The sequence below is a fragment of the Natator depressus genome, chromosome 7 (assembly GCF_965152275.1).
Source record: "Natator depressus isolate rNatDep1 chromosome 7, rNatDep2.hap1, whole genome shotgun sequence".
Lineage (NCBI taxonomy): Eukaryota > Metazoa > Chordata > Testudines > Cheloniidae > Natator > Natator depressus.
Genome location: NC_134240.1, coordinates 17,637,005 through 17,703,608, shown reverse-complemented (window position 1 = coordinate 17,703,608; position 66,604 = coordinate 17,637,005). Strand labels below are relative to the sequence as shown.

The 66,604-nt window shown below is 42.9% G+C and overlaps 2 protein-coding genes across 2 annotated transcripts; both read left to right on the top strand.

The window, feature by feature from the left end:
• The first annotated feature begins 8,288 nt into the window (after positions 1–8,288).
• LOC141990411 (protein SSUH2 homolog) lies at positions 8,289–30,070 on the top strand. The gene is made up of 13 exons (XM_074957553.1): positions 8,289–8,438; positions 10,610–10,674; positions 12,774–12,881; positions 13,378–13,456; positions 14,238–14,367; positions 16,070–16,130; positions 17,773–17,897; positions 21,571–21,633; positions 22,266–22,348; positions 23,382–23,474; positions 24,696–24,801; positions 26,795–26,902; positions 27,495–30,070. Exons 1-13 carry the CDS (start codon positions 8,413–8,415, stop codon positions 27,633–27,635), a joined length of 1,188 nt encoding a protein of 395 aa, XP_074813654.1. The 5' UTR covers positions 8,289–8,412; the 3' UTR covers positions 27,636–30,070.
• Positions 30,071–33,334: 3,264 nt separating this feature from the next.
• Positions 33,335–63,680, top strand: LOC141990410 (protein SSUH2 homolog). The gene is made up of 13 exons (XM_074957552.1): positions 33,335–33,515; positions 37,411–37,469; positions 40,796–40,900; positions 41,265–41,346; positions 42,389–42,518; positions 43,910–43,970; positions 51,186–51,310; positions 52,626–52,688; positions 55,937–56,022; positions 56,484–56,576; positions 57,994–58,099; positions 58,957–59,064; positions 60,091–63,680. The coding sequence occupies exons 1-13, from the start codon at positions 33,493–33,495 to the stop codon at positions 60,229–60,231; spliced, it is 1,182 nt and encodes a 393-aa protein (XP_074813653.1). The 5' UTR covers positions 33,335–33,492; the 3' UTR covers positions 60,232–63,680.
• The last annotated feature ends 2,924 nt before the right edge of the window (positions 63,681–66,604 follow it).

Genomic DNA, 66,604 nt, shown 5'->3' with positions numbered 1-66,604 from the left:
CAGTGAATCACTTGACACTCTTTTAGGGCAGAAGCAAAGCTATCAAGGAGGTTGTAGAATCAGTAAAAAGAAAAGGAGTACTTGTGGCACTTTAGAGACTAACAAATTTATTTGAGCATAAGCTTTCGTGAGCTACAGCTCACTTCATCGGATGCATTCAGTGGAAAATACAGTGGGGAGATTTGTATAACCATGTCAAGTTTCCTTCCCCACTCTGAACTCTAGGGTACAGAGGTGGGGACCTGCATGAAAGACCCCCTAAGCTTATTCTTACCAGCTTAGGTTAAAAACTTCCTCAAGGTACAAACTTTGCCTTGTCCTTGAACCCTATGCTGCCACCATCAAGTGTGTTAAACAAAGAACAGGGAAAGAGCCCACTTGGAGATGTCTTCCCCCCAAAATATCCCCCAAAGTCCTACATCCCCTTTCCTGGGGAAGGCTTGATAAAAATCCTCACCAATTTGCATATAAATAATGTGTATATAAATCTCCCCACTGTATTTTCCACTGCATGCATCTGATGAAGTGAGCTGGAGTTCACAAAAGCTTATGCTCAAATAAATGTGTTAGTCTCTAAGGTGCCACAAGTCCTCCTTTTCTTTTTGCGGATGCAGACTAACACGGCTGCTACTCTGAAACCTATAGAATCAGTGTTACTGTCATCCAATGGCAGCTCCTGTTCCGCAAGCCCTAATATCCGCAACGGTATCCGTTCTAGTTATCACTGCCAGCCTCACTATATTCCTCCTGCTCAGACAGAGCGCCATTAGTTTGTTATGGTGGATGCTGGACTAACTCTAGCTTATTCCCCAGCACTCCAGGTGGCAGGCTCCGTCCTAAATGGTGACCAAAACTCTTCACTTTAAAGGGACATTGTCCCATTGTGCTCATTCCAACATGCTCCATTTTCAGTTGAAGATCCTTCCCATTCTGAATCATTGGACATTGTAGGCTCCAGAATTGTTTCCTGTTTTATTTATGGTTCTGCCCTCATTTATATTGCAGGATGAAATCTAATTACATTTGATTCTTTATTAGTTTTCCTCTATGTGCATTTTTCTTGCTATTCTAAGAGCAGCCATGTGCTCTGGAACATGAGAAGAGCGGCTAGTCCTATAGGAAAAGGGGAAGAGTCAATGGAGACTACACTAAATATGAGCCCCAAGAGGATACAGGATGGGCTGAAGGGGATTACAAGGGAGAATAGGAATGGAAAGAACTTGCAGCCAGAGGGAACAGGGGATAGACTGGAGAATAGCACCGTCACCAGGAAAAGGCAGGTCTATGTGATCGGGGACTCTTTACTGAGAAGAATAGACAGGCCTGTAATCAGAGCTGGTCCAGAGAATAGAAGGGTATGCTGTCTTCCAGATGCTAAGATACGGGATGTAGACCTGAGGTTGAAAAGGATCCTAAAGGGAGCGGGAAAGAATCCCCTAATTATCCTTCATGTGGGAACAAATGATACGGCTAGATTCTCGCTGGAAAGTATTAAGGAAGACTATGCTAGGCTGGGGAAGACGCTTAAGGAAATCGAGGCTCAGGTGATCTTTAGTGGGATTCTGCCTGTTCCTAGAGAAGGGCAACAAAGGTGTGACAAGATTATGACTATCAACAGATGGCTTAGGCAGTGGTGCTATAAGGAGGGCTTTGGGATGTATGGCCACTGGGAGACATTCATGGACAGAGGACAGTTCTCTCGGGATGCACTTCATCTGAGTAGGGAAGGAAATAGACTTCTAGGATGGAGGCTGGCACAACTGATTAAGAGAGCTTTAAACTAGGAATTTAGGGGAGATGGTTGGGAGATGTCCGGGTAATCTCCACGCCAGATTTTAGCATTTAGAGGGAAGAAAACGAAGTAAGAAAGGATACAGCTGTGGGTAGGAGAATGTATATTAGGAGGAAGGGCAGTGTAGATTCCAGTCTAATAGGTTATACTGGCTGTAGAATGACTGTGCCTCATAGGGTACAGAATGTGAGCGAGGCCAAACAGCAAAAATTAAGATGTTTGTACACTAATGCGAGGAGCCTAGGTAACAAAATGGAGGAACTAGAGCTACTGGTGCAGGAAATGAAACCAGATATTATAGGGATAACAGAAACATGGTGGAATAGTAGTTGTGACTGGACTACAGGTATTGAAGGGTATGTGCTGTTTAGGAAAGACCAAAATAAAGGTAAAGGTGGTGGAGTAGCATTGTATATCAATGATGAGGTAGAATGTAAAGAAATAAGAAGCGATGGAATAGATAAGACAGAGTCCATCTGGGCAAAAATTACATTGGGGAAGAAAACTATTAGAGCCTCCCCTGGGATAGTGCTTGGGGTATGCTATAGACCGCCGGGATCTAATCTGGATATGGATAGAGTCCTTTTTAATGTTTTTAATGAAGTAAATACTAATGGAAACTGTGTGATCATGGGAGACTTTAACTTCCCAGATATAGACTGGAGGACGAGTACTAGTAATAATAATAGGGCTCAGATTTTCCTAGATGCGATAGCTGATGGATTCCTTCATCAAGCAGTTGCTGAACCGACTAGAGGGGATGCCATTTTGGATTTGGTTTTGGTGAGTCGTGAGGACCTCATAGAAGAAATGGTTGTAGGGGACAATCTTGGTTCAAGTGATCATGAGCTAATTCAGTTCAAACTGAACGGAAGGATTAACAAAAATAAATCTGCAACTAGAGTTTTTGATTTCAAAAGGGCTGACTTTCAAAAATTAAGGAAATTAGTTAGGGAAGTGGATTGGACTGAAGAACTTATGGATCTAAAGGCAGAGGAGGCCTGGGATTACTTTAAATCAACGCTGCAAAAGCTGTCAGAAGCCTGCATCCCAAAAAAAGGGGAAAAAATTCATAGGCATGAGTTGTAGACCAAGCTGGATGAGCAAGCATCTCAGAGAGGTGATTAAGAAAAAGCAGAAAGCATACAGGGAGTGGAAGATGGGAGGGATCAGCAAGGAAAGCTGCCTTATTGAGGTCAGAACATGTAGGGATAAAGTGAGACAGGCTAAAAGTCAAGTAGAGTTGAACCTTGCAAAGGGAATTAAAACCAATAGTAAAAGGTTCCATAGCCATATAAATAAGAAGAAAACAAAGACAGAAGAAGTGGGACCGCTAAACACTGAGGATGGAGTGGAGGTCAAGGATAATCTAGGCATGGTGCAATATCTAAACAAATACTTTGCCTCAGTCTTTAATGAGGCTAAAGAGGATCTGAGGGATAACGGTAGCATGACAAATGGGAATGAGGATATGGAGGTAGATATTACCATATCTGAGGTAGAAGTGAAACTCGAACAGCTTAATGGGACTGAATCGCGGGGCCCAGATAATCTTCATCCAAGAATATTAAAGGAATTGGTACACGAAATTGCAAGCCCATTAGCAAGAATTTTTAATGAATCTGTAAACTCAGGGGTTGTACCGTATGATTGGAGAATTGCTAACATAGTTCCTATTTTTAAGAAAGGGAAAAAAAGTGATCCGGGTAACTACAGGCCTGTTAGTTTGACATCTGTAGTATGCAAGATCTTGGAAAAAATTTTGAAGGAGAAAGTAGTTAAGGACATTGAAGTCAATGGTAAATGGGACAAAATACAACATGGTTTTACAAAAGGTAGATCGTGCCAAACCAACCTGATCTCCTTCTCTGAGAAAGTAACAGATTTTTTAGACAAAGGAAACGCAGTGGATCTAATTTACCTAGATTTCAGTAAGGCATTTGATACCGTGCCACATGGGGAATTATTAGTTAAACTGGAAAAGATGGGGATCAGTATGAAAATTGAAAGGTGGATAAGGAATTGGTTAACAGGGAGACTACAGTGGGTCATACTGAAAGGTGAACTGTCAGGCTGGAGGGAGGTTACCAGTGGAGTTCCTCAGGGATCTGTTTTGGGACCAATCTTATTTAATCTTTTTATTACTGACCTTGGCACAAAAAGTAGGAGTGTGCTAATAAAGTTTGCGGATGATACAAAGCTGGGAGGTATTGCCAATTTAGAGAAGGACCGGGATATCACACAGGAGGATCTGGATGACCTTGTAAACTGGAGTAATAGTAATAGGATGAAATTTAATAGTGAGAAGTGTAAGGTTATGCATTTAGGGATTAATAACAAGAATTTTAGTTATAAGCTGTGGTCGCATCAATTAGAAGTAACGGAGGAGGAGAAGGACCTTGGAGTATTGGTTGATCATAGGATGACTATGAGCCGCCAATGTGATATGGCTGTGAAAAAAGCTAATGCGGTCTTGGGATGCATCAGGCGAGGTATTTCCAGTAAAGATAAGGAGGTGTTAGTACCGTTATACAAGGCACTGGTGAGACCTCACCTGGAATACTGTGTGTAGTTCTGGTCTCCCATGTTTAAGAAGGATGAATTCAAACTGGAACAGGTACAGAGAAGGGCTACTAGGATGATCCGAGGAATGGAAAACTTGTCTTATGAAAGGAGACTCAAGGAGTTTGGCTTGTTTAGCCTAACCAAAAGAAGGTTGAGGGGAGATATGATTGCTCTCTATAAATATATCAGAGGGATAAATACCGGAGAGGGAGAGGAATTATTTAAGCTCAGTACCAATGTGGACACAAGAACAAATGGATATAAACTGGTCATTGGGAAGTTTAGACTTGAAATTAGATGAAGGTTTCTAACCATCAGAGGAGTGAAGTTTTGGAACAGCTTTCCAAGGGAAGCAGTGGGGGCAAAAGACCTATCTGGCTTTAAGATTAAATTTGATAAGTTTATGGAGGAGATGGTATGATGGGATAACATGATTTCGGTAATTAATTGATCTTTAAATATTCATGGTAAATAGGCCCAATGGCCTGTGATGGGATGTTAGATGGGGTGGGATCTGAGTTACCACAGAGAATTCTTTCCTGGGTATCAGGCTGGTGAATCTTGCCCACATGCTCAGGGTTCAGCTGATCACCATATTTGGGGTTGGGAAGGAATTTTCCTCCAGGGCAGATTGGAAGAGGCCCTGGAGGTTTTTTGCCTTCCTCTGTAGCATGGGGCACGGGTCACTTGCTGGAGGATTCTCTGCACCTTGAAGTCTTTAAACCACGATTTGAGGACTTCAATAGCTCAGGCATAGGTGAGAGGTTTTTTTCAGGAGTGGGTGGGTGAGATTCTGTGGCCTGCATTGTGCAGGAGGTCGGACTAGATGATCATAATGGTCCCTTCTGACCTTAGTATCTATGAAGGTCCAGTGAGATACATGTGCTTCCCTAGTACTGGAGCTTATGGCTTTCTTCCTCCAAATGCACCCATGCTGAGCATCATCGGATGGTTACTTTTCTAAATCTTTTAAAGCATTACTGATGCCATAGCTTTTTATTTTTAAGTCACTTTCAAAAAATATCACTTCCCCCACATGTTTAAGAATAAAAATTGCTGAGTGCCCTGTGCTGCTATGTGTTAATGAAGTTCCTCTCTTCACCAGCATGCTAAGTGAAGGTTGGTCATGTGAAAGACCAAGTGAAAGGGAGAAGTCAGCAATACAAATTAATCCTGCTTCCCTCCTCGAATCCGGACATGTTGCTCAACAACAACGAAAATCTCTTTTGGAGTTTCATTTCTTCTTTTAAAAAACATCAGCTAGCATGCACGCTTGCTGTACGAAATGGCTGCTGCATAGCACCCAAGAAGTAGCTGCTTTTTAACAGTTGGTGAGTGTAGAGATTTTTTTACCTCCGCTGCACTTCCCTAAGTCAGCAGGGATTCACCCAAACAGGAAGTTGGCGGATATTTGTAGTGAGGCCTGTCCCTCCCTTAGGAATTCTACCAGAAGAGGCTGCTTGCGAGATAATGAGCCAGTGCATTCCACAGACAATTTAGCTGTTGCCCTTCCTGGCCAGTGTCTTGCAATTTGGCGTGGAGAAGCCTGGGTTATTGAGTAAAGCCTGCAGAAACCAATATAACTCAATATTGAATCAACAGGTAGATTTAGATTATTACTTACAGAACACAGCCTAATGACTGTACTCAGGACGAGAGGAACAAAACTATAAAGGCCAACAAACGAGATGCACCCGTAAATATCCATATGCTATAGTAAAAAGAGATGCCTAAGGAGAACTCTTAGACTGTGGTGGGCTGAAAGAGTATGAATTTAATAGCAAAGCAGCATGTAACCCGATTGTTAGGAGGACTCAGTTATTCTATTGACTTGTATTACAGTATCGTCTAGAGTCAGATTGTGCTAATCATTGTGCTCATCATTGTACACACAGATGTTGAGAGTCCCACCCTGCCCCACAGAGCGTACAGACTGAAGAGACAAGCCAAAGAATGGGAAAGGAAGTACTCTTAACCCCATAGAAATGGGGAAAGGAAGTACTCTTCACCTCACCATGCATGAGTTCCCTATTTCTATGGGGTTAAGTCACTTGACCAAGTTCACACAGGAAGTCCACGGTAAATCTGGAAATCTGAACCTAGATCGGTTACGTCCAGAGCATTCCTTCCTCTGAAATCCAAAATCGTTAATTTAAAATAATTTATTAATTATTATTATTATTACTATTATGGAAAAGAAAATACATCAACCCCTTGACAGGGGTCCTTGGCCATACAGACCCAAACATTCAGAAGCATTCATTCTGGGAGCCTCAATTTCTGACTTAAGTAGGCACTCTCAATTTGAGCCACTCCAAATTACTGGACACGTTTGAAACCAGAAGCCATGTTATATAAACTGTGTATCTTCCATCACTATCCAATCACTCACCAGCATCTCTGGCATGATTCCAAATCTACGCTTCATGCAGTACTCGTAATGAAGCCCGTGAAAGTTCCTTGCATGCAATGACAGCTGAATCAGGTCCTGTGAGAGTATGCTAGGAAGTTCAGCACTGAAAGAGTTAAAAATATTCTAGGAATCCCCATGTAAATATTCTTAGGAATCTCCTTAGAAAAACTATTTATTCTATACCTCTGATTCAAAATCCAACAGCTGACAATAACCTTCTAGCAGCTGTGTGTGTGTGAGCTATTGATGCAGAACACACAATTTTTTTTTAAACACACACAGCCTTAGCACCAACACTATCAATCTTCACAGTAACCAGGTGGTGTCCCTAGAGGTGTGCATCTGAGTGGCACAACAGAACTCAACACATAAGGGCCAAGACCACTCAATGCCAATGACACTATGCATTGTGACTCTGTACTTGTTCAAAACAGCAGCTGCAACCACAAAGTTTCCACAATAAATATACCAGCAAAGTAACAGCTGCACCCAGGATTGGAGCCGCTAATCTCTGCACCTGGGACCAGGCACTGTGACATCCACACTCAATAAGAGACTAACATCTGGCAGAGTTCAGTGCCCTGGTTGGTTTAAAGTAATGGAGGAGGACGCATTACCTACATATTTACAATTTTTTATTAAAGCTAATGTTAAAATTATATAATACACAGGTTGAGAAAAGAGTGCCTGTATACCTGGGTATAGTGCTTAGATTATCCACAAATACAAAGTTTGTTTTTAAAAGTCATATGGGACAGATAGTACACAATCAGCAATAACCCAGATTTAGGTGAATAAATTTAAGAATACAGTTTAGATATTAGAATCCAAGTATTCGTGAAAAGTTGTACAGTAAGTTGGTTGTGGAAAGCAAAGTATATCAATGGGTGAAGATTGTCCCTCAGTAACTGTGAATTAGGGTAGTCTACACCTTAAATGTTCCAGGCATCAGCCTCTGCAGAGACAAAAAGAACAGGAGGACTTGTGGCACCTTAGAGACTAACAAATTTATCTGAGCATAAGCTTTCGTAGGCTAAAACCCACTTCATCAGATGCATGCAGTGGAAAATACAGTAGGAAGATATATATATATACACACACACACAGAGAACATGAAACAATGGGTGTTATCATACACAGGATAAGGAGAGTGATCAGTTAAGGTGAGGTTTCAGAGTAGCAGCCGTGTTAGTCTGTATTCGCAAAAAGAAAAGGAGGACTTGTGGCACGTTAGAGACTAACCAATTTATTTGAGCATAAGCTTTCGTGAGCTACAGCATCCGATGAAGTGAGCTATAGCTCACGAAAGCTTATGCTCAGATAAATTGGTTAGTCTCTAACGTGCCAAAAGTCCTCCTTTTCTTTTTTCAGTTAAAGTGAGCTATTACCAGCAGGAGAGAAAAAAACAAACAAACACCTTTTGTAGTGATAACCAAGATGGGCCACTTCCAGCAGTTGACAAGAACGTGTGACGAGTAACTCCTCCAACCAAACCAGCATATGAAGGGTGCGGAGGACGGAACCAAAAGCAAGGGGCTGGCTTTCCCCAAGGAAAAGCATCAGCGAACAAGTGGGTGTGGGTGGGGGTGGCTAGGCAAAGCAGAGCAGCCCCCCACCAGCGTGCAGGATCCCCCCAGCAGCTATGGCAGCGGAGGGCCAGGCGATCAGGTGAGGGCTTCACAACTTCTTTGGGACTGGTCGGGAGTCTCCTTAGGGAGAGCGCAGCCTGCCTGCCTTTCGCTTTCGTTTCTGTTCCTGCGGCCCTGCCTGCGCTGGGGCGGAGCGGCGGCCCTGGAAACGCACTGATCCGAGACAACAGCGACTGGGGGCTTTGGGGCAAGGGAGCCAGAGATCTGGAGCGCCCAGCTGTCCCCTCCATGTGCCGGTCTCGGAATTACCCCTCTGCTCCTCTAATCAGTCCAGACTGCCTCCGGGCAGGGGCCCTAACACCGAGCCAGGCACTCACTTCCTGCAGGGCTCTCCTAGGAAAGCAGTGGATGCGCCCCAGGGTCAGTTGCGCATAGAGCAGCCCAAAGTTTTCCCCAGAGGGAGCATGTCTCAGCCTCATGCAGCCGGGCTTTGGTGTTAGCTTGAATAGGAAGTGGGAGGGGTGAGTGGGCCACAGGGTTTTAGCGAGGGAGTGGGTGATCTAGCTGCGTTCCCCCCCAAAGTGATGTGTACCCAAAAGATATGGGGCCAGATCCACTTAGGGTGACCAGATGTCCCGATTTTATAGGGACAGCCCTGATTTGGGCGGCTTTTTCTTATATAGACTCATATTACCCCCCAGACCCTGTCCCGATTTTTTGCCTTTGCTATCTGGTCACCCTAGATCCACTGCTGGTGTAAATCAGAGTAATTCCATTGAAATATATGACTTACAGCAGCACAGGTTCTGGCAGCAAGGACTGCAGTGTGTGTTGTGTGTGTGTGTGCTAGTGTTTTAGCTGGTTGTCTGGGTTAGAGAATTGGGCTGTGAGTTTTCCTCTGAAGTGGCTGAGGCTATCTTCCAAGAGTGAGTTCCAGGTCTGCGGCCGGTCTCAGAAAAAACTCTGTCTCCTGCACACTTGAGTTTCACTCTGAAGGCTGACAGAGTTCTGTCGTTTCAATGGGATGGAGCTGTCCTAGGAGTACCTGGTAACCACCTGAGGACAGATGCCTTCCTTGGATAGTCATATTCTATAGAGGTGACTTCGGTGTGTTTCCCTCTCATTGTCATCACTTCAGCCTTTCCAGGATTCAGATTCATTCAGCTACTCTTCATCCAGGTGCTGCTCTTAGCCCTTGGATGGCAAAGAAATACAGTAGCTGGTTCTGTGAAGGTGATGCAGTAATATCAGCAGCACTCGACAGATGTAACCACTGAGCTGAGACTTGTTGCTTTTCAAGTGTTGACCATGAAACTACAGAATTACTTTGCCTCCAGTAACGTATTATGTGCCTCCTAATTTTGCTTATATTAAAGTCAGTTTTCCTTGTGTGTTAAGTTTCTAATATAATAATTTTTAAATGGATCCTTCAAACAGTGAGAAACTTTCTCACCCTGTGGACAAGCATAGTGATTCTATAACACAGAAGTTATTAAGACATGCAAAATGTCAGTGTTATTGCACAGGCTAAGAAGACACTGATTTGGTACAACTTTGCAGTGCAGATCAATTTTTTCAGACAGATTTTACACCCCCAAAACCAGGTGTCAGAATGGAAATGCCAGTGAAGGCTTTTGGCGGAGCAACTTGAGGAGTATTTCTATAATTTGAGGTCATTTGTGATCTAGAAAATATTTCCCAATAAAGCATTGATATTTACTGGCATCATAACGGCCTTTCAGAATTTGTGTAGGAGTATCCATCAAGCTAAGTGTGTCATATTGTTTTGCATCCTAGGTTTAGTAGTCTGCTCAATGAAATCATATCTTGGCATCTGAAATGCGAAGCTACAGCAGTTCATGCCTTCCCAATTATAAAGCATATTCTAGGCTGGTACGGCCAGGGTGCTTTAAAGAGGAAAAATGTGTCTCCGTCCAAATTAGGCACAATGGCTGAGATTTACAAAAGTCAATGCCTAAATTAGTTACTCACATCCTGATTTAACTATTTCAGTAAGTGGCCTGATTTTCAAAAGTGCTGAGCACCAAGCACATCAGTCTTTCCACAAAGTCCAAAGAGTCCGTAAAATGTCTTTAGAGCAGAAAGATTCTTCTTGCGATCTCTCTACTTTTGCCCTTCCGCATCGCTCCAGTTCTCTCATTTCTCCATGTCCACTTCCTCATTGCCTTTTTTCTACATGTTTATTCCTAAACACTCAGATTGCCTGTTTTCTTTTGCTTTTTCGATCAGAGTTTCCAGCCAGTGTTATGGAGCTGTTGATCAGATGTCTCATGCCTCTGCTGAAGGATATTTTGGTATGAAAACCTGAGCAATCAATGACTCTTGTGACACTGATGTTTGCTTTGCTGGCTGCGCCAGTTCTTGTTTCAGTCTTTGACAGGGAACTCAGAATGGACCCAATCTAGATATGCCAATTATCTAATTGGACAAAACCAAACACCTTTGCCCCACCCCTGCCCTGCCCATTGCCCAGAGGCCTTGCCTTGCCCTTTCACCGCCCCTTCCCCGAGGTCCTGTCCCCCACTCACTCCATCCCCCCTCCCTCCATCGCTCGCTCTCCCCCACCCTCACTCACTTTCACTGGGCTGGGGCAGAGGGTTGGGGTGCAGAAGGGGATGAGGGCTCCAGCTTGGGTTGTGACTCTGGGGTGGGGCTGTGGATGAGGGGTTTGGGGTGCAGGAGCGGGCTCTGGGCTGGGGCCGAGGGGTTTGGAGTGTGGGAGGGGGTTCCGAGCTGGGGGCTGGGGTTAGGGCGTGGGAGGGGGTTCGAGGTGCAGGCTCTGGGAGGGAATTTGGATGTGGGAGGGGGCTTAGGTCTGGGGCAGGGAGTTGGCGTGCGGGCTCCAGATAGGCGGCGCTTACCTCAGGTGGCTCTTGGTCAGTGGTGCAGCAGGGCTAAGGCAGGCTCCGTACCTGGCTCTGCGCAGCTCCTGGAAATGGCCAGCATATCCTTGTGGCCTGTAGGTGCAGGGTGATCAGGGAAGCTCCATGCGCTGCCCCCACTCCGAATGGCAGCTCAGCAGCTCCCAGTGGCCAGGAACCGCAGCCAATGGGAGCTGCGGGGGCGGCACCCATGGGCGTGGAGCTTCCCAGCCGCCCCTGCATGTAGGAGCTGGGCTGGACATACCGGGTGCTTCTGGGAGCTATGCAGAACCATGTAGGGAGCCTGCCAGCCCCGTTGTGCTGGCGACCAGACTTTTAACAGCCGGTCAGCAGTGCTGACTGGAGCTGCCAGGGTCCCTTTTCAACCGGGCGTTCCCAATCCTGTACTCCTTACTTGAAGTCAGTGGGAATTTTGACACCATAGAAGGAGTGCGGAGTCATGAAGAGATTGATGCACAAATTGCGTAATGCATTGTCCTTTGAAATGCAAATTTCCCATTTTTGTGAATAAACGTCAGCATCTAGTTAGTTAATGGGAAACAGCATAAAGTCATTTACATTCCTTCCTGCTGAGTGACCTGTGTTTGTGGTTCAGCAGTTAAAATGCTTGCAGTTAAACAATTGCAAATTGAACCACTATGCTGACATTCAGAGTGAGAGAGTGGAAGAGACTTTCATTTCTTCAGAAGAGCTCAGTGCTCTGATCATAAGGATCTATTTATTTTCTTTCCCTCATCTTCAGTTCCTGCTTGTGGTAGATAACAAGGTATGGCTCCCTCTAGTGTTGCTACTAGTGAGTAACATGAGTCATAGTTTGCTACAGGTGGATTCAAACAGGCTTTGAGTCCTCCTTAAATGTCCATTTCAGCTACCGACATTCAGATTTCATCAGCCTGCACTGGTAAGCATTAATTCAAATCTCTGTTCAAAACTTTACTGAAAGTTTTGGTTGGATTAAAAAGAGTAAGTGTTCAGATAATATATTTCCCTGGGTTTACTTAATGTCTGTGCTTTCTCATTCTGTCTGAAGCCATAAGCAAAAGTAATGAAATTCCACAAGAGAGGCTTTTGTGGTACTTCCATTGCAGCAAGAAGCGAACAGAACCACAGGAACACAGATTTTCTTATGAGATTTTCAGGCTTATTTTGCAGACTCTTATTTCGAAGAGAGTCAAGCAGACATCTCAATTCATAGGTTTTTATCCTGGCCACACCTCAAACCTTATGAAAGTTTGCTCATCAGTAGTCTCTGTGTGCATGACAGAGGTCACCCATTGCTACCATTTTTAAGGCAGAACTTCCTGGCATATCTCAAACACTTATCTGATTAAAGACCAGAAGTCTGATTCTCCTCTCATACCAGTTTTACGCTAGTGTAGCTCTGATGTGACTGGGAGGAGAATTGGGCCCAATATAAAGCATTCTGTGTATCCAGGAACCTAGTTCGTTCGTTGCATGTTTGAGTGAGGACATTATGACAACTTTCTATTGTTAAACTCTTTATGCTGTAGGTGCCGTCGCTCCTGATCACATGACCAATGGAGAAGAACCCTCTGCTCCCCCTGCTTATCCAATAGACGAGATCTCCGGCTATGAAGGCACAGCGCTGGGCGATGGTGGTTAGTACATAAACCCACAGACTATTCTTTTTCCTGAGATTGTCTATCTCTTTAAAAGGAAGTCGGTGTACAGCGTTTTGTACCAGATGATTGACACTGTCTTTTCTATATTCCTGAATGTAATCTTATTATCTGTGGCATTTTCCCAAGTGATAGGGTAGGAGAGAGATTCCACTAGGATCAAACAGCTGCCAAAGTTGCGAGTTACCCCCACCTATGCCAGAACCCCTTACCCCTGCTGTGCCACACAATTGCCTCTTTACCCCTGCTGAACTGTCCAATGAATAATCCTGATTTCTCTCTTTTTCTCTAATGGATCAGTTTTCCTCTGATATTTTGTGTGTCCTGTGCTAGTCAGAGGCCGTTCATTAGAACAAGACAGAAACCGGTGATTTTGGCCTTATTTCAAAAGCAGGCAGGAACTGAAGGACAAGTAACAAATGTGTGTCTCTCTAAACCTGTAAAATACCAACTTCTGCCTTTTCGTTTCTCGCAGGAGGAAAAGGTTTACCTCCTCCATCAGATCTGGTGACTGATCGTGGAGGTGGGCCCCCTCCAGCCCAAACAGACTGGAAGTAAGATGTGCTTTCAAATGTAATGATGATGATTAAGAGTTACCTTGCATCCTTTGTAAACTAAGCACAATCAACACCACTGATGAGAGGGTGGCAGCCAACTGGCACACTGCACACAAGAGAGCAGGGGGAATTTTTTGGCCAATGATATGGGGTCAGACACTGCTCTGATCAATGGTGCTATGGGAGATTTAGGCCCTCCCCCTTTTCAGCCAGCATGTGAGTGCCTACCTTACACATCAAGATATGTGCGCACAAAGCCATGATCAGCATACGCTGCTGAGTAGATAAGCATGCACTTAGCCATGGGTGAGCAAATTCAGGGATTTTACATGCACACATCTGAGGTACACAATAGGCATACATTTTCACATTCTCAAAGACATGTTGACCTGATGGTTGAAAATCAGGTACCAGTGTCCATGAAATTCTGACAGGACCTCACTTGTTAATGTTGCATCCTAAACACCTCTCCTCCTAAACTGCCTCACTTCTTGGGAGAGATGAAGGCTTCAGTTATCGTTCCTGGGATTTGAATCTCTAAGAGAGTCTAGGTTTTTCCAAACCTGATGCTTGTAGGACTAAGTCATCTTATCCAGCATTTTTCTGTCAGTGCAGTGGAGTGCTATGTAAATTAGGTCAAGGCCTTATATGGGAGAATGTGTGATGCTGGGATGTCTTCTGAAAGGGGAAGGGTGGATGTTTAGCGCACGGCGGAATTGCTCTGCAAATTGAAAGGCAATTTCAAACCGGTCCACGCTTTCTTCTCTCTTTCTGGTAGCATTCCTGCTGTTTCAGAAGATGCAGCCAAAGAAGCTCTTATACAGTATGCGGCCAGTAAGTGCTGCTACAGCTCGGCCCCTGCCAAGGAAATGGTGTTTCGGAATCTGCAGCCATTCAACACCTACAGAGTATGTTCATCTTTTGCAGCCCAACTTACTCACACTGAAGTCAGTGGAGTTTGTCCACTAACTTCAGCGGGAGGTGGGCATTTCACGGGGATCAAACAGCTGCCAAGCGTTGCAAATTACCCTTACCCGTGCAATAGCCCCCTTACTGAGAAATTCCCAGTGGGGTGGTGTGGCTAGCTTCAGTTTGGAATTGTGTTTGCATGCTCTGAACATCTCGGGACTCATAAAGGGAATGGAATCTTTAGACTGACAGCAAAGAGCTACTTCCACTTCGTAGCTTTTCAATGATTGCTTGGTTTAGAATCGGGAAAAATATAGGTTCATAATTTGATTCCATTGCTATGGACCTTTTTTGCCAGTGTCAAGTCTTTAAAAAATATATATTCCATTTTGATCCCTGCTCCAAATAGGGTAAGGACCTGGGTAAAAAGGTCAGCCACCACCCCTAGAACCATTGGAGATGCACCATTGGTAGTGAACAGTGGGAAATATCCTGAAAAACTGACAGCATAGACAATGTCAGAGAGAGAAACAGCTTTTGGATATAGCCATTGTTAATTAATAGGACCAACCACTGAATTCCAAACAACAGCGAATATTCCATGGCGACTTGTACTCTGGAAACCCATAGATAGATGGCGTTAGCTTAGGTGAAACTAAAGTGAAGAGCAGAAGTGTATGGGGATAGAAGAGAGGGAGGAGATATGAGGAAAATAGTCAAATGAGAAGGTAAATAAAGAAGAAGCGAATGACTAAAACAAAAAGAAATAGGGCAATTAAATAGAGCAGGTGTGATAGCCTTATTGGCATTTTTGGTTTTTAGAGTATAGAGCGGTGGTTCTCAACCTATTTATCATTGTGGGCTGCATATACGGCCCACAAAGTGTTATCTGGGCTGCAGGGTGAGAACCACAATATCCCCCACCTAACTCCTCCCCGTAAACTCCTATGCTCAGCGCCCTCCACCCAGAAACCCCTCCACAGAGTGGGGCCAAGAATGGAGAGCTGGGTGTGGAGCAGAGGACAGGGACCCCGACCCCAGACCCTGCTGCTCGGGGACCCCTGACCCCAGCTGTGCAAGACCAGGGGGCAACCAGGACCCTGACCCCAGACCCGCCATGTGGGGCTGGGTGGAGGCAGCAGGCTGCCTGGACCCCGAGCCCCACTGTGTGGGGCTGGGTGGCAACCAGCAGCCCGGAGCCCAGAGTGTGCCATGTGGCAGGGCAGCCGGCTGCCCAGACCCCACGGCAGGGGGCCAAGGGGCAGCCAGGACCCTGACCCTGGAGCCTGCCATGCAGCAGGGCAGCCGGGAGCCTGGAGCCTGTGGCCTTTAGCACACAGCTGAGTTGGGCCGCTGCTGTGTGCTAACTGGGCTGCATGCGGCCCGCAGGCCGTGGGTTGAGAATCGCTGGTATAGAACAAATATAGGGCCTGATCAAAAGACCATTGATAACAGTGGGAAGTCTCCTGTTGACTTGGATGGACTTTGGCTCAGGCCCATAACGCAGCATTCTATGAAGATATCACCTCACCCTATCAACAGTGAGATTGGTCATTATTTTGGCTAGTGTGAATTTACTTTCTTAAGTGCCACAGATTGCAGTCCCAGTTGGGTTTTTGTATGGACTGCATTGAATGCCCAATCACTCCCACTTTGGGGTTGTTATAGGTTTTTGGTGTATGTTAATTAATTTTTTTTTAGTATCGGCTAGAGACCTTCACTGAATCCAGATCATCTGAATGGAAGACAGCACCTTACAGGGGTAAGTAGGATTCTGATGTCAAGTAAGAATCTTGCGTGATCAGCCTCTTCTATAATACAGGTCTAACTGCTGTGTTGTGCATTTCTGCCACAAGGTAATGAAAAATTTGCACAGGAAAAGTTACCTTCCTACTCAGCTGCCAAACTGCAGTTATTAAAAATAAAATAAAACACATGCCCAGATAAAAATACTATGACAATTCATTACACACCTTAAGCATGATAAGCCAGTTGATCTATGAGTGTGGTATATGATTTATGTAGTTTGGAAGTTGAAATAAACTAGAGCCTTGAAGGAAGCGTTCTAACTCCATAAGAACACAGACGTTCTGGTGTGTACTGGAGCTTACTGAGATTTCGTGCCTAATTTATACAGTTTTAATGTAATGTGGGGAACACTGCGGTCTATCGTAAGGCAAATGTTATAGAAACTAGGAGACAACCAACATTTCAGAGTTATTAGGAGTTGGCAAACCAGAAGAGATTTGGGTTCTGGTAGCCTTCAGGCAACACGTCAGATAGAGTTGGTTGAAATTTTTCAAAGCAAACATTTTTGCTGAAAAATGGGCTTTTTTTTCAAAAATGAAAAATTTTGCAAAAAAAAAAAAATCTTTAAAGAAATTTCTGCTTTATTGATTTAACTGGGAATGAATCCTTTTCACTTTTCACTTTTTCCCCAGTTTTTGTTTTTTCCTTTTCCTCCTCTTTTTGACAGGCAAAAAAAAAAAAAAAAAGAGAGAAAGGAATGGAGGGGGGGAAAAAAAGAAAGGGGAAAAATAGGGGTGGGGGCTGATGGAAGAAAAAAAGGCCAAGAAAGGGTGTGGGGAGCAAAGACCCAAACCCTGAAAATTCTTGATTTCATGAAAAATTTCAAACAAACAATAATCATTCCTTTTTGCAACTTGCAAAATGGATGACTTAGAAATTTTCAAGATATTTTGCAACCTTTTTTTTGGCTGTCTCTGGTTGAGTCATATAATCATGGAGGGATTTGCCAAACTGGTGTGGAATGATTCTATTCCTCCTGAGGAACGCAGAGCCAAAAAAAAAAAAAAAGGATTTTACTTGGCTATCTCTCAGTTTAAGGATTTCTTTTTCTTTTTCATAACCACTGCCCATTCCATTCATTGGGGACATGAAGCCAAGATTTACTGAACAGAATTGCTTGTAACTAATATGTTCCTGATCCTGCAAACACTTAGGCATTTGCTTAATTTTGCTAACCTTGATTTCAATTGGGACTACTCATAGTAGTAAAGATAAGCATGCAGAAAAATGTTTGAAGGATTAGGGCTCACAGGAAGTGTTTTTCACTGAATTTGGGAAACAACGGTGAGTTTGATTTTTTTGTAATCTTAATTTCTCAGAGGAAATTTGACTATGCTGCATTCATACCATTTTGGTTGAATATTTTAGCTGGAATTGATTGTATTTGCAAAATACTCTATAACATTTTCCTTTTGGGGGCAGGAAAGAAATTATGGTTAGTAAACAATGGAACTCTTTGACCTAAAAATGGTATTTATTTTAGTTAATCACCTTAACTGGGATCAACATAACAGATACAGGTGTGGCATGATTTAATTGCAGGTGTCAGGAAATACCAGGTGTTTGTACTCAATACAGTTTTGTTTCTGCTTCAGATGAATTTGTTGACTCCTTTTTGCTTGGGCCAGCTCCTTTGCCATGGAATATACAAGTGGAAGTTCCTACCTTGTTCATAGACAACATAACCAGAGTCAAAGTGCCCCATACGTCTTCATTAAAGGTATTATAATCATAGAATCATAGAATTGTAGGACTGGAAGGGACCTCGATAGGTCATCTAATCCAGTCTCCTGCACTCAAGGCAGGATTAAGTATCATCTATCCATGTGGAGTCATTGTGGGCCGAGGGATGTGTTGCCTGAGGGATGTGCTGGCCGCCGCTTCCCACACGCGGCCCATCAGGAAAATCTGCTGGAGGGCCGGGATGGTTTGTTTAACTGCAGCGTCCGCAGGTTCAGCCGATTGCAGCTCCCATTGGCCGCGGTTCGCCATTCCAGGCCAATGGGGGCTGTGGGAAGCAGCGGCCAGCTTCCCACAGCCCTTTTCTGAATCTTTTCTGAATCTGAATCTTTTTCTGAATCTTCCTAAATTCCTAAAAAATATCTTTTTTGAAATGGGGCAACCACATTCAAGATGTGGGCGTACCATGGATTTATATAGAGGAAATATGATATTTTCTGTCTTATTATCTGTCCCTTTCTTAATGATTCCCAATGTTTTGTTCACTTTTTTGACTGCCACTGCACATTGAGTGGATGTTTTCATAGAATTATCTACAATGACTCCAAGATCTCTTTCTTGAGTGGTAACAGCCAATTTAGACCTCATTTTATATGTATAGTTGGGATTATGTTTTCCAACGTGCATTTATCAACATTGAATTTCATCTGCCATTTTGTTGCCCAGTCACCCAGTTTTGAGAGATCCCTTTGTAGCTCTTCGCAGTCTGCCTGGGACTTAACTATCTTGAGTAGTTTTGTATTATCTGCAATTTTTGCCATCTCACTGTTTACCCCTTTTCCCAGATCATTTATGAATATGTTGAATAGGACTGGGCCCAGTACAGACCACTGGGGGACACCAGTATTTACCTCTCTCTCCATTCTGAAACCTGACCATTTATTCCTACCCTTTGTTTCTTATCTTTTAACCAGTTACCAATCCATGAGAGGACCTTCTCTCTTATCCCATGATTGCTTACTTTGGTTAAGAGCCTTTGGTGAGGGACCTTGTCAAAGTCTTTATGAAAATCTAAATACATTACATCCACTGGATCCCCCTTGTCCACATGCTTGTTGACCCCCTTAAAGAATTCTAGTAGATTGGTGAGGCATGATTTCCCTTTACAGAAACCATGTTGACTCTTCCCCAACAAATTATGTTCATCTATGTGTCTGACAATTTTATTCTTTACTATAGTTTCAACCAGTTTGGCCGGTACTGAAGTCAGGCTTACCAGCCTGTAATTGCTGGAGTCATCTCTGGAGCCTTTTTTAATAATTGGCGTCACATTAGCTATCCAGTCATTTGGTACAGAAGCTGATTTAAACGATAGGTTACAGACGACAGTTAGTAGTCCTGAAATTTCACATTTGAGTTCCTTCAGAACTCTTGGGTGAATACCATCTGGTCCTGGTGACTTATTACTGTTTAGTTTATCAATTTGTTCGAAAACCTCCTCTAATGACACCTCAGTGTGACACAGTTCCTCAGATTTGTCACCTAAAAAGAATGGCTCAGGTTTGGGAATCTCCCTCACATCCTCAACCATGAAGACCGATGCAAAGAATTCATTTAGCTTCTCCACAATGGCCTTATCCTCTGTGAGTGCTCCTTTAGCATCTCGATTGTCCAGTGGCCCCACTGGTTGTTTAGCAGGCTTCCTGCTTCTGATGTGTTAAAAAATTTTTTTGCTAATACTTTTTGGGACTTTGGCTAGCTGTTCTTCAAATTCTTTTTTGGCCTTCCTAATTATATTTTTATACTTCATTTGCCAGAGTTTATGCTCCCATGTCTTTGACCAGGTGGGGACATCCTCAGCCTCAGGGCTGCCCTAATTTGAACTGAGCTGGATAAATCTGCTTCCCTAATGTGCTATTATGAAAGCTGGGGCAGGGGAACACCATAGCCACCTTCACTTCTCAAAGAATCCCCCTGACGCGCACTCTGCAATGAGGGCTTCAGTGCGGAGTGGAGGGGAAGATGCATAGAGCCAGTTATGCCAGTGTTGCACCATCTGCAGGTTCCTCCTACACCAGGAGATACCACATGGCCCATTTAGGGTTCTTAGGACAATCATGAATCAAGCCCAATGTGAGTATATACAGAGTGTAAAAGCTAATATAATCATAGCTGATACTTAACTCCTTTGTAAAGTGTTCTTAGATCTATGAGGGAAAAGTGCTATACGGGGCGAGGTTTTATTTCAGAGAGAGCGAGAGAGAGATATTGAACCTACAGGACTGAATAAGTTTGTTAAAGGTATGTGGCAGGTTTAGGAGCTTTTTCATATCAAGATGAATTCGCTCTATCAGAATCCCAAATAATTTAATTATAAATAAGAGAGTTATTTGTTTTTTTCAGTTTTTATTTCTATTTAAAATCACTATCCAAATATGGAAGCACCACTTTCTGCTTCCCTTGAGACATTTTTTTGTGTTTTGTAAAATCATGCCCAAGAGGGACTGTTATTTTGTGAGAAAAAGCCCTGTCTTTCGGGAAACCAGTGCTACAGTCCAGGAAAAGAGACGCTTTGGGACATTTTAATAGGGCGTGATTTAATAGATGTTTTTCTTTCCCTTGCTTTTGTAATAAGAAAGGAATTCTGAGGGCGTTATCTCACTTTAAATATGTGACCTCTTCCATCATTTAAATCTTACTTCTTAAAGGTGGGGAGGAGTGGAGGCTGGAAAATGGGCAATACACAGCCATGAAGAAAGACCAAGAACAAACTCAATAGGAGTTTAATATATATGCTTTGATATGGAAGTTATTATTGTCTAATGGGTAAAGCAAGTGAACTGGGGATCAGTACTCCTGAGTGCTGGTCCCAGCTCAGACACAGTCTCACAGTTGCCGCTCTGTGCCTTAGTTTACCCATCTGTTACAATAATCAATAAGTGCTTCATTGTAGTCAGGAATGTCTGAATTCCAGTTATCCCCTTATAGTATCATAGTTTAATTTATTTGTGTGGGTATTCTCTTTGGAAGGGAAATTAGAATCCGTAAGTGAAGAGCAGCTTGTAACTCACAGGTGTAGCCCTGCCCAATGAGAGGTCCAGAATACAGACTGAGCATTCATGCTCTCACATAGGCTGTTCCCTTCTTGCTTCTCTATCATCTGTGCTAATACTGGTTTAGCATGAATTTTTCTCTACACTAAGGCTCTCACTAGTGCTACCCCAGGGTCTAGTTGAACTAGTGTTAACATTGGTGGCGGTTTCCCCTCCTAGAATTCCCTAGTGTAAACATGGGTTTTAGCCTTACTTCACACAAATTATAGAAGTGCATACGTGGGCTATCATTCAAAATCACCCTCCCACTTGATTGGATGGACCTTTGGGTGTTGGCACCAATGAGCTTACAGCTACTTTGCAACAAAAGACACGCTGTTACTTAATGACTTCTCTCCCAGTTTCACCTGGAGAAGTGTGGTTGTAATTTGGCTGTAGGTAGCTGTATAACTCTTTAAGAACCTCGAATGAAAGGCCTTATAAAAGTGTAAAGAATGAGGTTTCTCTAGAATGTTTCCAATAAAGAAGAAAAAACATTTCCCATTGTCTTTTTTTTTTTTTTGGGGGGGGGGGGAGAGATACCAAGAGGCAGCGAGATAGTAACATAAACAGCTAAATTAAAGAAATGTCAAACCTTTAAAATTTCTCCTTTGATTTAAGGGCTGCCATAATTGTCGATGTTCAGGTACAATTCGCTGCACAAAGTGTCATGGAAAAGGAAAGGTGAGTAGCCACGTCTAAGGGGATCCTTTGCTTAGGACTGAATTTATTCTGGTGTCAGACTAAGAACCAAGCAAAGATGCTGAAATCAAATAGCTTTGGGAGGTTAGAAGGGGAGTGAGGTTGGCTGTGAAGAGTTCACAATTGTATTGTGCTCTGTTTTACAGCATTTATGTTTATTTATTATTTGTATTATCGTAGTGCCTAGGAGTCTCTGTCATGGACCAAGACCCTATTGTGCTAGGCACTGCACAAACACAGAATAAAAAGACAGTTTCTGTCACAAAGAGCTCACAGATCTAAGCATCTCTCAAGCAGTTCATGGGACTTACCTGTGTAGTAAGGTGCTGAGTGCAATGGTGGTTTGTGGAGTAGGGCCGTTAAAGATTAATTTATGCTTATTAGGAATGCTTTGGTCAAACACGTTACAGGACTCAGTGCAGGGGTAACTATGTGAAATTCTATGGCCTGTGTTATACACACTAGATGATCTAATTACCCCTTCTGGCCTTAAAGATCTATGAGTCTATTAAACTTGCAATCTGTTTTCCATGTGAGGAAATGAAGGTTGCAACACCAGCAAACTGCTCTGGCAAAGTATATATAGCTCTGACTTTTCCATCTAATTAATGCAGGTACAGTGCTGGATTTGTCATGGCTCTGGGAAGCAAATGAATGAGGACAGATGCACACACTGCAGAGGTTCTGGTCGGAGCAGGTGAGTCAACACTCAAGGAGAAGCCAACATGGGAAGTCCATATTTTAATTAGCATCAGCTTCAAAACTAGGGCTCGTTGGCACAGGGATGGAATACTGCTATATTCAGGGACAGTTCAAGGTCAGATTCTTAGGTGGGCTCAGCTAGCCACTGTAGCTGTACAAGTATTGATTGGTTTGTGAAAATGCCCCTCAGTGCTGGGCTGTGGCTGCCCAGGATAGTCAATGAAGTCCAGCTGTTGCTGTTGAACCTCCTGCTGGAATGAGCAAAATGTATTACTCATTCTGGGGCTGGGGCTGGCCCTGAGTTTTTTAATGCGCTCTTCAAAATAAGACCTGTAGAGTCCCATCCAACTTCCTTCCCACCTATAAGGAAGCTCCGTTTATTTGCAGAGCATGGTGTTTCCCTCCACTGATCACTTCCTGCCTGCAAGTCTCCTGTTTTTTCTGTTTGTGAAGATTTATTGCCTTCAATGGCTTCCCTAGGAAGCCATGAGTTACAGGGGAAGCAATTATCTCCAAGGCAGGAGGGCAGTTGGAGAATTCAACCCAGCTGCAGCCTAGCTCTGGAAGAGCTATTCTAATGTTTCTCCAGTGCTTTGGTGGCATCAGCTACCCAAGACATTGCAGTGAAGCTGTACAGTGCTGCTGGAAACACTTATGGAATCATGCTAAGTGTAAATAAACTTGTGACTGGAAACAGAGAGTAGACTTCATGGCTTATACATATATATATAAAATATCAGATTAGGACTCAATACTGTAAATACTTACTAATGGGTATAGTACTTACTACAAGGAGTCAATGGATCAGTGACTTTATTGAAGTCATGTTCTTCAATGAGACAACTCCTGGTAGTAGACACGATGGCAAATACTAAGCATCGGCTGGACTGAATCCCCGATGTGATGCCAAATGAAGTGTGATGTGTGTGTGTGTGTGTGTGTGCATTCACACACACAGTGTATGCATCCAAAATCACTGTGGTAATAGTTTCTCACCATCTATTGTAATTATCATTCTTTGTCTACAGTTGCAACAGTTGTTCTGGTTCAGGCCACAAAACCTGCATAACGTGTGCAGGAAAAGGACAGTTGCTGTACTACATTGAGCTTCAAGTCAAATGGCAAGTCTAATAAAACTTTAAATAATTGCAGAGAAGCTCCTTCTTCTTCACTGTTGTACATACAGGGTTTAACTGGCAGTGTTCTGACAGGCCAGACTGTGATATGCTGCTTTCCCTCAGGAAGGGGGCTGTTAGGATTTCAAGAACATTACCAGCTTCATAAAATCGGGCTGTGCACATATCCATACCAGCTAATTATCATTTCAAAAAATCTGTTGAAATTTACCAGAAAGCTCCAAAAGAGAGCAGCATCTTAAGAAGGAAATTGGAGGAGACAAACTTTGTGAAAATTTACAGTAATCACAGTGAAGTTGAAAGCTTAGTTGTGGCCCTTTACTAAAATGGGATCAAAGCTATGGGCTGTGTCAACAGATCATCTCTCTGATGTGCCAGCAACAAAGAAACATAGATTAGGACTAGACTCAGTATCACATCACTGGCTGTTTAATCATTGATGACTATTTAGGGAGGAGCCACAGTAGAGAATAGGAGAGTTATTCCCTGCGTATTTAATTAATGAGATCCTTGTTGTTCTACACTGCGCTTCATATGAAGGAGAAAAAATGTCCTTCCCTGACTCAGTGACCAGGGTGGTACATGGAGTACCAGACGGAGTGGTCTAACAAGTGCCTGACAGAACAGCAGTTTTACCTCTGTCTTTGTATCCTGCCCCTTTGCTAATCTACTGTAGTGCAGTATCTTCTTTGACTTTTCAGTCTCCAGATTGGGTTAGAGTTCCCAGATGGTTTTATATTGTTCTGAATTAAACCACTGTTGTCCTCTGTTGGCCCAGTCACTGACTTAAAGATGTTCAGCCATTGTTATTTTAATATTTGTAATTTTTAAAGGCATTTTATTTTAATATCACTTGATGGACTTTTTAAGAGGATTGTTACAAAGAACAAATATAAATAAACCATCTCAGCATTTCAGCTGGATCCATTACAACTGGAATTTGAATGCCAAAGTCTCGAAGTTTGCATTCCAGCATAGCATGCCTCCATATTATCATTAGAAAAGTACAAAGAACACCATGTGGTGTGTTTAAAGCTCTGCTACCAGGAACCTCAGTATAGACTGGAGAACTTATTTAACAACTCTGCCTTGTGGAGTTTGATGTTTTTGTAGCACAAGAACCACAAAAAGGAGGGGCCCCTCTAAAATCCATTTGAGTAAGAGGAGATACAATAGCTGACAATATCTGTGTCCTTGCTCTTGTAGGAAGAACAACATTTTTGAATATGTGGCGGACCAAAGATCTGGGTTTCCTGCTGACCACTTCAAGGAGGTCACTGGGCAGAAGAAGTTTGTTGATGAACAGTCCATGGTAATGAAACTCTAGACTCTACCACCTCTTGAAATAACAAAATGAGAGGTCTGGAAACAGAACAACTCACATAGCCTGAGGTGGAGTTTACTAAGAATTTAAAGTGTCAAAAGAAGAAAAAGACATTTGAGAACACAGCGCTCTGTTATTCTGATTACTAATGTAACTAAATTAGTTAATTCTCCTATGTCATCTACAGTAGGGTTTTCCTTTTTTTAGTAAAAAATGCTGGTTTGGGATATTTTGTGTGTGTATCAATTCACCTCTTTGGCTTGATAACCAGAGGTGCTGCTCACCCGCAAATCCCAAATGAAGTCAATGGGAGTGAGAGATGTTCAACACTTTTTACTATTCAGACCAGGGGAATGTCCTGTAAATCCCTGCAACATGGATCTGATTAACAACCTATATTCTCCACAAAAATGGGCCAAATCCTCTGTTGGCATAAACTGGTGCAGTTCCATTTAAGTCAATGGAGATGTGCTAATTAACACTAGCAGATAATGTCGTCCCATGTTTACCTCTGCGGATCCGGGTGTATGTGGGTTGAAAGCTGAACTTGCCCTGCATTTGGCCTGTCGGTCATATATCTATTGGGTTAGCAGTGTATGGGTTTATGGTCACTGGGCTCATGTAAATTCCCAGTGCTCACACGCAAATAAATAAATTTCAAATATATTTAGTTACATGCAGTTTACATTGGAGATGGTCCCAAAGAAACCCCCCAGATCTAAACAGCCTCCAGCTTTGTGATGTTGGAAATCCAGATCTAAATTTTGCAGCTTTGTTCCTCTCCCGTTTACATATTTGCAGGAGCTTTCAAATAGCAAATATAAATGCGATTTCTTCTGATTTTCCTGGTGGCTAACCCTCTAGAGGTTCTCCAGGGACCAGCCACCCCTGCACAGCACCTACCATAGTTTGTTAATCTCAGACTGATTCTGTGTTCTGTGTTCGAGCCCATGTCTGGGGCTTCTAGGTGCTGCCATAATACAAATAATAATAATAGAAGCGCTCCTTTTTGGGGTGGCTTGGTATTTCATAACACACTCCAAGTCCTCCTTAACCACCCACTTTTGGAGACGCTACAAAATGGATGATACATAATGGATTTCCTACAGGGTATGTTTGGAATTGATTGCAGTGATTCTTTTAGAGCTTGCCAAGGAATCCACAATCAAATGCAATTAGGCTACTGCCCTGGAAATCCAGAGCCTATTCCTTTTCAAGTTTTAGCCCATAGGGTTTATGTATACTTTTTGCCCCAGTGTAGATGTGCTGTGTCGGTGTAAGACAGGACTTGCACTAGTGTGACTAACCCCCTTTTGAAATCTAGTACAGACAGGCCCTTAGTTTTTAGCAACTGCAACACAATTAGCTGATACCTCGCAGCAATGAAGACTGCTGAAAAAGATACTCGGGAAGAATGCGATTGTTTTCTTTACAACTGGCACAAAACGTCCTACAAAACCGTACTCATGTGAGTCGCTTTTCTTTATGCAAGCAATCCCATTTACCTCACTGGCCAGATCCTCGTTGATGTAAATTGGCATAGCTCCATTGATCTGGTCCATGGCTGTGAACAAAGATTACTCATGTGAGTGAGGGTTTGTCTCCACTGCGACGCTCAGGAAAATTAATCTGAATTAACTACAGATGTGAATTTTAAATGAATTAGTTAAACTGCATTAAACCCCTGTCTGGATGCACCGTAATTGAGAATTGAAGTGGCCTTAATTCACTCTGTAAGTGAATTAAACTAAACCGAATTACAGCCACTTTAATTCTGAATTACGGTGTCCACACAGAGATTTAATGAAGTTTAAAACTATCTACTTAAAATTCCCACCTTTAGTTAATTCAGATTAATTTTCCTGAGTGTCCTTGTGGAGACAAGCCCTGAGAGACCTCAGGACTGAGATGGGCCTGATATTTGGAAGCAATTGTGATCTCCTTCCAATTTGTGTGTTTTAAATGTTTTCCATTTCTCCAGGTTTACCCTGTTGTGAATTTTCCTGACCCTTCCATCAGTCAGGCTTCCCAGAATGCTGTTGTGCAACATCACACTCAGTTTGCATCTACATCTCGTGTACTGAGACAGGTGAGTGCACTGCAGCCCAAGTGTAACAAGAGGACGCAAAGCAACTAGTTTGTGGAAATCAGACTGTACCAGCTTAACATTTGTGCAAGTCTCACCATGCCCTTTTTTATTGGACCATTTGAAACAATTCTTCAAGCACCAGAGCAAAAGACTTTCTATTAGGTGGATAATGACTATTAACATTAAAGGGATTGGATTTTCTTAAGTGCCTGCATTTCAAGACCTTTAAAACATCTTTAATTTGATTTAGAATGGGAGGGAGTGTAATGCTGAGCATAAGAGAACTGTCAACGAGATAGAACATGGGCCTGGGAGACTGGAACTCCTTGAGTTAGAATCGCAACTCTGTCACTGATTGCCTGTGGATGGGTCAGCTCACTTCTCTGTGTGCCTCAGTTTCCACATCTGTAAAATGGGACTTATCATGCTCTCTTACCCGGGGTGTGGTGCGGATTAATTATTTAATGTTTACACAGATTGCAAAGTGCTACATAAAGTGCTTTTGAAAATGCCACCAAGGGAGTTTACAAATCCTCCTGTATTATATAGATTTAGCTTCATTATCCTTGTATTTTCTCTCTCTTTCTTCCAGAGGCAAACTATTGAGCTGATCCCTCTTACTAAAGTGGAATACGAGTGGCAAGGGGAACGGTATTCCTATTACGTGTACGGAGATGAAAATAGGGTGTACGCAGAGAACTACCCCAAAAAGTGCTGCTGCTCCGTTATGTGACTGACTGATCACGTCTCAGCACGCCAAGGACCGCGGCGTTGTCCAGACTCATGCAAGGAAAAGCTTCATCTTGTACTCGTTTTGTTTTGTTTTGGTCAATAGAAGTTCATTGATTTGCATGTTTGGGGCAGGCTGCAGCAGGAAGAAAATGGGGGAGCGAGAGTTTGTCAAGCTGATTATTCAATTCCAGGACTGGATCCTGTATGTATGTCACAATCCCTGTGGGGCCGCTTGGCTTTTGCTGTGGCTCTCCCTGTCCCGCCCTTGCCACTCGTAGAATACAAACTCCATTTGGGATTACAGTACCATTTAGTTTCTGCACTGTGTGTGGGCCTGGCCTAATCTACCTTTACTCAGACTTCACTGAGTCTCTTGGCGTTAATAAGGTCTACATTTTTATGAGTAAGGGAATACAAGGAAAACAGGTCCTAGGTCTGTGTCTTCCATTATCAGTAGTAGTAAAAATTATGTGACCGAACAGTCTGCTCTGTCTTACGCTAGGGAAACCCGCTGACTTCAGTGAAGTTGTCTGTGGCAAACCTTGAGGCAGCATTTTAACTCTTCTAACAGAATCTCCAAATGAAGATAAACAGAGAAGGAAACAGGACAAATTGTGGATTTTTTTTTTTAAATTAAGTTTAAAGGGCTTGACTAAAAGCCTCTCGAGGTCAATGTGAATCTTTCCATGACTTCAGTGGATCAGGTTTATAATGCATATTATTAATCACCCACTATCAACTTCTAACCTTTCTTGCTGCTGAGTTTTCAGCATGTTTGGATCGTTCCTCATTTGCCATGTGACTGTGATACACACACACACACATCTGTAGTTTCTCTTTCTGTACCAATGTCATAGTAATAAAATATGACTAGGTAGGATTCCTGTTAAGAATAAATGTATCTGGGCAGTTGTGCTAACAACACTGTAGTAATAATGCCCAAGTGTTTACTTGCACATGCTTGTCAAATCCAGTTTTTGTAGGTGGAATATAACCAGGGTGGACTGCATTGTTCTTTTAAATAGTTAAGTGGGATTTAGTGGCTGTGATAAGAGCTTCGGAGAAGCTATTTGTCCACATATCCAGTATAAGCAATAGGAGTTTAAACGTCCTCCTATTCTGCTAACATACTGTCAGTGTGCCCTAACCTTGACCTGGAGGGATCAAGTTGGGGGCTAAGATGGTAGCCCAGCTGCCATACCCACTCAGTCTTTGTCCTCTGCTAACACTATCAGTAGTTCTAATTGCTGTCAGTTTATTGTTATTACTATTAGTTGTGTTGCACGGGAGCCCCACTCATGGACCGGGAGCCCCACTCATGGACCAGTACCCCACTGTGCTAGGCACTGTACAAACCCAGAACAAAAAGTGAGCCCTTGCCCCAAAGAACTTACAATCTAAGTTAGAGTTTACAATCCAGTTGTGCTGGTTTTGTCCACTAGGAAATGGACTGAAATCACTAACCAATTCTGCGTACAGCAAGGAAAGGCCATCAGCTGTGGTCACTCACTTGGAAGTGACCTAGACGAACCAGTGCTAATGACTGCATGGATAACATTTTCAAAAGCACCTACGTCTCATTAAACATGGGCTCCTAAGTCACTTAGGTGCTTTTGAAAATGTTACCCTACATTTAATATTTACTTGGGTAATAGTGTATCTTACCCAATATTTTGCAGAGCGAAAACTACTTTCAGACTGATTTATTGTTGCAAAATGACTTCTGTCATGAAAACCAAAAGTATTAGTCACCATAAACAGAATAATTGAACCCCTGATACCAGCAGTCAGGATCGGGTTACTTTTGATGCCACTGCAAGAATCATATTATTTAGTATGTTTATAACACTTCACCAATTATAAACATTCAGCTTTAAATTCAGGGATGTTTAGAAAGCATCTCTTTGTCTGATCGTGAATGTAGGTTTGGATGGGCCATGGATCAGAATTTAACAGACTCTGGTACCCTTTGCTTATACATCTAAGGTAAAAGAGGGCTTGTTCTGTTGTAGAATTGATACAAGTGTCTTGGGTGAACATTTTGATTTGGGGGTAAATCTGAATGAGCTCCATTGACTTCAGAAGAATTATTCTGGATTTACATTAATGAAACCAAGATCAGAATCTGACCCTTGGTAGAAATTAATGTAATTTGTTTGATTTTTCAACAGCAGAATTATGTGGCTAAACTAGCTATTACTTTGCCTCAGTCCCATCTTTCCCAGATTAATGTGTATGTGTGCTGGAAAAATTTGAACAGGCTGAATAATTTCAAAAATACGGATCTGAATGTCTCCCCTTGTAGTATTTTTGGATAGTCTTTGTTTTTAAAATCTTTAACCAGGATCTTTTCAGCAGATCAAATGTAATTTTTTTCAAAAGTGCCTCAGTGATTTAGAAGTAGAGCTGGTTGGCGAAACTTCAATAAAACCATATTCCATCAGAATATACAGTGCTGTCAAAATAAAAATGCTTTGCTAAATCAGGTCAATTTTGCTGGAATTTAATTGTGGAAGAAAACTGGAAAAAAGTTTTGATTTTTTTTTTGTTTTACTTTGAAACCACTTTTTGTTTTGAATTGTTTTTATTTTGTATTATAAAGTTTTTTTTTTTTTAAGTCAAAACTAAAACATTTTGACCCACCTGACATGGAAATTCTTCAGAATCTTCCTTTGCAGAGAATTTAAAAATATTTGGTTTGCATTCTAATCTGAAATTAAGTCAAAATTTGAGATCTTGAAATCCTCTATGAAATGGAGCATCCATCCCTTTCATAGCTCTGCTTAACCTAAATCCCCAAAACAGACTTAAGAACCTAAGTCCCATTGAAAGTCAGTGGGTCTCAGGGTCCTAAGTCTGTTTTGAAAATGGACCTTACGATCTTTTGTATATTTTACCCCAAATCTTTTCAGAGAGCAGCATAGGATGAATACAGCTTAGGTGCATATACAGATAAGCAATGCAACATTTAAAACAAGAGACACAGAATGAGATTTTACTACATTATGTTCCTAGACTATATATCATGACTTTTTAAAACTGGAAAGATATTTCATCAAGTCAGATTTACTTTTCCCATAAATGTTGCATGGCACTGCAATATACAGAAGACCAAAGAGTAATACAAGTTGCCAGTTTTCAAGGTGTGTCTGCAAGGGTGGAAAATGTGTTTAGTTTATTCTAATAACACATTTATGAATAAATAATAGCATAATGTTCACCTTCAAGAGTAACTTCTTATCTGCTAGTTTCAACATTTATTAGTTCTATGGTGCCATCTAGTGTGTGATTATATCAGTGCAAACAATAAAACATTTCCCTTTTTTCTAACAGGCCCATTGGGCCTTATTCTGTTCTCATTCACACCAATTTTAAACAAGTATAGCATGACGTACATTGACTTTAATGTAACATTTTGTGTCTTTGATGTGTGACTTCAGTGGAATTACTCTGAATGTGCAAGAGAGTGAGAGACTGTCGCCCTGGTCTGTGCTGTTCAGATGACAAATTTCCACCTTATCTGACTTAGCGATTCATAAATCTTTGTTCTCCCTATTTGGGCTGGACTTCCCAAGACAAAATTTTGTCACCAGAACCTGTTGTTTCTGATGGAGGTGGATTTAAAGTAGAAATAGCGGCCATATTGGCATTTTGCCACTTTGAGAACCATGATGTACAGAGGCCTAAGAAAATGAAAAACAAAGTTAGCCAAACTTTCTCAATCCTGGAGAGTTGCAGTTTGAGTTTTTGGTGGAGGTTCGCAGGGGCAGGGCATGCACGGCTAGATTCTGATCTAACTCCACTGAAAGTCACTGGAATTGCACTTGTGTAAAGTCAGTTATAGTGAGAGAAGAATCAGGACTAAGAGACTTATCCTGGAATTTGCCTGTATAAATGAGATCAGAATCTGGGACTCAATCTTGAAATCTTTCCATCAGGTGGGGTATGCAATAGGCTGCTTACTAACAATTTTGCCAAGCAAATAATCCCATCCCAGGGAGTTTACCATTTTAGAGTCTGAACTGTTATGCCAAAGTGTTAATAAAATGCATCTAATGACTTAAATACATGTGTGACCCAAGCATGCCAACTGGCAGATGGCTTAGGGGTACATATGGGTACAGGGATCCCCTGATCAGATAACGTCCATGCTGAAAGCCTGTGTCACACTGGTCCTCATAGTCATTATGAGATGTACGTATGGAAAACGTGTGAGGAGTTATGTGTATATGCTGAAAATTACGTTCTCTAGGCCTTGCAGTTAAAGGCAGGTCACATAAAGTTAGCATGCCTTGCAACAAACTTCTCCAGACAGAAGCTGTGAGGTGGACCACTGTGAATCTCACAACAGAAGTCTATTAGCACACTGAGACAAATGCTAATGAAGAGCTTGTGGAAGCTTTAGAAGGAGATTAACGGGAAGAGGTGAACAACAGAGGGAGACTGGAACCCTATTTTCAGATGATCATCCAAGGTCTGGTCTGGTCTATGTAGGTAAGATGAACCCTCAGGCATCCTTCAGTCTGTGAGGACAAGCTGCCAGTAGGCTTGATTTTATGAAAGGGGGATCTCAGCCAACTGGGCTGAAAATGCTGGGGAAAAGGACTTTTTAAGCTCTCTTGTATGAGACAGGGAACTATCTTATGCAGTGTAGTTGTATCTGTGTTGGTCCCAGGATATTAGAAAGGACCTCCTGAGTTCCCTTCCAACCCTGATATTCTATAATTCTATGAGGCAAGGTGGGTGAGTTAATATCTTTTATTGGACCAACTTCTGTTGGTGAGAGAGACAAGCTTGTTTGGTGATTTAAGTTTAGGGTCTAGAAAGTGTATTTTGATTTTGTTGGATATGTAACCATTTGTTTCCAATATTCTTACTTCCTATTATTTGAATCTCTGTCCTTTGATAATAAACTTCATTCTTGTTTTCACTATGAACATATCTGGGCGCTGCGTGTTATGTGGAGTGGTGATTCCGAGCTGAATCTTACAAGCGTTGGGAGCAGCACCTCAGCGAGTTCTGAGAGTGTTCAGTGGAACAGGGACTGGACACTCCAAAGGGACGCTTGGAGGACTCAGGGGTTAGAGAGCCCCTATCGCTAACCTGTACAGAGAGAGCAAGGTCTGCAGAGGCTTGGCATGTAGCGCTTGTGTCGTCAGAGGTTAAGGGCCTTGCAACCTAGGGTACCCCAGGGAAGTATCACAGTGAGTATGCAATATGAAACACTTCATATGTAGAGGGCCTGGCCCCAGGGACACCATACTGTAACAGCATCCAGATGGTCGCTAAGGGATATGGAGTAAGCCTTTTCGTGCGGATGGGGTTAGTAGAGAAGCTGTCTCCACATAAATCTGTAGCGGTTCTTTTCTGTTGCAGAGCAGCTGCGCTAAAGCAGGGTTAATGTCCAGACCCTCCAATATACCCCATACTGGCCAGAGCTAGGAGTTTCCAAGGTAACAAATTCAGGGGCCCAGATAGGAAAAAGGAAGATAGGGCTTGTCTGGACTACAGTTTTAGAAATACATATTTTTATTCTAATCTAGAAAAGCCCAGTGGGCTGAAGCAGTCAGTGACCAAGAGATCTAGGCCTTTATCCTGCCCTGTTGAAGTCAGTGAGAGTCTTTACATTGGGCACAGGATCAAGCCCTTAGAGAGCAACTTTTTAAATAGCTGGCCCTGGCTGATTAAAAGTAGGGGGATGGCATGTTGAAACCCTACAGGAATGTATGTGATCCTGTACTTTCAGATTTAGTACAGACACTGCAACTTCCTTCAACTGTGAGGCCTTTGGGGAGCTAAACACCAGCACAGGAAGTGTCATTTCTTGAGCAAACAGCAGTCAGTGTCTTTCGACAACAATGGAGCAAGAGCTGCAGATCGGGTGAGCTTAAGAAATAAGAATGTATTTTTGTGAAGGAGAGGCACAAACATTCTGCCGTTGGAATAATCATGGAATTGTACAGCCACGGCATGCGGTTTTAATACAGTAATGCAGAGAGAGGGAGGCTGCAGATTAAGAGAGCTATGAAACTGCGGGGTTTTTTTTTTAATCCAAACAAAAGTAAAAATGTGGGGAGAATTTGTAGAAATGTCTCAGTTGGTTTTTAAATGTTAACTGTAATGTTTATAAAATGAAACAGCTTCCTTTCAGGTTTCAGTTTATGCTGTTGCTAAGTCAGAGGGAGTTTTTCATCCGACTCTGGAAAGTTCCAGTGAATGCCAGTTAGTATTCTCAGCGTTGCCTTTTGTATGTTGTGTAAAGATGTCTTCATCCCATGATATGTATTTGAGTCAGTTATAGTTCGTTTCCATCAAAAACTCCTAGTTTTTGCTGCTCAGGATAAATAAAATCCTTCCTGAGTGAGGCATGATAGACGCTTTCCCAAGAGTAGGGGCAATACAGTATATTCAACGAAGGTGAATGGCCATATTTTCAGACGTGGTTGCAGTGGATATATCTTTAAAATCCCACATTTTATCATTGTAGCAATCTGCCCTGGTTTGAAAATGTAGTCCTATATGAAACTCACCAAAACAATGTAATTCACAGGTAAAGACTGCAGTACAGTTACACACCTAAAACTGCATGTAATAATGTTACTACGGTGTTTAGAGTATTTATTATAGAATAACACAGTATTTTTCCTCCAGAAGGATGCTTAAGCATGATTTGAAGACGCTCAATTATTTTTTCAAAATGCAGCTTGGAATTGGACAATGTAGTACATTTTAACACTTCTTAAAGTAGGGCTATCCCTATGCCCCTTCCATCTCTTGAACAGTGCTGTGCTTGGGAGATTAACTTAGATGTGCAACTGCCAATACTAATAATAACAGGAGGCTACATTTATCCTTTGAAGCACAATGGGCCAGATCCTCACTTGGTTCAAATAAGTATCTCCACTGAAACCTATGCTGATTTACACTGGTTGATAATCTGGGCTAACATTGCAAGTGTTTCCCTTGACAATGATGTATGCTGGGAGGGGGGGCAGGGATGTCGGTCTGTTTTCAGAACAGGTTAAATTGTCTCTCTGAGATCTCTTCCAGCTAACTGGAATAAGGTTTCAGTTGACTTCTTTCCCCCCTTATTTTAAGCTCCGCACCCCTCTGTATTACATGCTTCTGCGTGGGATGTGATGAGAGGCTATTTTTGCAATGTTTCTAGTCCAGCTGAGAGCAGGAAGTACCAGAAATGCTAGGAAAATTCCTGCACGGCATTTTCAGAGATTCAGATAAACACATCATTCATTTAACAACACACGGTTATCTCTAACGCCGTTGACTCCTGGGCAGTGACTCAGAGATCACACGGGTGTAAATGAGATAAAAATTTGGCCTGCCAGGACCGTTAGTCATAGCAATGGTATTAACCTTACAGCCCATTTTGGACTCTTCTCCCTTTTATTTTTAACCTTATTTGGATTTCCTTTTTAGAATCAGACATCTGGCATGATTCTAAACAGGTACCAAGAGCAAATTATCCAATGTCTATAAAAAACCTCAGACACGTTGAACTTTTTCAAATCAGTAGTTTTTTAATGCTATTTTTATGGTATGTTATTTCCTTGGGTGTTCTTGTTGAGGTTTTTTATGGAGATTGTTAGAAAAATGCTTAAAAATGAAATAAAGAAGAATTATCTAGGGTGAGCTACTTATGACAACATTAAAGACTTTGGTTTACAAAGTGTCTGTAAGTTCTGCTTCAAGCATCTAGCAAAGTTTCTTTAAAATTTACAACACAGACTCAAGTATATGTTTAATACATCATATTATACCTGCATTGTTAAATACAAATAGTAAAGGGAAAATCTTAGGTGGCTGGTGATAAAGGTTTCTACACCCTGGGAATCAAGATTAAAAAATATCAGCTTATCAGTGGTAGAGTGGTCTACAAAAGGAAGAAAGGGGCACCATGCATTAAAACAAGATGTCTAAACAGCTTAGTGTATTGTAAAGGTTGCCTTAATGTAGCCTGCCCTTCTCTATATATTGTGCCTTTTGAACTGTAGCTCAATACAGTTTGAAGGTTTTTGGCTGACGTAGAGACAGACCAAAACTTTGGATAACTTAAATGCTGGGAAATTCATGATCCACCTCTGGACATTGTGTCTCAGCCACATTTGTAGTTCTTTCAAAAAGTTCCAGGCTGATGACAATAAAGTCATTTATTTATTTTCCGACCAGATACAATCTGATCACTGGCACTGCAAACATCCTCACTGTGCCCCTACGCCCTGGCCTGGAGGGACCACCTCTAGGTGTATGAGAGTTGTTCATTCTTCATTGCCACTCAGTCCTTGTCTTCTCTGCTAGGCACATTGATTATGATGATTTTTTAATGTGATGTGGACACCTGACTTCTTAGAACTGAACCGAGACACCAAAATCATCTTTACCAACTACAGATCATCAGCAGTCACCTGATGTCTGTCACTTGTGGCCTAGACTGCATTTGAATTACTGGTGAAAGGCCCCATATCTCATTAAAAACCACCTTTGCGATCCAGGTCCCCATCGCTCATTTTTCATCCATCAAATGCTGTGAGTTTGTTTTAACGTGGCCTTCACATACAACACTCCTATCCCTCAGTCTCTGTTTTAGAAAACTTCCCCAATTAAACCATGCAAAGCAGAGACTTAAATAGTTGCTTGCAGCTGCTATAGAATGACTCGGCCCAGATGAGAACCAGGACACCAACCAAAATATCAGAGAGAAGCATTTTAATTTAGGAAGCATATTCTCCGCCCCCTATAGACCTGCACAACTTCTGGCAAAGCATACAGGAGTGATGGGGTTTAAGGCCCCCAAACAGGCTGGGAATCTCTCTTTTTGTATCTGGACAAAGCAGAACAATTATAAAGGGGATAAAAAACAGGTTAAAGACCTGCACAGGGGACCACCTGATTGACAACTGTATTTTTAATTCATACTAGGCTAGACCTTTGGCCACAATACAGTCTCCGTACCACTTTGCCAAGGCAAGGAGACTGTAAAACTGCTTTATCAGGCAACTGGTGATGACCCTGGAATGGGGGGATCTTTGGCTTGCGCGGTCGGTGTATAGACAGTTCTGTGCCATTCTATCCCATTGCCCCACAGCATTGGGGGCATGCCAGGGATAGGAGAAGCCTACGCTGGAGAGTGCTGTGTTCCATCCATCCACTCATTGTACAGTGTATTGTGCAACCAGTTAAGTTAGTATGGAAAATCCAGTGATTAAGGGCTTGAAAACAGAACTGGCTTCTGATGAATGATTAGTGACAGTTTTGTGGTGAGATTGCTAGCAGGAGAAAAAAATGTAAATAGCACTTGCAATGGTAATCAAAGTTAAGAAACATTTTAAGGAGGTGAAGCTGGTTTCTGTTTACTTTTACATTAAGAAAAAACCCAACTCTGTTTCCATGAACATTCCAGCCAACCGCAAATCTAATTCACTAAGGTGTTTGCAAAAGGGGTGCAAACACTTTCACATTGGTTTAAAAATGCAATGGACTATTCACAGGGCTTTTTTTTTTTCTTTGCCACATTCTCACAACTCAAAGTAACACACCCAACAAGCACAGTAGAGCATAGGCAATGGCAGGATGAGTTTCTCCTAAATTGCATTGCCAATGTGTCTCAACCTTCATCCTGCTGGGGCCTCCTCTAGGGGTGAGCGGATAATAAATACCACTAATCCTACGTCATAATGAATCATGACCTTGCTGTGCATCCCCTTCTCCTAGCAAAGGGCTCGTTTCATTATATTCTTTGTTTGCATTCTTCCAAACAGAAATGAAAGCCATCTGAATTATGGAAGTGAATGTCTCCTTTCTCCCTCTGTTGCACAAGGTATGGACAATGGTATTTGTAAATTAGCAGCTGTTTACCTGAGATAAGATCTAAACTACTGAGCAGGCTGTTTTCAAGCAAGATTGGCCAGGAGCTAAACACCCACAATCCTTAGTTTTGTTTGTTGTCTAAAAATGAGGGAAACAAAAGAAAAGACCATTGTCCCACCTTGTTGACTTCAATACCAACAACACTGGGCTTCAAATAACTTACGCAATAACTAACAATTCAAATAGCCCATGCTTCGATTTTTGTGTGTATCTTTGGAAGCATTCTTAATGACATCATGCTGGTATGTCAGAAAAGAATAACCCAAGCGCATAACAGTTCATAGTATATGAAGATACTAATATGTTGCAAATACTTAGGGCTTTGATTCTCCCCTGAATGATAAATGCTGTGTACCTGAAGGAAGGTTTGAGGCTCTCTTCTGAAAGACGCATAAAGCACATTGTGGTCAGTGCTTTTCTTTTGCAGTCAGGCATGCTGATCATCACGATTGCAGCTCACATTGTGAAATGCCACATGGTTATGCTTGTTCCCCTCGAAAAAGCCTCCTGTCCTTTACCATGCATGAGCTGCACTTTCAAAGAAGGTAGAGTCATATTCAAATATTTACCCATTCTTTGACGACGTGAAAATCAGTTTTACAACAGCAACAACAGATCCAGTTATACTAACAACAGAAACAACAGACCTCGTCATATTATCTAGCACGGTCGGCTCGACTCATTTGGAGTCACAATAGGCTAGGAGTCTTCACCGTACAGCAGAGGGTGCAAGATAGAGACAGCTATCACATATGCAGTACACTAGGTAAGTGAGAAAAGCAAAAATTCATGCATTCCATTCTCTTATTTTAGTTACTTATTTTGCGCCAAATTCTGCACTGAATTACACACTGCACAACTCCACTGACATCAGGAAGGTTTCATGGGGCTATAATCAGTGCAAACAGGACTCTTAGTTAACTTACAGTTTGTGAGTAAATTTAATGCTTCTGAAAGTGAGTGACTAATAGCACCAGACGGAGGCAGGCCTGGTTTTTTTTTGTTTTTTGTTTTTTGGAGTGAAACAGCAATGTTATTATACTTAAAAATGAAGACTAAAAGACCCAGAACACTTCGGGCTGGTTTCTCACCCTACCAGTTGAATTTGCGGTTATTGTCAAGCTCCATTAGAAAGCAGTTATTCAAGGGCTTAGTCAGAAAAGAATCAAAGTATTATTTGTATTAGGAGAGGGCCCAGGGCTCCTGGTCAGGGATAGGCACCCTACTCATTGTACTAGGCACTGTCTGCACTAGGGCAGCATGCACAGTGTTGAATCACAGAGGATTTGCATTAGTGTCAGTTCTTGCAGATTGAAGTGGGGGCCGTGGGCTCCCAGAGCACCACCAGCAATTGCCTCAACAGGCAATGCAGGCCAGCCCAAGATTACAGCTGTGATGCTATCACTTCTTGTTGGAGGCCCGGTAGGCAAACCAGAAGAGAGCAACAAGGTTTCCAAACAACACCTGAAACTGCATCGGGACATAATTGACATTAATGAACTGGACTGGGGTCCACACTTTCCAGTTCATTTTGAGTGCTACCCAGTAACCACTCTTTATCTTCTCAGCATGTTATAAGGCAGATGCTGTGGGACCTTCTCCCACACAGCCCTGCCGATGCACCTAGGTCCTTAGCTTGCAGCATTCCTACTAGTCCAGTCCGGAAGCTATCTTGAGCAGAGGCTGTTAAACTGTGCTAAATGGTGTGGTGATTTTGCGATGATCTTACACTAATGTGGATGAGGGCAGGTAAATACAATTCTGTCCATTTTTACAAATGAGGAGACTGAGGCACGGAGGAGTTAAGGGGTTTTCCCAAGGGCACATGGAAAAAAAGCCTGTTGCAAAGAATAAAATCTGGATGTTCACAGTCATGTTCCTTAAAGACAAAATGGCCTTTCCTTCCCTAGCATTGTGGCTAATAGTAACAATAAGTGCACATGAAGGAATATCTGAAGGTGGGTTAAAGCTGGCCAATAGTAAAGGGTAACAAAACCAATAATATGCCAGGCATGTGCTGCAGATACTGTACAAACTGAATGCTTCCTTTAAATGTATGAGTATTGAATATATAGCACACTGCCTGCATATTTATCAGAATAATATTGCCACGTTTCTGACCTGCACTAACACAAAAGTTTCCATTAGAGGAGGAAGAGTCCTGTGGCATTTGGTGTTGCTCATTGCCACACCTTCCTCAGTCTGAAGAACAAACTTGACGTCTGCATCTTGCACTCAGAAACATGGCAGAAATGTTTCTAAAACAAAATAACGGTGATTGTTCTTTATTCTCTTTGACTTTGCTCTTTGAGTCAATTTATTATGAATTCAATGAGCAGGTTTGTTTGCTACTGAAATAGGTTAATTTAGCTAATGACTTTATAAACTCTCTGGGTTGTTAAACACTTTTGGCTGGGCAGATCTGCCAGAGTGGATTCCTATGAAAGATTATTGCCTTCCTCCCTTGGCTACTAGAGAGATAGATTAGTTAGATAGACAGCTCCAGCACTGCCTTTTGCCTCATTTTGCTTGATCCCATTCACTGCTTTTAGATTCCCACCCTCGAGTCTTTACCGCCAGAATGCACATTCTTACCTGTGGCCATCATCTAACACTTCAAAGACTGACTAGAAGGGAATGCTTGAATAATATGTTTATATATGGTCCAGAAAGGGGAGATCTTGTAATTCAATGACCAACCCTGTTATTTTTGCAATATGGCTGATCTCCATTAACTTAAAAGTCAGGAATTTTGAGACTGCCCCCTAACCCCCATTTTCTGCATCATCACAATACCACAGCCATCTACTTCTGTGGCATTTTTTAGGCAGTTCACATGGGTATCCCAGTTCATGGGATCTATGGTTAATGCACCAAAGGAGGACTAGTCAAGCCAAAGATTCAATTCTGGAGTGGTAACTAATTCAGATATGGACTAATCATTTTGCAGAAACACATGATTCTTGATGACCCACAAGTACCATAGTGGTAGGACAAACTGATTTGGAACGTGCGGTATACTGATCTGCAAACATCACACTATTGTTGTGAAGACATCACTTCCTATCCAGGTCTAATCAATACAGCACATTTCTTGGAACCTTCTGCTGAAGGTTTCCCATCATTATTTCAAACTGGCATTAATGATTTCATATGTTCTCTTCTCTTGATGTTTTTATTGTATTGTTAATGACTGTTTCCTTGCAAAGCACTTGCACTTGTATGTACTTTTAGATCCCTACCAGGATTCACTTCTCTTAAACTCATGTGTTGCAGATGCCCCTGCTCCTTATTCCTCGCCCCATGAAGGACCCTCTACGCCCCGCTTGGAGCTGATGGACACGGCCACTGAAGATGAAGGGGAAGATTCAGGAGACTGCGGTTGGTACAGCCTTCCACATGTACATTAGGGTTGTTTGTCCAGGGTAATGTCTGTCGCTTTAAAATAACCACCTGTTGCAGATAGTGTGAAAGAAATCAAGGAACAGGTCTTTATTGTGCTAGGCCCTGTAGAGAGAGACAGTAAAAAGAGAGCCAAAAATCTAGGTTATGATACAATACTACAGGTGAATGAGACTAATAAAAGACACAGGAGGATGAGGTAACAGTAAAGCTAGCAAACTATATTATAAGAAGCAGAGTCCTGAACTCACCATCTGCATCTTTCTAAACTAGTGGAAAACTGAACTGTGGCAACGCAAGTTACTAGATGCGAGCAACTCTTCTTGCTGCTATTTCACTGTAGGAAACAAAGGTTTACCTCCCCGAGCTGATCAGCTGCCTGAAGGAGAGCACAATGATTCCATTCCACTTCAGACAGAGTGGAGGTAAGACGCCTTTTAGGTGCTGTTTCCAGTGTAGGAGCGCAAACCCTTTTTGAACTCATATTTACATTATTGTCTATGGAAGATGGTGGAATTACAGTGTAAAATTCATAGCCTGAATTTCCATGTTTTATTGATGTACTTACCTAGATAAGTTAATGCTGGATACCATCTATCATATTGCTTGGATGCTGATTGCTGTTATCTAAGTTTGGACCTGATTCTAATCCCATTGAAGTCTATGGGAGCTTAGCCCATTAAGTACCTTCGACTAGCAGCTAACAGAATTGTTCTTTGCTGGTCTTTTCCTACAGCCTTGTGCACATTGCTTTAAAACAGCAGCATTATGAAGAGAAACATCTTCTAAAACAGAACAATGTATTTTCACCTTACCTTGGAAAAGAAAATTAGAACATAAGAACAGCCATACTGGGTCAGACCAAAGGTCCACCTAGCCCAGAGAAAGAGCATAGAGAAAAGAGGTGACACTGAACCAGAATCTTGGGTCCAAGCCTTGCATCAGAGTAACAGCTTGAACTAATGTCAATGCTCTATTGAATTCAAACATTGATTCTGAACATTTGGGAATTTGGCTCTGAGTCTGATCCGAACTGAATTTTTTTACAACCCCAATGTTCAAGAGTTTTTGGATTCAGGGATTAATCTGGACCTTTCCTGACCTTTATTTGCCATCAGAAATGTCAACCTACTGTCAAATTAGTCCAGACTTTACAAACAACTGTAATCTAGGGTGATGGCCACAATTCTCATAAGTAACTTGTGAGTTAGAGCACCCCAAATTTTGGGTGCTCAACAAGATATTTTAAAGCAACTTGATTTTTCAGAGGGGCTCAGCACCCTCAGAGATCAGACCCTTTTCAAATGTGTCTTTAGTGAGGCTCCTAAAAGTGAAACATGCCATATTGCTAGCCACTTAAGCAAATGATGGCTGATGGTTTTACCTTTTTTCCTCATTATATACCTCAGGAAGTAAAATGGATTGTCCAGTTTTTACCAAAACATTTCTTTTTCTTTCTTTTTCCAGCATTCTCTCTATTTCTGAGCATGTAGCCAGAGAAGCCTTGGTACAGTACACAGCCAATAAGTGCTGCTATCGGATTGCCCCTGCAAAACGTATGGTGGTCCAGAACCTGACTCCGCTCAACACATTCAGAGTAAGTACATATAGTATTGAAAAGAGCTGACCAAATTTAGCATTGCATGGCAGGCTTAGTTGATAGGCTTATTCCTATACCAACTGCAATGATCTGCGGTTTCAGACAGACACCCGGCACAGCTGTTACGGGAAGGTCGGCGAGATATTCACAACGAAATCTGAAATCTCAAAAATTCAGCTTTTGTCATGTTACCAATTTGAAAGTGGTCCCATTTCATAATTCCCCCTCTCCACACACATACACACTAAAATTGCATTGGCCATTTTCAGCTAAGATAGGCGCATTAAATTTTTCTTTGCTCCAAAATGTGGTGCTTTCTAGGGAGACTCTGTGTGTGTGTGTGTGTGTGTGTGTGTGAGAGAGAATCTAAAGTACATCCCAGAGAAGAGAATTTTTCCCTAAATGTAAAATTGGTCAGAAAAGTTCTCGATCTCATAGATTTCTCCACTGTGGACTGGAAGATGTGAGTGTTCCCCTCAGTATTGTGGTTAGGCAGCAGCAAAGAAAACAAATACTGAAGTGATTTATGCTAGTGCAATGACCCTCCCAAGATGCGTCTTCACCAAGTTTCACCAATGACTTTTAACAATGTAGCACTGATCACTCCCACCTACCCTTATGCTAGCATGTCTCTGTGATATCAAGACAGCTTATGCCTCAGCCAGACACAGCATTCTCCAGGCTATTACCAGGAACGGCTCTAGGCACCAGCAAAGCAAGCACGTGCTTGGGGTGGCACATTTCCAGGGGCGGCATTCCGGCCTTCCTTTTCTTTTCGGGGCAGGTGCGCTCTCAAAGCTGCGCCACTTAGACGGGGCGAGGGCGCCTCGCCCCCGGCCGCAGTGGGAAGCAGAAGCTCCAGCCCTGGGATGCTGAGCTGCCAGGGCCCAGCTGCTACCTGGGGAGGAGAGGGCGAGTCCTGCCAGGAAGCGGGGGCTGCCCCACTTCATCTGCGCACCGGTTGCTGCGCTGCCTTGTGCTACCCCGTATATTGGGGCTTCTCTGCGCAGCCGGGCAGGGGAGGGGGGAAAGCCCCTGCAGGCGCTGGGAGAAGGTGACTTCACTCCCTCCACTTCCAACGCCACCTGCGAGCCCCAGCCCCACCTGAGCTTGGGGCGGCAAAAAACCTAGAGCTGGCCCTGGCTATTACTCCCCAGTGCAATCATTTAGTAATTTAACTATTTTATTGCTCTGTCTGGCTCTTGCTCTTGAAATCAGAACAGCTCTTATTACCCCAACGCAGGAACCAATTCTACTCTCCTTGAAGTCAATAGAGGTTGTGCCATTGGTTTTAATGGGAGCAGGATTAAGCCTAGAATTGCTTCATCTCCTAGCAGAGAATAAGCAGCAGCTTTACATTAAAGTTGACTTTTGTTTGGTCTTATCAGTATCATCTGCAAACCTTCACTGAAACCAGAGAAACATTCCCGGTCAGCGAGCCTTATAACGGTAAGCAAATCAGTGCTCTTACCTAGCAGAGTGAACACTGTAGAATGCACTGTGGCAGGGGATGACTATCTCAGTGGACGTACGGACTTAACGAATGACCACATGCGCCTTAACTACACAGACTAGCAGAATCATGGGGGGTGATATTTTCAGAAATGGCTACTGATTCTGAATGCCTCAATTTTGGAATCCAACATGAGGTCTCCTAGGGCCTGATTTCAGAGGCACGGAGAACTGGATTGAGTACTAAGCCTTTCACCTGTTTAGGTGGTGAGTTTAAATGCAGCCCAAATTGGTGGAGACCAAAAGGTTTAAAAATTATAATTTTTTGTTCAAACTTTCTTTGCCAATCACCTTTTGTGACATTTGTTTTCTCTTTGGCTTTTGGACAGTGAAACAAGGCGAATCTGCTTAGACTAGTGCTCCTGCAGTAACTCAGTGATGATGTGTCTGGCATCCCATTCTGGCATTTTAGTCCAATTTCCACCTCCATCCTGCTCTCCCTGAATTAAAAACCATTGGAAAATATTTCTGTTCATGTAATGTTTTGTAACAGAGAGGGAGAGAGAAGCGAAGAGGTAGATGATGGGGAAGGAAGATCAGATAAACGTGCCAGGTGAAGAATGGGAAGAGAGGAAAGGAAAAGTACAGAGAGGAGTACAGAGAGGAGAAAGAGGGAGAGGAAGTGGGGAAGAAACAGAGGTAGGAGAAGACAAGTGGGAAGACGAGAGTGGAAGAAGAGATGTTAGATGTGGTGGGATCTGAGTTACTACAGAAAATTCGTTCCTGGGTATCTGGCTGGTGAATCTTGCCCATATGCTCAGGGTTTAGCTGATCGCCATATTTGGGGTCGGGAAGGAATTTTCCTCCAGGGCATATTGGAAGAGGCCCTGGAGTTTTTTCGCCGTCCTCTGTAGCATGGGGCACGGATCACTTGCTGGAGGATTCTCTGCTCCTTGAAGTCTTTAAACCACGATTTGAGGACTTCAATAGCTCAGACATAGGTGAGAGGTTTTTCGCAGGAGTGGGTGGGTGAGATTCTGTGGCCTGCATTGTGCAGGAGGTCGGACTAGATGATCATAATGGTTCCTTCTGACCTTAGTATCTATGGGTATGTCTACACTACGAAATTAGGTCGAATTTATAGAAGTCGGTTTTTTAGAAATCGGTTTTATATATTCGAATGTGTGTGTCCCCACAGAAAATGCTCTAAGTGCATTAAGTGCATTAAGTCGGTGGAGTGCTTCCACAGTACCGAGGCTAGAGTCGACTTCCAGAGCGTTGCACTGTGGGTAGCTATCCCACAGTTCCCGCAGTCTCCACTGCCCATTGGAATTCTGGGTTGAGTTCCCAATGCCTGATGGGGCTAAAACATTGTCGCGGGTGGTTCTGGGTACATGTCGTCAGGCCCCCGCTCCCTCCCTCCCTCCGTGAAAGCAAGGGCAGACAATCGTTTTGCGCCTTTTTTCCTGAGTTACCTGTGCAGACGCCATACCACGGCAAGCATGGAGCCCGCTCAACTCACTGTCACCGTATGTCTCCTGGGTGCTGGCAGACGCGGTACTGCATTGCTACACAGTAGCAGCAACCCATTGCCTTGTGGCAGCAGACGGTGCAATAGGACTGGTAGCCGTCATCGTCATGTCCGAGGTGCTCCTGGTCACGTCGGCCAGGAGCGCCTGGGCAGACATGGGCGCAGGGACTAAATTTGGAGTGACTTGATCAAGTCATTCCCTTTAGTCCTGCAGTCAGTCCTATTGAACCATCTTATGGTGAGCAGGCAGGCGATATGGATTGCTAGCGGTCGTATTGTACCATCTTCTGCCAAGCAGCCCTGAGATGTGGATGGCATGCAGTCCTTCTGCACCGTCTGCTGCCAGCCAAAGATGTAAAAGATAGATGGAGTGGATCAAAACAAGAAATAGACCAGATTTGTTTTGTACTCATTTGCTTCCCCCCCACCCCCGTCTAGGGGACTCATTCCTCTAGGTCACACTGCAGTCACTCACAGAGAAGGTGCAGCGAGGTAAATCTAGCCATGTATCAATCAGAGGCCAGGCTAACCTCCTTGTTCTAATAAGAACAATAACATTTCTTACTGGAACCCTCAGTGAAATCCTGCCTGAAATACTCCTTGATGTAAAGCCACCCCCTTTGTTGATTTTAGCTCCCTGAAGCCAACCCTGTAAGCCGTGTCGTCAGTCGCCCCTCCCTCCGTCAGAGCAACGGCAGACAATCGTTCCGCGCCTTTTTTCTGTGCGGACGCCATACCAAAGCGAGCATGGAGTCCGCTCAGCTCACTTTGGCAATTAGGAGCACATTAAACACCACACGCATTATCCAGCAGTATATGCAGCACCAGAACCTGGCAGAGCGATACCGGGCGAGTAGGCGACGTCAGCGCAGTCGCGTGAGTGATCAGGACATGGACACAGATTTCTCTGAAAGCATGGGCCCTGGCAATGCATGCATCATGGTGCTAATGGGCAGGTTCATACTGTGGAACGCTGATTCTGGGCTTGGGAAACAAGCACAGACTGGTGGGACCGCATAGTGTTGCAGGTCTGGGACGATTCCCAGTGGCTGTGAAACTTTTGCATGCGTAAGGGCACTTTCATGGAACTTTGTGACTTGCTTTCCCCTGCACTGAAGCGCATGAATACCAAGATGAGAGCAGCCCTCACAATTGAGAAGCGAGTGGCGAGAGCCCTGTGGAAGCTTGCAACTCCAGACAGCTACCGGTCAGTTGGGAATCAATTTGGAGTGGGCAAATCTACTGTGGGGGCTGCTGTGATGCAAGTAGCCCACGCAATCAAAGATCTGCTGATATCAAGGGTAGTGACCCTGGGAAATGTGCAGGTCACAGTGGATGGCTTTGCTGCAATGGGATTCCCTAACTGTGGTGGGGCCATAGACGGAACCCATATCCCTATCTTGGCTCCGGAGCACCAAGCCTGCGAGTACATAAACCGCAAGGGGTACTTTTCAATAGTGCTGCAAGCTCTGGTGGATCACAAGGGACGTTTCTCCAACATCAACATGGGATGGCCGGGAAAGGTACATGACGCTCGCATCTTCAGGAACTCTGGTCTGTTTCAAAAGCTGCAGGAAGGGACTTTATTCCCAGACCAGAAAATAACTGTTGGGGATGTTGAAATGCCTATATGTATCCTTGGGGACCTGGACAGTAGTCAGGAGCTGTTCAACTACAGGTTGAGCAAGTGCAGAATGGTGGTAGAATGTGCATTTGGACGTTTAAAGGCGTGCTGGCGCAGTTTACTGACTCGCTTAGACCTCAGCGAAACCAATATTCCCACTGTTATTACTGCTTGCTGTGTGCTCCACAATATCTGTGGGAGTAAGGGGGAGACATTTATGGCGGGGTGGGAGGTTGAGGCAAATCGCCTGGCTGCTGGTTACACACAGCCAGACACCAGGGTGGTTAGAAGAGCACAGGAGGGCGCGGTACGCATCAGAGAAGCTTTGAAAACCAGTTTCATGACTGGCCAGGCTACAGTGTGAAAGTTCTCTTTGTTTCTCCTTGATGAAACCCCCCGCCCCTTGGTTCACTCTACTTCCCTGTAAGCTAACCACCCTCCCCTCCTCCCTTCGATCACCGCTTGCAGAGGCAATAAAGTCATTGTTGCTTCACATTCATGCATTCTTTATTCATTCATCACACAAATAGGGGGATGACTACCAAGGTAGCCCAGGAGGGGTGGTGGAGGAGGGAAGGAAAATGCCACAGAGCACTTTAAAAGTTTACAACTTTAAAATTTATTGAATACCAGCCTTCTTTTTTGGGGGGCAATCCTCTGTGGCGGAGTGGCTGGTTGGCCGGAGACTCCCCCACCGCGTTCTTGGGCGTCTGGGTGTGGAGGCTATGGAACTTGGGGAGGAGGGCGGTTGGTTACACAGGGGCTGTAGTGGCAGTCTGTGCTCTAGCTGCCTTTGCTGCAGCTCAACCATACACTGGAGCATACTGGTTTGATCCTCCAGCAGCCTCAGCATTGAATCCTGCCTCCTCTCATCACGCTGCCACCACATTTGAGCTTCAGCCCTGTCTTCAGCCCGCCACTTACTCTCTTCAGCCCGCCACTTACTCTCTTCAGCCCGCCATCTCTCCTCCCGGTCATTTTGTGCTTTCCTGCACTCTGACATTATTTGCCTCCACGCATTCGTCTGTGCTCTGTCAGTGTGGGAGGACAGCATGAGCTCAGAGAACATTTCATCACGAGTGCGTTTTTTTTCTTTCTAATCTTCACTAGCCTCTGGGAAGGAGAAGATCCTGTGATCATTGAAACACATGCAGCTGGTGGAGAAAAAAAAAAGGGACAGCAGTATTTAAAAAGACACATTTTATAAAACAGTGGCTACACTCTTTCAGGGTAAACCTTGCTGTTAACATTACATACATAGCACATGTGCTTTCGTTACAAGGTCGCATTTTGCCTCCCCCCACCATGTGGCTACTCCCTCAACCCTCCCCCCTCCCCGTGGCTAACAGCGGGGAACATTTCTGTTCAGCCACAGGCAAACAGCCCAGCAGGAACGGGCTCCTCTGAGTGTCCCCTGAAGAAAAGCACCCTATTTCAACCAGGTGACTATGAATGATATCTCACTCTCCTGAGGATAACACAGAGCGATAAAGAACGGATGTTGTTTGAACGCCAGCAAACATACACTGCAATGCTTTGTTGTACGATTCCCGAGTACGTGTTACTGGCCTGGAGTGGTAAAGTGTCCTACCATGAAGGACACAATAAGGCTGCCCTCCACAGAAACCTTTTGTAAAGGCTTTGGGAGTACATCCAGGAGAGCCGCGAATGCCAGGGCAAATTAATCCTTTCACATGCTTGCTTTTAAACCATGTATAGTATTTTAAAAGGTACACTCACCGGAGGTCCCTTCTCCACCTGCCGGTCCAGGAGGCAGCCTTGGGTGGGTTCGGGGGGTACTGGCTCCAGGTCCAGGGTGAGAAACAGTTCCTGGCTGTCGGGAAAACCGGTTTCTCCGCTTGCTTGCTGTGAGCTATCTACAACCTCATCATCATCGTCATCTTCTTCGTCCCCAAAACCTGCTTCCGTGTTGCCTCCATCTCCATTGAAGGAGTCAAACAACACGGCTGGGGTAGTGGTGGCTGAACCCCCTAAAATGGCATGCAGCTCATCATAGAAGCTGCATGTTTGGGGCTCTGACCCTGAGCGGCCGTTCGCCTCTCTGGTTTTCTGGTAGGCTTGCCTCAGCTCCTTAAGTTTCATGTGGCACTGCTTCGGGTCCTTGTTATGGCCTCTGTCCTTCATGCCCTGGGAGATTTTGACAAAGGTTTTGGCATTTTGAAAATTGGAACGGAGTTCTGATAGCACGGATTCCTCTCCCCATACAGCGATCAGATCCCGTACCTCCCGTTCAGTCCATGCTGGAGCTCTTTTGCGATTCTGGGACTCCATCATGGTCACCTCTGCTGATGAGCTCTGCATGGTCACCTGCAGCTTGCCACTCTGGCCAAACAGGAAATGATATTCAAAAGTTCGCAGTTCTTTTCCTGTCTAACTGGCCAGTGCATCTGAGTTGAGAGTGCTGTCCAAAGCGGTCACAATGGAGCACTCTGGGATAGCTCCCAGAGGCCAATACCGTCGAATTGTGTCCACAGTACCCCAAATTCGACCTGGCAAGGCCGATTTAAGCGCTAATCCACTTGTCAGGGGTGGAGTAGGGAAATCGATTTTAAGAGCCCTTTAAGTTGACATAAAGGACTTCATCATGCGGATGGGTGCAAGTTTACATCGATTTAACGCTGCTAAATTCGACCTAAAGTCCTAGTGTAGACCAGGGCTATGAATCTACAGGAGAGATGGAGGAGAGTGGAAGGTGAAGAGGTGAGGAAAAAGTGAGGAACATTGGAAGTGGAAGGTGAATGTTATCATAGGGGCTAGCTAAGTCAAAGCTAACTTCCTGGCAGTCCATTATGTGGCCACTAATATTTTTTGTTCTTCTAAGTTGGTTTGCTCTGGGCCTGATCCAAAGCCCAGTAAATGAATGGGAGTATTTACATTGACTTCAGTGGGCTGTGAATCAGGTCCTGGGGTTATTCACACAAGCTAAATTTAAGCTGGGGTAATAGATTCGTTTAGAACCTTTCCCACCGTGTATTGTAATTGTCTTTTATAATTTAAAAAAAAAAAGTCCAGCTCAGGAAACAGCATGTTCCTTTGCTTCAATTTCCACTGACAGATGCAGGTTTGTTAACATAACAGAAGTTGCTCACTGGAGTCATAGTTCCTGGTACACAATTAACTTCCCCATTAGCTCAAGCACAGTGAGGCCAGTTTACTTTGACCTCAGAGTAAAATGGATTGTAACATCTTCCTGCCTTTGGAGAGAAAAGGGGGGAGGGGGGAAAGGACTGTCTAGAGACCAGGGGTATGGGTGCAGTGTACAAAGGGAAAGAGAAGAGAATTGAATACACTAAGGTTATACAACCTTATATGGTTACAAATATAAGCTTTCTTGGGGACATTTTCTCATCTAATTAAAACAGATTGGCCTCTGTAAAGGGCTGGCTCAGGAGGGGAAAGTCCAAGGAGCTTCCCTCCATCCCCCTGAAAAAGGGCAAGCGACAATTGCAGGAAAATGATTCCAAATGGGATGAAGCCAGGCACCGCTCCAGCCTTGGAGAACGAGCTACTGGAGGAGAAGGGAAGAGGTGGCAACGTGTTTAAAGAGGGCACAGCTTCCATGTTCCTTCTGAGCACCGGAGACCTGAGTGGTTCCCTCTGGGGTGCAGTGACGCTGGTGTGTTTTGGACTTGAATGTAGCACAGATTAGCAGAGCCCTAATGTCCTTCCCAGCTGATGGATTCAGTAGTCTTTCTTGAATGAGTTAGTGAGTCTCAGCCCAGTAAACAGAGGCTGGCATCAGAGGAACCAGTCAGTATTAATTGGCACCTCTCACCCCTAGGAAGGATCCCTGTGGAAATTGGTTGGGGCTGTAATGGATAAGATCTGAACTGCCACTGTCTAAAATGTATATGCTTGTGGATAACCTGCTTCCGTCAGTTTCCTCCACTGCCATCAACCTGTCACCTTCGACTAGCACTGAAATGCACATGTGAAAGGAGGTGCCTGGTGATGTGTTTGTCCATTCCATGCTAACCTCCCGTTCTTCCTAATGCACCACTGTCTTTTCTGACTGATCTTTAGTCCTTTGCTCCAGGTGGATTTGTGGACTCTTCTGATGTTGCACCAGCACCTGCCCCGTGGGAAATAGAAGTGGATGCACCTCCTCTGTTTACGGATTGTGAAATGCACATTCCAGTGCCGCACACATATTCAGTACAGGTAACCCCCCCAAAAAAACATTCCAGCTTTTAAAGGATCATTAATTGGGTGACAGGAGTGCCCCATTTGAAATCAGGTCCCTATTGTGCTAGGTACTGTACATACACATGTTAAGCGACTGTCCTGACAATCTAACTAGACAAGACAGACAAAGGGTGGGAGAAGGAAAATATTTTTATCCCATTGTACAGATGGGCAACCAAGGCACAAAAAGAGGTTAAGCAATTTGCCTACGATCCCGCAGGAAGTCTGTGGCAGAGCCAGGACTGAGCCCAGGTTTTTTAAATCCCACTTCAGTGCCTTAGTACCTACCCTAATAGAAAATATTTCTAATCCTAAATCCAGCAGCATGTAACTCAAAGTCTGCTCTTCTTCAAGGGCATGATCCTACTCTCATTGAAATCAATGGCAAAACTCCCATTGGTTTCAATGGAGCAGGATCCTTGTCCCAAGGCAACATGTTATCTCAAATTCAGAAGGCTTGATTACATCCTGATTTTAAAATCACTGTGCCATCATATTTCAGTTCTATGGTTTTGGTTAAATATCTAGCACATATACCTATTTTGACACAATTATTTTTATTAATTGCAATAGCTCTTCTGGGGTATAATTATATTTTTTGCTTCTTCCTCTCCTGATTTAGGATAAGAAAAGATAACTCAGGTTTCTGGCAGGTAGTATTGTTTTTGCTGCTTTAAATAATGAGATATTATTTGTATTAGCTTCAGATAAAGGATTGGCCCTTGTTTTTGGCAAGGAGTTGATTTTACTGCTCCAGATAGTCTAAAGTGTGCATTTCAAGTGGGCAGGCTGCCATGAAAAAGGATTTGTATCCACCCAACAAAACAAAGCAAGACTATTTCTGGAGTAAAACAAACAAAACCAGACAGAAAAGCCAACCCAACTGGTTTTGTGTGTGAACTCAGTAACCTAGGTAAGAAAATATATATCCTGCTTCCTGATGTTTCCACTAGGAAGGGGACAGAAGACCTCTGAGCATGTATTGCAATGTAGGGATGACAATGAAACCAATCTTTTTATACTTTCTGCTCCCTGTGATATGATCATTTAATTTCACAATGGAATCCCTGTCTGCACTAGTAATTTTAGGTTTCTTTGCCAATGGATTTCAAGCAAGGCTCTCCTTACCTACAGGTGTAATGAGAGAGAGGATGAGGTTTAGGTGAGAATGATGGCTCTTTGGGGTTAAAAAGTAATTGCCCATGGGCTCTAATGCCAGAAGCCTCAAGCTGCTGTATTTCTCTTTCAACCCACTGCTCTGTTACTTATACCTTATTTGCTTTGCTTTCAGGATTGTCCTAATTGCCAAGGACGTGGTAAGAATCAGTGCCACTCGTGTAGTGGATCTGGAAAGGTATGTTATAATGCAACTATGGCAAGTTCTCTTTCATGTGTCACCATTTCCTGTGCACTACAATTCTACAGTGAAGGAAGAAAACACTCACACTTCCCTTTGAAAATACTTGGAAAACTATATAAAAACCACTTGGCCCAAACTTTTCTCTTTCTGAGCTCTTGACAAGCAAATTACATCAAGTCATCTGAGAACAATAGTCACTAGTAGGAATTGGTCCCACCTATGTGTCTGTTGGTCATTCAATTCACATTCTTTCTTCCAAATAGATGGAACAGATAAAGTTAGGTCTTTAATAAATACTGAGGGAACATATGTCTTCAGCTTTCAAAAAAGGGGCAGCTGTTCCCAGTCTTTGACAAATCTCTCAAAGAGAAATGACAAAGTCAGGAAGGAGATGTAAATGGTTGTGTGACAGCTAAAGAATTGAAGGTTACGGGCCTGATCCAAAGATCATTGATGTCACTGGGAATCTTTCTATCAGTGGGAGTTGACCATGGCCCTTTGTTATTTGAGAAGAACTTGATTGCAATTTATATTGACAAACGAGTCTGACCTTTCTTTGAACCTAGGGCTTTCCATTAATAAAGGAGTGATTTAATCTAACCTGTTTTAAGTGAACACTGAAGGGAATGACAAAACTTGGGAGGTTTAACAGAAATGACATCCTAATCAAGTTGGAGCAGATTTGTACCCAGAACATTTGGGAAGGTTTCAAGACAGAAGATTAACTGCTAAGAGTGGCTTCTTATACTAGTTTCACTGTGTATTGTCTGCCCAGATATAATGAAAGGGGGAAACAGAAATGCCAATATCACAGTTGGTGAGTGACTAGAGTAGAGAATAAGATGACATTAGAAGGCACCCTTAGGCCTGTACACTACTATGATAGAATCATAGAATCATAGAAGATTAGGATTGGAAGAGACCTCAGGAGATCATCTAGTCCAACCCCCTGCTCAAATCAGGACCAACTCCAACTAAATCATCCCAGCCAGGGCTTTGTCAAGCCAGGCCTTAAAAACTATAAGGATGGAAATTCCACCACCTCTCCAGGCAACCCACTCCGGTACTTCACCACCCTCCTAGTGAAATAGTTTTTCCTAATATCCAACCTAGACCTCCCCCACTGCAACTTGAAACCATTGCTTCTTGTTCTGTCACCTGCCACCACTGAGAAGAACAGCCTAGGTCCATCTTCTTTGGAACCCCCCTTCAGGTAGTTGAAGGCTGCTATCAAATCCCCCCACACTCTTCTTTTCTGCAGACTAAATAAGCCCAGTTCCCTCAGCCTCTACTCATAAGTCATGTTCCCCAGCCCCCTAATAATTTTTGTTGCCCTTCACTGGACTCTCTCCAGTTTGTCCACCTCCTTTCTGTAGTGGGGGCCCCCAAACTGGACGCAATACTCCAGACGTGCCCTGAGCAGTGCCAAATAAAGGGCAATAATCACTTCCCTCGATCTGCTGGCAATGAAACTACTAATGTAGCCCAATATGCTGTTAGCCTTCTTGGCAACAAGGGCACACTGTTGACTCATATCCAGCTTCTCGTCCACTGTAATACTCAGGTCCTGTTCTGCAGAACTGCTGCTAAGCCAGTCGGTCCCCAGCCTGTAGCGGTGCATGGGATTCTTCCATCCTAAGTGCAGGACTCTGTACTTGTCCTTGTTGAACTTCATCACATTTCTTTTGGCTCAATCCTCCAATTTTTCTAGGTCACTCTGCACCCTATCTCTACCCTCCAGTGTATCCACCTCTCCCTGCAGCTTAGTGTCATCCGCGGACTTGCTGAGGGTGCAATCCATCCCATCATCCAAATCATTAATGATGCTGAGATTTTGGTAGCAGTTAATAAAGAGATCCTCAACTGAGGTTCTTCCTTTGTAAATATCATCTCAGTATTTAACCAAGCACAAAAAGAAGAGCTGCCCATCTGTAGCCACTACAGATGTCAATATTAATCCTTTAGCACAAGTCCCCTCAAAAGTTTTCCCAGGCTCTCCTATACAAATTTAGGATGAGAAGTTTGTAAAAAAAAATTGAATAGAACTTCCATTCTGTGGTATATAGCTGTCACAGTCGTTGCTGGCAGGGAATTGCGCTTCTCCAATAGCTAAATCATTGTCACTGTCAGAAACATGCAGGGTTTTTATCGGAGGAGCTGGTTGGATGACTCAGGGAACAAGTAATAGGATGCTCAGCTTTTCATCAGTTTGTTCTGGCCCGGTTCATTTGTAACCAGAATTCATTGTGATACGGTGGCTGTTCACATCTGATCTAGCGCCAGCTGCCTGGCAGTTTCATCAAAGAGGCTAAAGGACTGCTTAAGAATGGTGACTCCGTAACTGCTCACTCTCATAGGTCAGTCAATGTGAGTAATATGGCAGTGCTTCTGCGCATGCGGTGCCTGTAAATAAAGGACATGAATCTCCAGAGGACGCAAATTATAGGAGAAAAACAGGTCCTGCAGGTGGTAAGGGCTACTTTTATGAGTATCAGCTAGACTAGATAACTGCATGAGCATGGACCTTTATCGATAACAAGGAAGGAAGAACAGGTATTGCTGGAATCTCTTGCCTTTAATTTGTAGTCCTAATTCTGGAATCTGCAGGTGCTATTCAATAATGTTCAGGTGAGCATTGCAAAATTTGAAACTGAACAGACTCTACTGCCATCTTCAGACACAGAAAACGCGTTATGAAAAGTTTCTTGCTAAAATATCAGCTAGTACAGACTATAGACTAGATCCAAGGATGTGCCTACCTCATTTTAACAGTAATATTAATGGAATGATGTCACCTACATAAGCAGCAGTATTAAGTTGTCTGCAATTAAATACGCTGCTGGATATGGAATCCTTACTTGGAAGACTCTGCATTAGGGGACAAATTCATCCCTGTATAGAAATCCAGCATGAGGCCTATGCATTACTTTAATTCCATTTAAACCCTCAAACCTAGGATTTAAGTGGGACTATCACGGTGCCTGGACCTTGTGTGCGTTCTTTACACAGAGATGAATTTCATTGTAGGTGCCTTTGCCGCATGATTTCTGCATTTCTAATGCACCCTTCTAGGCATGGGATGAAATAAGTTCACTTAGGTTACCCTGTTCTGAACTCTAGATACTTGTGTGTACTTTTGTTGTTGAGAATGTGGACTTGACAAAATGAAAAGTGAGAAGATCAAAATCTTGTCAGAGAAAAAAAAAAATTATTTTCTTTTCTTTTCACCTTTTTAAATGTAGAGAAGATGTACAGCTTGTAATGGGACTGGCTGGCAAGACACATCCAATCAGAGTTGTTTATTTTGCTCAGGTTCAGGAAAGAGACGGTAAGAAAAAGCTAAAATATGAGATGGCAATTTGTATTTCTTTCACAGTTTTTGTTTACCAGACATCACTTCCAATCCAGGTCTAATCAATACAGCACATCCCTCAGCTGCTTCCCACAGCCCCCATTGGCCTGGAGGGGCCGGTAAACAAACCGGCTCGGCCCACCAGGGGATTTACCCTGGCAGGCCGCGTGCCAAAGGTTGCCGATCCCTGCCTTACCATTTAAAAAGTCAAGTCAGACAACTGTTTTTCCCACTCCTTGGTGCCATATTAGAACACACCCATACAGACTGGTGTTGTCTGATTAATGAACCCATTGAAATTAGACAGCTGACTGAACCTATCCAATTTCTGGGTGAAAATGAGAGTGCTATAAAGGATGAGGAATCAGGACTTCGTTTCACAAAAAGCAGGCTTGTGTGTGTAAAGCGAGTGCATAAATGTTGTATTTCTTCCATAGTTGCTCAAACTGTCATGGAGGTGGTTGGCAGAAATGCATCCGTTGCTCTGGAAAAGGCCTCTTGCTATATCATTCTGAACTTACAATCACTTGGTAAGTTGAAATCAAATGAACACAGGGGTTTGTTGTTAGACAGGAGAGTATATACAGTTGTTGGCCATTCTCAAGCATGCTGATGTTACTGAGATATAACACTCAGCCAGATCCTCAACTGGTGTAAATGAGGGTAGATCCGCTGAGGTCATTCCTGTTAAATGCTGTGCCATGGTTAGGAGTACTGACTTCAATGGAACCATGCTGATTTACACCTGCCAGTTATGTGGCCCAACATTTTAAACATTCAAACATGAGATCAGTGCTCTTAGTGATAGTGATGTCATTTAACAGAAGTGTTAACGAAATCCTTAGAAATTGATATTTTACATGTAGATTTGAAAGAAAGAGTGGCATTGAAATCCAGCTTTCACCTCTAGGAAGTATAATTTTGTAAATTTCAGAAATCACTTGATTATATAATTTTAGTTAAGCAGTATGAGAAATGACATTATCACCGTCCATGCTGAATGCATCTGGCACACAAATATTCAGAGACCTGGAGTGTTCAACTAGATTACTAGAACTTTTGGATCAAATAGAAAACCACGGTCCCGAGCATTAGTGCCCATTAAAACTCCCTCATATGGTAGGCTAGAGCACCTTAGCTCAATGCTCAGACAGAATTCTAAGCAAACTACATTTCACCTCATTAACATTTTCTTGTAAAGGGGCTGATTCTTATTTACACTATGATCCCTTTACCTTGCTCTAGCAAGATGAAGGGGCCTTAAAGGGAGTGTTCATGTAATGTACACTCACTTGACACTGCCACTAAGGTGTAAAGGAACTTTCGTGTAAATGAGAGTCAGACCCATCATCTTTCCTTTAAATTCTGATCTGTTTAATGTTGCTGTGCCTTACTTGAAGGGTGTCTCTCATACTCCAAAAGTGGTTGAATTTCAGTCATGGAAGAAGCCATCTCTATATATCTTAGGCCAAACGGAAGCCCTCATTGTTTGTAGCTTGCACAGTGGCACACATTAATCAACGCAAGGGCAGAATTAAGGTAGAGCTGGGACTGGCTGTGGCCCTGGAAATCTCTTCTCACATAGTTTATTCAGGCCAAGGAAAGCAGTAACCTGCAGGGGGCGGTAAGGTCTGAGATATATGCACTGACACGCGTGAACCACATGACCAAAGCCCAACCCCAGAATTTCTTCTAGCTACAAAGGCTTGAACTTGACAGATCTGGGGGGAGATAAGAGCAGAGTACAAAAGTTACCCCTAATGGTTCCCCTCCCAGCTGTGGCTTTTCCGCCATAATCCTGTGTACTTCTCAAGGCGTGATTTTGTCCCAGGGCTTGTAAAACATGTTGAACACTATGGGGTTTTGTTGTATAAAGCTAATCATAGCAATCCTAACTTTTAAGGAAGAGAAATAGAAATCAACATGCTCCCCCCATTTTCCCAACAGGAAGAACAGCGTTGCTGAATATGTTGTTGACAAGAATTTTGGGTTTCCTATTTATCACCTGCAGGAAGTCACTGGGAAGGAAATATTTAGTGATGAAAATCAAGTGGTAAATAATGATGCTATTGTGTTAAAATTCTTTTATCTGGAATCCACTGAAACTGCAGAGCACACTGCCATGTTTATGAACTAGCTCTCTAAGTACCAAGTAATTTTAAAGGGACAAAGAAGTAAAATTAATAGCCATACATTTTATGATAAATGTATAATTTTTATAGGAGTGTTTGCGTATTTGTAAAAAAATGGGACAGCAATTTTCCAGTGACAGTACAACACAGTATCAGCCATTGCTATATCATCATGGGCAACATGTTACAGTCCAGTTAAACACTGGTGACAGCTATCAATACTTGTGGATGAGCCATAAAAGAGACAGGCCTGAACCAGAACCCTGGATCTGAACTACTAGGAATTTGGGGAAAGTTTGCATCCATAGAGGGACTTTGCATCTCGGGCCCATTTTTTGTCACAGCACAAGACAGGGAAAGGAGTTCTCCAGGGTGGTTATTGGTGCTCCCACAGCTTCAGGAAGGTGTGCAGAAGCCAGTATGGTGGCTTTGTGCCATCTGAGAATCTCACTATCCTGCAATCATCCTCCTGTGCTGATTTAGCCAGCTGCAGGTCTGCTTTGTGCTGGGGATGTGAGGTGCTGCAGGACAGTCCAGGATCTGTATTTAAAATTAGATTAAAACGGATTTATCCCTTGAAGCACTGACATTTTGCCAGCTGCCAGTCAAATTCATGCTTAAGAGGGTGTCGGCACTGTACATGCGGTCCGTGCAATGGGCTAAAATTAAAATATACCCAAGGGACTACAGTTCTTTACTAATGATCCTTAACATGATAAAACTGCATTTTGGAGGGTGTATAAATATGTCCTTTATAACTCTGTTTTTATTTTCACAGGTGTATCCTCTAGTGAATTTCCCTGAGCCGACCATTGATAGGGGTTCAGAATCATGCATTGCGCAACACCAAATGCAGTTTGCCTCCCATAGTCGTATATTGAGACAGGTAGGTAACATGCACCAAACAGATGTGAGCTCATTGCCCCAATAAATGGGAGGCAGCTGGGGAGAATATTAGCCTGCTAATCTCCAGCATATGTAATATACAATTGTAAATTGGTGAAACAACACAGAAAAATCACACAAGGTCAGCCAGTCAATTCCCTTACTCAAGGAGAACTGTGCACTGCAATTACAGAAAACACCCCCAAAACATCAACATGCAAAATATTCCCCCAGTCTGAGGAATCTTAACTTAGATCTACAGCCCCACATTCAGAGACCAGCCTTCAGCCAGCCAGTCTTTTCCTTCCTGTTCCTGGAAGCACAGCAGCTGTTTTACCGCATCTCTCTGCAGCACCTATGTGAGCCCAAGTTGCTACTAACTTACCATCTGCCAGGGAGGTTGTATCTCGTCACATGTTTACCAGATTTCTGTTGCACGATTCTGATCTGACTTTCACTGGGAGTAAATTGATCAAAATCAATGAAGATCCATCATGTAAAATCAATGTAAACGATGTAGTCAGTCCCCAAGATTTTTTTATAAAAGGAGAGTCAGACGGGGGGACAGTAAGTTTGAACAGCTTGTTTCACAGCCACTTGGGGAGGGAATAATTTAAGTCGTATAAACCTGTACAATGAAGTCCACTATCTCTAGATATCCTGGTGTGCAAGAAAGATGTAAAAATGTTGCCATCAAAGGACACTTGGGAAAGGAACTGAAACCATTCCAAGAATTCATCATCACCATAGCAATTCTGAGATGAGTGAAACACTAGGCATAGATAGGCTACACCAATGCCAGTTCCTGAGATCTTCTATGGGCTTTGGATCAGGCTCTTTAAACCAAATAAAAGCCAGGTTATGATCCACTTGCTCATGCTGAGTAGTATTTTACCCAGGAAGTGAAAGGGGCTATTTGTGAGTAAGGTGCACCTCAACATAAGCTAGGCCAACACGATCTGACTCCCAACCTCTGCCCTTTGGATTATTATCAGATATAAGCATATATTTCCTTTGTCTTTTCCAGAAACAAACCATTGAGCTGATTCCACTCACCAAGGTGGAATATGAATGGAGAGGAAAAGTCTATTCCTTCTATGTCTTTGGAAATGAGAATAAAGTATATACAGAGGACTACCCAGCAAAGTGCTGCTGTTCAGTCATGTGATTCGCAGATAGGTCCTAAGTTCTGCTAAGAAACACACCATTGGGCACCACAGAAGATCTGGAATTATTTATTCTCCTTAAAGTGAGCAACTTCTTCCTTTCCAACTTTCACTGGAGAGCAGATCTAAAGATCTTTCATTCCCATCATCATCACATAGGGTGATGGGTGTCTCTTTATCAGTGCAATAACGATTCATGCAGGTCATACAGTACTTAAATGAAACAGCAGAACACCTCTCTAGTGCACCCCTCGCCATTTGCTCTATAGTTATGGAGATGAACTAATCGTGATAATGAAGATTGAAACATTGCTAACATATTGTATGACAGAGATTTGAATTCAAAGCTTTTGGTTTTGGTCTCCATAGCTTTGCATTGAGATATTTAGCTTGCTAAATGTATCCTTTAAATTCCTGTGTGTGGAATGCATATTCTAAATGATGGAAATGTAAGCAGCTTCAGGTAGCTTTCTTACAGAGTTTGAAATGAAGGAATGTGATCTGTAATTTTCCAAATACACTATTACTCTGCAATAGCTCTCAGGGTCAGGAGCAACAGGTGTGTGTTCCATCCCCTGATAAGGATCTTCACAAGAAAGTGGGGGATGAGATTGGTTCAGAGAGGGATAGGTAGTGATGTTAGCACATGTCCATGTGTAACCTACACAAGGGGAATGTGAGTCTTTGTCTCCCTCATTGTGACTGAGCTACACAATAGCCACGAGTCTGCTTTGAACTGCAGGAGTTACTCCTCTAGCTCAAGTGATAGCATCTCATGCTTTCAGCTCCGTAGGACTTGGGCTCAAACCACACTGTCAGCACAAGCTGGGTCAATTACAGAAGGATCTCAGGAGGCTCCTTACTAGGGTGGTCTGTTAAAAAATTAAGATTTAGGACAGACCCTTACACTGCGAGACCCAGAAGATTTCTGTTGGCCATCTATTTACATAGCTGGCCTATATACATAGGAGGGAGCTCCTCACAGCAGGGAACATGAACTCCCCCATGTCTTGAACAGCACCAAGCATGCAACAGACAGTTTAATTAGGAAAATAAACATTGGAGCTGAGCTTTCTCACTTGAGGATGAGCTCCTCCGCCCCAGGGCTGTTCTAAATGAGTGATGGAAAGAGAGCAACACTCTCTTCAAGCACTTCACAGACTGGTTGTATTCAGACCTTTCTCCCTTGCCTTCATATTTTATATTAGATGTTACCTCCAAGCAGCCAATGAGGTTGCTGGCTACCTCCTGCTGAGGTGCAAATCATATAGTTACTGTTGTCATTGCCTGCATTGTTGTCATTGACCGAGGTGTATAGCAAGAGTAACTCCAGTCCCTGGACTGACTGCACCTTTTGGTAAGTGACATCAGACCCAGGCCCTCGAGCAGCACAACAAGTGATTTGTCTTTGAAACCAACTCATGTGTGTAGTTTAAACGCCATCCTTTTCAGACCCAAGATCTTCGTCATAGACTATGTCAGGGTAGACAGAGAAAGAGGGGTGGGGAGTAGGAAATGTGTTGAGTGGATAAATGCCAACACTAAAGGCCACCAGATTAGTAACTATGATAGCACTCCAAAGCCATTGTAGTCTGTGTTGTTGTGTAACTGGGTACAGTTACTAGCGCAAGCTAACTGACACAAGCAATTATAATATGCAGTGTTGTTGTAACTGTGTTGATCCCAAGATATTATAGGACAAGATGGGTGAGGTCATATCTTTTTGTCCCAGATCTGAAGAAGAGCTCTGTGTAAGCTTGAAAGCTTGTCTCTCTCACCGACAGAAGCTGGGCCAATAAATGATATGACCTCACCACCTGGTCTTTACAAGGAATTATACCACTGTCAAAACAAGGGTCGAACATTTAGCCAAATGATTATAGCCCTTGTAGCAGGACAAGTATGGAAAGATGGAAGGGGGAGCTCATTGCAAGGTTAGGTTTGGACACAAATTATTCTCTCTGTTTTGGGTATTGTTGCATGGGATTCAGATTTATCCCAAATTGACACCAACTTGGCAAAAGGCTCAAGCTGCACGTTTCTTCCATGCAGTAAACTCAAAACAAAACCGGAGAGTATAAATCATACAGCAGAGCTCCTTTCTCTGGTCAGCATAAGCCTCTCGTATCTCCCTCCACTGACAGTAGCACCCTTCTTTTAAGGTCTTGAGCCTAAACAGGCCCAGCAGTATCTAAATGACTCCAGCTTATAGTACCTCTCTGAGCTACCCTCGAACACGGGCTGGAATTAAACTTCAACACCCCAGACCAGTCTGGTTTGGCAGGATCTTCTCCTAGTGACACCACTGGGGTGGGGTATGCCTTTGGACTCGGGAAGGGGGCAACATGAAACAGTAAACTGGTCAATATTTTCCTCTCAAAGTGGTTTTTGACAGAAAATTGGGTTTTTGACAAACTAATATTTTGCAGAGAGTGTTTGTTTTCCATGGAAATTTTTGTTTTTCGCTAAAATATTTTGGTCAAAACCCAAAAGGTTTTGGTGAAAAATGGGAGCTATAGTGTTTCATAGCAAGTGATAGTTTGCATCTCATGTCCTCTTTCTACATGCTAGCATTCCCAGCAGGACTACATCTCCCATAATACATCATAGTCTCCCCTACCAATAAGGGGACACCTGTGTAACATGGAATCCCTGGCAATAGTGCACTGTGGGAGATGGTGTCCAGCTGCAGAACCTGGTACGTAGTGGGGAATGGGGACACAAAGAGCAAAGTACAAATCCAACTCCCATTTTCAGCCAAAACTTGATAATTTCCATGGAAAATGTAGATGGACATGGAAATTTTCTCATTTTCATCTCAAATTTAAGTGGGGAAAAAATTTCAGACCACCTCTACCTCACAGCCCTAATGTAAGCAATGGCAAAATATTACTGATTATGTGATTTGCTTAGCATTGGAAAGACTAGACACTACATTTTAAATGGCTGAACACCCAAACTCTGTAAGGAATAAAACACATGTGGGAAATATCTGGCAGAGGTTCTTTCCTTTCTGATGTGAAATATTTATCTAAGCATTTGTGCCATATCCATCACCATTCCTGCCAAACCCAAACATTCAAAATTCATGAGTTTCCCCCCCCCATAAAGAAATGTAAATAAATAAATAATGTTGAGCTTTTTTATTTGCCTTCAGGTTTTTTAACCTTTCGGGGGCACCTGGGTCATGTTTCCAAACTTTTCTCTGCAACCATCAGGAGTGGAAATTTTCATAAAAAAATAAAGAAAGAAAGAAGAAGGCTGAGAATTGCACCTAAGTGTGTGTCTCCAGGAGCTGGGGCTTTACGTAAAACAAAATCTCCCCACTATATTTTCCACTGTATGCACCTGATGAAGTGAGCTGTAGCTCATGAAAGCTTATGCTCTAATAAATTTATTAGTCTCTAAGGTGCCACAAATACTCCTTTTCTTTTTACGGATACAGACTAACACAGCTGCTACTCTGAAACCTGTCAAATATGACAAGACTCAATAAAATTCAAGTGTTGGCAACCCTGCCATAGTATCTGAGTGTCTCATTCAATCATTCCTGTACCATACTTGCATTTATGAAACTCTTTAAACAGCTTTATGACACTGAGGTTTCCCTGTTACTCCACGGCAGCTGGAAAGATGGGTTGCTCGCAGCTTAGAACTGTCTAAGTTAAAATAGACCTATTTAACTAGAAAAACAGATGGCGCGTAGCATCAAAGATAAATGTATTTGTTCCTGACTGAAGTTTGTATGTTCAATCTTCGTTAATCATAGTGCAGCAGGCATCCCAAACCAGTCACACTTATCTTCTGAGCGCAGCACAAAATGCTATCGTTCCCCTGGGAGTGGCATTGAACTCTACCACCATCAGTGTGCCTAGTCAAACTTTCCACAGGCCAAGCAAACATGTATGTCTTTTTATAAAGAAAATTCCAAAGGGTTGTTAACAATTGAGGGTAGCTTTTCCAAACACTACAGAGAGGTTTTACAGCTATATGTCTCCCATTGATTTTACTGACTTAAATCCTGCATGAAACCTCTAAAATAGGAGGGAGGGTGTCCATTGGGTAGAGCATAGGACTTAAAGCATAGGACTTGACTTAAACCAGGGCTCTTGGTTTCCTAGCTTTGCCACTGATTTGCTGCATGAGCTTGAACAAGTCATTTTATCTTTCTGTACCTCAGTTTACCCTTCTGTACTTGGGGTGTTGGACTATGAGATCCCCACATGAAGTACTTATTTAAAAGTATTATTTAAATATACATCCAGGAAGATCTTTTCCACTCCAAACGTTCTGGGAGAGACATCAACTTGTTCCAATCAGAGATGATGCAAGCACATTCATAAGGTATTGTATATAATACTTCCCAGAATCATTGCTATTTCACAGATTGTTTTTTATTCACACCAGATTATCCTACTGAATGGAATCTAGGGCTTTCCCTTGCTAATATTTACAGTATAATTTGTTGTTCTTGGGGAGAGTTGATAAGTCAATAACAATGTTATCACAATTTAACAGGCAGTTTTGTTTTATTTACACCATACAATTCACATGCAATGAAGGGTGTGAGCATTTCTCAGTAGTCAGGTTTTGGATGGGCTGTGAAACTATGAGCCCTAATTCTATAGCTGACAACTGACAAAACTCATATGGCCCAAACCAGAGTTTAATCAGCAATGTCTTAATATAAAAAGGGCCGTTATAAAAGTGCATTCATTCCCACCCACAAATCCAACACCAGACACCCTATAAGGCCTCTAAAAATGTGACTAGCTAACAGGAAATAAGATCAGCTATACAGCTGGAACCAGCCAATGCCATGCAGCAGCTATAGCTATAAAGGTGTCTCTTTTACATGTATTCCTCACAAAGAGAAATAACATGCTAATTCCAGAGTTCCTCGATTGGGAGGGAAGACCCAGTACAATATATATTCACAGAGGTATAGACAATAATGTTACTGATACCACGAACACATATAATTGTAAAATAAGTATCTTAAGAGTAAGGAAAAGGTCACTGTTCACATATGTCCTGTTAGCCTGAACTGAGACTTTGTGACCAGCTCACTTGCTCTCTCTACCAAGGCTGGTCAAAAAATGTGGGGGAAAATCCAGCATTTTAAAATATGTTGTGACTTTCTTTTTAAGTCTTGACATTTAAAAATGGGGACCAGTCTGACCCCTCTTTACAGGTGGTCCAGAAAAAAATGCTATAAGAAGATTACTCCATTTTTTATATTATGTTTTATTTTATTTTAGTTTGCTTTTTTAAAATTCCAATTGCAAAATTTGAAACCCTCGGCCTGGTCTACTCACTGGTAAAGGGAAGTGAGAGTTGTAACGGGAGTGAATTTAGCAAAATAGCACAAACTCAATGAGTGTCTCCAGTTCATTCATTCCGGTTTCTCTTCACTTGGTCTTGCTATCTTTTCCACCAGATCTTAAGTCTTCTAGTCCCCTCAGGGTTCGGGAACAAATGCATTGTAATGGGATTCTACCCAAAACTTAATTTCTGCCAACAATCCCAGAGTTTTTGGAAGTTTCTACTAAAGTAACCAGCAGTAAATTAATTAACAGTGACATTTAAACACTCTTTTTAGGATTCAGCACCAATATACTATTGAGTTGGATGGAATTTTTCTCTCTCTTTGGTCCCATTTACACTACAAAAATAACAGTGCCAGAGGCTCCAGTTACACACTGGTGATCCCGACTGTTAAACAACACAGTTTGGTTTGCAGTATAGATGGGGCCTATCTGTATTAACCATATATCCAAACCATACTACCAGCCTCCTCCATCTGAAGCTGCAGTATGAGGAGAAGGGTTGCACAATATATAATCATTGCTATAAAAACCTCCACTTTCAAGGGTAGTAAATGCAGTCACAAATTATAATAACCCTAAGGAGGACTCAGTGCCTCCATGCCTTGTCCCGCTTATATCAGACTGTTCCATAGTTTTAAAAGATGAACTTCACCAAAGAAGTTCTCAGACCCTCTGGCTTTCACTTGGATGATGAAATGCAGCAAAGCACTGTAATCTAGTCATGCCTCAATGTGGTATAGCGAAGGAATAAGCCCCCTAACATCTTGGTGCCGTGACTGACTCGGATGCATCGCATTGGATAGGTGAGTGGCAGCCTGTAAGTCCCCCTCCCCAACAGTCCGCGCAGCTGCTTGGAGGGGGTATCGCAAACTCTCGTGATGGTAGTTGCGGGTTCTGGCAAGCCAGGGTAAAGGATTTTTTGGATAAATGGATAAGGAAGAACCAGGGCCCATACCAGGTGCAGGGGTCAACCTGGGATGAGATTAAAAAGGAAATGGAGGAAGTGTTAGGGGACCCAGAGGTATGGGGGGTGGCTGAGGAGCCC

Excerpts from the sequence above, each read along its gene's own strand:
- LOC141990410 (XM_074957552.1), top strand. The coding sequence starts at position 33,493 with ATGGAGCAAGAGCTGCAGATCGG. Across the intron at positions 40,901-41,264 it reads GGAAGATTCAGGAGACTGCG|GAAACAAAGGTTTACCTCCC; the intron begins GTTGGTACAGCC and ends ATTTCACTGTAG. Across the intron at positions 56,577-57,993 it reads TCTGAACTTACAATCACTTG|GAAGAACAGCGTTGCTGAAT; the intron begins GTAAGTTGAAAT and ends TTTTCCCAACAG.
- LOC141990411 (XM_074957553.1), top strand. The coding sequence starts at position 8,413 with ATGGCAGCGGAGGGCCAGGCGATCAG. Across the intron at positions 14,368-16,069 it reads AGCCATTCAACACCTACAGA|TATCGGCTAGAGACCTTCAC; the intron begins GTATGTTCATCT and ends ATTTTTTTTTAG. Across the intron at positions 22,349-23,381 it reads AGAGGTTCTGGTCGGAGCAG|TTGCAACAGTTGTTCTGGTT; the intron begins GTGAGTCAACAC and ends CTTTGTCTACAG.